The 72089-nt window shown below is 40.2% G+C and overlaps 1 protein-coding gene across 1 annotated transcript; it reads right to left on the reverse strand.

The window, feature by feature from the left end:
* Positions 1-18670: 18670 nt before the first annotated feature.
* Positions 18671-31934, reverse strand: GLRX (glutaredoxin). The gene is made up of 3 exons (XM_069085142.1): positions 31643-31934; positions 23243-23362; positions 18671-19799 (listed from the first exon to the last, which is right to left on the reverse strand). Exons 1-2 carry the CDS (start codon positions 31847-31849, stop codon positions 23249-23251), a joined length of 321 nt encoding a protein of 106 aa, XP_068941243.1. The 5' UTR covers positions 31850-31934; the 3' UTR covers positions 18671-19799; positions 23243-23248.
* Positions 31935-72089: the final 40155 nt, after the last annotated feature.

The following is a 72089-nucleotide window of genomic DNA, read 5'->3' on the forward strand; positions in this document are numbered from 1 at the left end:
CTCCTCCTCCTCCAGAGCGACCATAGCCCCCCAGGCAGGGACTATGATTCCCAAAACCCGAGAGACCAGGACTCCCCAGGCTGGGTCAGACGGGTTTTGAATGGTGAGATCGAGCATGGGTTGCCAGGGGTCAGACCTGATTGTATGGATTTGGAACAATGGGTCCAATTCCCCACTACCACCTGCACTGTAGCACAGGGAGGCACCTGGGCTAGAAGAGAGGAGGTGGTAATCTGTGAAACAAGCGCAGAAGCACGGGCATCTTGGATCAGAACGGAGCAGTAGCCTGCATCTGCTGGTGGGCCCCCAAATAGTCCAGTTCGGGGGGAAAAGAGTTGAGGGGGAGCCGTATGTGTTCTGCATTCTGGAAAGTCCGGGATTGTCCATTTCCTGTGGTTAACACCCAGGTATAGCTTGGTCTGGGGACATGGGGATTGTGGGGGACCCTGCAAGGAGGTTAAAAAGAGCATCGGGAAGAGGGTTGGATAAGTCTTAGCTTTAGGGGGTCCTCGTGGACTTTTGCTTTCCATTCTGAGGTGACAGCAGGCTTTACTCTGGTATAATGGAGCCAGGTGGGGATGGAGTCCACTTTGACAGCAGTGGGTATAATGAGGATCACCACATATGGCCCCTTCCACCTCGGCTCCAGACCCGTAGTGGTGAATTTCTTTACCAGCACAGAATCTCCAGGTTGAAACAGGTGCTCTGAGGCTGAGCTTTGGACCGGGAGGAGGGCGGCATGGACTGAGGGGAGGAGTTTTTTCTGAGTCACCTGCAAACCCTGTAGGAACTTGATGAGGGAAGAGTTAGTGATTCCAGCGTTTAGGTCTTCCCGGATTACAGGAAGAATGGGTGGTGGACTTCCAAACATAATTTCAAATGGGTTCAGCCTAATTTATTGGGAGTGCATCTGCTTCTGAGCAGGGCCAGTGGTAGAAGGATGACTCAGGATTCCTGGGTTTCCAGGACAAGTTTGGTGGGAAACTCCTTCAGAGTCCTGTTCGCCCTTTCCACCTGCCCGGAGCTCTGAGGCCGACATGCACAGTGTAGTTTCCAAGTAATCCCTAAAGCTTTTGCTATTGCTTGTGATATTTTGGCTACAAATGCTGGTCCATTATCTGACCCAATTCTCATGGGGAGGCCAAATCGAGGGACAATTGCGTGAAGAAGTTTTTTTAGCTACTATTGGGGCTGTTTCATTTTTCATGGGGAATGCTTCTACCACCCAGAGAATGAATCCACCAATACTAGGAGATACCTGTACCCCTGCACCTGTGGTTTTATCTCAGCGAAATCGACCTCCCAGTGTCCCCATGACTGCAGTCCTCTTACTCTGACCCCCGCTGGTCTTATTTTCTTGTTGTTTCTCATTTACCCGTGTACATGTCTTACAGCTACTCACAATGCTAGACAGGTGCTCATTTAGATCTCCCAGCGACTCACCATGCTAGACAGGTACAGGTGCTCATTTAGATGGGGAATGTAGTACCTTTCTTCTTGAGGAGACTTAGTTTTCTTTCCTTCAGGTGAGTTTTCAAGTAAAAAACCTTAGCCATTCCCTCAGAGTCTCAAGAACTAGGAGGCGGTCTCCTGGGAGAAGCCACCAACTTGACTCTTCCTTTTTCGCTTTTGATTGATGGGCAAAGGAAACTTCCCTTTTAGAATAGGAGGGGGAAATGGGTACAGTGGGAGTTTCCATAAGGGAACAGACAGTTGGGGAAAGGGAAGACACAGCAGCGTGGCTGGTGGCCAGATCTGCCACCCGGTTCCTGACCGCCTCTGGGGTGTTACCCACTTAATGGGCTGGACAATGAATGATGGAAACGTGGGAGGGGAGCCAGACAGAGTCAAGAAGAGATAGGATTTCGGCCTGGTTCTTTATAGCCTTGCCAGCTGCAGTCGGGAGACCGAGTTCGAGGGATAGATAGCAGCATGGATGTGAGCTGTGGCAAAGGCAAACAGGCTATCAGTGTAAATGTTAGTTGACTTTCCCTCCGAGAGCGGAGGGCCTGGGTCAGAGCGACAAGCTCGGCACGTTGGGCAGAGGACCCAGGAGGGAGGGGGGATGACCATAGGACGGAGAGAGATGGGGAGGACAGTACCGATGCACCTGAGCCCTGTGTATCCCTGCATACACGAAACTGCTGCCATCAATGAAGAGGATTAGGTCAGGGTTCTGTAGGGGTATGTAAGTGAGATCAGATCTCGCAGACTGGACCTGATCAATGACCTGAAGGCAATTGTGGACAGCGGGGGAGGGGGGGGAGGGTGGACTAGGTTCAGGGTCAGGGAGTTAAGTGGCAGGGGTAAGAACAGAGGTGTTTTGTTTTTTTTTTTTTAAGTCAGATGAGGCTGATCTAGGAGGAGAGCATGGTATTGGGTTAGTCGGGAGTTAGAGAGCCAGCGGGTAGGATCATTGTGGAGGAGAGTTTTCACAGAATGAGGGGCAGGGGATGGAAAGAGGCTGAGCCAAGGAAAGCTTGTCAGCTTCCTTAACAAGGAGGGCCATTGCAGCGATGGCCCGGAGGCAAGGTGGCCAACCTGCAGCCACTGAATCTAGACGTTTGGAAAGATAGGCAACAGAGCGGTGCCAGGAGCCCAGGGTTTAGGCGAGGACTCCTTTTAGCCACCCCATTAGATTCAGCAACAAAAAGATGAAAAGGCTTGGAAATATCAGGTAGGGCTTAGGCAGGCGCTGAGGCCAAGGCAGCCTTAAGGGTATCAAAAATCTTTTGCTCTAGGCTGGACCAAGAAAGGGGCCCAGCTCCGGCAGTGGTAGAATAAAGAGGTTTAGACACAATGTGAAGGGGGAAGGACGCTAAGAGGATCTAGTGAGAAAAATCCCCGGCGCCATCAATCAGTGAATGCTAGATGCTCTGGAGAGCGGCAGGTTTTTTTTTTTTCTTTTCTTTTCCCAGGGGCATTCATTTTCCCAATGGCCTAACTCTTTACAGTAGGCACATTGGTGCCTTGCAAGAGGGGTGTGGGTACCATGTGGTGTAACGCCCACTCGGATACCCCGTTTGGGAGTCTGAGGTGCAGTCACAAGGACCCGGGCAAACTTCTTGTCTGCTTTATCAGAGGAGCTGTCCCTTTTGTCATAAACCTTTTGGGCAATTTCTACCAGCTGGGATATAACCATGCCCTCAAAACCCTCCTGTTTCTGGAGTTTCCTTTTAAGGTCAGGGGCGAACTGGGAAACAAAAGCAATATTTAGGGTTCTGGCATTTTCAAGGGCTCAGGGTCAATAGGAGTGTCCAAGAGCAGGTGGGCCACAAGGATTTGGATTCCCCTTTGGAAAGAACAGTTCCTAAGCCAGGGAAGAGGATAGGTGAAGAGATCTAGCCAGACATCAATATAAGGGAACTGATCTGGATATCCTGAATTCCCTGTGACCACCCACCACACTGATTGGATGATTTGCTTGTTGAAACTTCCCTGAGGGGGCCAGCCCACCCCAAACATGGGCCACTCATTCATGCAATAAGAAATGAGTTTCCTCTTCTTCAAGGGGACCCCATAATCTGCCCCATCCTGATAGGCTACTCTAAAATGTCTTAGTATGCAACCCAGGGGAGTTTTTGATGTATTGGCTGAACCTCCCATGTTCTAGGTCGAAAACACAGACAAACAGTATAGTCTTATAAACAAATATAACTTCCCAGTGGAAATCAGAATGTAAATTTTGAAGATCTTCCCTGCCCCTAGGCTAACCATGCACCTGGTTTTTCAGTAAATACTTCTTGATTGGCCAGTGAGTCAATAAGGTTGTTACATTCTCTGAGCCAGGAGAAGGCTATATAAGCCCTGATGTGTAGCTTTGTTTGGGGGCTCACTTTGAGAAGTGTTCTGTGATTTGATATGGATTCTGGGAAGCCGTTGTCCAGAGCCCCCCGGCTTTGAAACCCAGATGTTGTTTGGTATGGATGTAATGGTTGGACAGTTTGGAAATCTGTCTACTTGATCTGTTTCTGTCTTGATAATTCTGTCTGTATACTTTGAAGTTCAGGGTGCTGACCTTTTCCCCCTGAACAAGGTAAAGGATATATGTCTGACTGATTAAAGTAAGCTTGTTAACCCATTTTAAGTTGCTTTCCTTTATCACAGCAGATCCAAGAGCCTGTATTGGCAGACACCCTGGGGACGCTGGGGTGCTTGCTGCTACAGATGCTCATCAGATAGCCACTCAAATACCTGCTTTGCAGAATAAAACATGGGGAGGCTTTAAGTGAATGAGCTCAAGACAAAACTTTATGAACATAGGACACATAAAGAGACAGGCAAACAATAGTCCCTACCCTCTTGTTCACCTCCCACAGATTCTGAACAGGAAGCAAATGAGTTCAATTGAACATAGGACACATAAAAGCAGACAAACAAATAATAACCAGACCACTGACAGGCAAGAGGCCTGACATCTCAAGCTTTGCCCGTGGCGGAGATGATACAAAATGGCTATGTCTAGCCCTCCCCCCTCTAGGAAACAGAACAGAATTTTAAACAGAACAGAATTTTACTCACCCCCAAACTGGAGGTCCTGGATTCATGAGAAGGCCAAATGAAGAGCAAGTTGAAGTTGCGAGGCAGGTGTGATCTTTCCCTCCTTGTGACTTGGGCCCTGGAACATCCTTAGGGGCTATCACTGCTAGGGATCAGGGTGAGCAGATGCCTACCTCCCGAGGCCAAGAGCTCTTCTTATTGGGGGATCTTTGCAGTGCCACTGAACACCGAAGATCTCCCTGGGGCCTCCAATTATGTAGATCATAAAGGAGTGAGACAGAAGATCCCCAAGAATAAATTTGGAAGTGGATTTTATTATCGTGGGACTGCTGGGGTCACATACCCAGATCAGACAGTAAGTTGGCATGGACAATGTGCCAGTTTTTAAAGAGATTACAATAGTCTGGTTACGTAAGCTGAAACTACAATCAGTGATTGGTCAGTGTATATTTGAATTTTCCCATGCCAGTGAAGTTTTTCCCTAGGCTGAGGGACAGGCAACCTAGAATGGGCAGAGATGGGGAATATCTGGTAGGTGGGTGGGGTGGGCAGGGGATGGGGAAGAATGGAGCAGGGATTTTATCCTAGGCTGAAATTCCTGCTCATGGATCAATTAGGGGAGGGAAGGGTAGAGTTGTGATGAAATTCCTGCTCACAGGTCAATTAGGGAAAGGGAAGGGTGGAGTTGTGCTCAACAACTCCAGGCCTGGCCCTCTCTCCACTGTACCACCTAGCAGCCCAAGCCATGACTTAGTATTGTTGAAAGTAAATTTATGGGTGAAATAACTGACTCTATTTTGTCCTATATTCATTGTTATTATATTTCTAGCCTTTTCTCTGATGCCTCTTAGACAGCTACTAAATGTCTCCTTCTGTATCTCCCTTTCTTCAATCACTTTACATTATAAAGGAAAACTCTTAGGACTTTGAATAGTCTCAGCAACTCAGGTAGGAGCTTAATAAATGCTAATTAATTGATAAAGATGATTACTGGTCTTTTTTTGGTCTGGTGAGTAAATAGCTTTGCTAAAGGCTATTGTAACAATTTAAGCATCCTTTGAATTCCCTTTTCTTGCCCTACCTTATTTTACAGAAAAAATGCATTGCAAGCCATTGTTAATCTCTTTGGACCACATAGGTCTGGTGTGTGTGTGCATATACACATGTATGTATATGTATATGTGTGACATGTCATCTGAGGAGCTGTGAGAGGCATATCCACAATTTCCTTATGGGCTATGTCACACTCCTGACTAGATAAATAAACTTCAGCATACCTGTCTGTCAGTGTTCTGTTCTGGCTTATTGATGTAGTGACTTGCAAGGACCCCCCAAAATTCTCAAAATAGTTTTGACCTCTCAAACCCCTTGAAAGGATGTCGGGGACCATTAAGGGTTCAAAAACCACAGTTTGAGAACCATAATTGTAGACCAACATCTTATACCATATATCACAGTAAACTCAAAGTTGATCTTTCACTTGAATATTAAAGATCATGCTATAAAATAATTAGAAGAGAACTGGATTCTACTACCTTTTGTAGCTCTGGGCAGGGGCTAGATTCTTAGCCAAACAAGGAGATCCATAGCCATTTATATAAGTTTTTAAAAGATCATTTTACCTCCATGTAATTAAAAAGTGTTTGCCAGGTTTTGAAACAAATTTGTAAAAAGTCTGTTACCATTTCAGACTGGAATTTTCTTTCTAATGTTGATTCTTCTTTTTTCATTTTTTAAAGAGGCAACTTTTTAAGAAACAGGAAGGGCACCGGCTTCAATTCAGTGGTTTGGATCCAAAAAACCTTTACATAGATAACTATTTCCTGGTCTTCATGTTCTTTTAAGGTTAAAGGGTCTGTCTGTAAAATGAAGCTGGGTTAAACCAGTTTTGTAAGTCTTTAGAATTCTTTTCAAATGTATTGCTGAGTTACTTAAGTCAATACTTTCTTATTTGCACTGGTGCTTCAGGCCCAGCAAAATTTTTTCTGGACTTCCTTTTCCCTACTCCCACCAATACCATTTTTTACTTTTGCCTTTCTGGCAAAATTAGCAAAATTTCTTCAGAACTCACAGAGAAATAACATACAGCTCAGCTTCCCCACAAATCTGTGAGTTGGGTTTGATATCTAATTTTGATAAAGTACAAATTTGAATAGAATCAGATCTTTTCCTTAAAATCTGAACTCTAATTCTCTCTTTGTTATGAATTGGGCAACTAACAGATTTATGTGCACACATAAATGTACATGGTCTTCTTGATGCCACAGGGGAAGAAGAGGTGGACTTAAGAGTCAGGATGACCAGTTCAAATCTTACTATACCTTGTTCACTCTCTGTGTGACCCTGGGCAAATCACTTAAGCTTCTCAGTCTAAGTTTTCTCATTTACAAAATAGGTATAATGAATAGACAGCTACTTTCCAGAGTTGTTGTAAGAAAAAAATGAGATAATATATACAAAAGGCTTTGCAAATCTCAAAGCCCTATACAAATACAATCTATTATTTTTGGCAGCTAGATGGCAAACTGGACAGAGTGCCAGTCCTGGAGTCAGGAAGACTCATCTTCTTGAGTTCAAATTCAGTCTCAGACATTTCCTAGCAGTGTGTCCCTGGGCAAGTCACTTAACCCTGTTTGCCTCGGTTTCTTCATCTGTAAAATGAAACTGGAGCAGGAAATAGCTGTCTTTGCCAAAGAAAACCCCAGATGGGTTTGCAAAGAGTGACACAACTGAACAACAAATCATTATTATAAAAATTCACAATGCTTTCCTCTTAAAACTAAAATGGAAATACAAAAAAACCTCAAAGGAAATCAAGCAATGTGCCATCAATATTGTAGGGTGCTTAAAAGACCACACCTCAAAATACAGGCGAAAAACTACTAAACTAGAGCATGTTCTAAATGAAAGGATTAAATACAGTGCTCTCCTAGCAAAGGGGAGCTTTCTTGGCAGGAATGCAAACAATATTATTCATCTCCTATGGATAAATATGGACTTTCAATTAGTTTTTGTAAATATCTGGGTAGTATTGTGCCCATTTGAGCTTTATGTAGTATAAAAGTTCATAATAATGAGACTTGCAAAAAATTGAGAAAAAGAAATGAGAAAAACTGTTTATTCCACAACTTCATCTGGTTAATGAAAAAGGAGAGAAGGCTGAACTTTGTTTTCCTTTCGCATTAGAAACTATGACATAAACAGTTTTTAAACTCCACAATAACTTCACTCCTAGATCTCCCAATTATGCTAAAAAAAAAAAATAGGAAACAGAATCTTGGCTCGAAAAAGAAATCCAAGGAAAGTTTTTGCCCTCTTGGTGATAATTTAAGACAGTGATGAGATACATATGTATCTCAAAATAATACCCAGTATTATTTGATTAGAGGCAGAGTGGTATGAATAGCAAACTGACCTTAAAACCAGGAAGATCTGGGTTCACATCTGGCTTCTGACCCAACTTGCCTCACTCCTGGCACTGGTAGTCAGCCCTGGGAAAGTGTTATGTGAAGATTATTGTTGGGGCAGCTAGGTGGCACAGTGAGTAAAGCACTGGCCTAGAGTCAGGAGGACCTGAGTTTGGTTCCCCCCTCAGACACTTAATACACAAAAACTAGCCGTGTAACCTTGGGCAAGTTACTTAACCTCAATTGCCCTCCAAAAGAAAAAAAAAAAGATTATTGTTAAATAAAGATGGCAATAGTTGTTAGTTGGAGCTTTCTTTTCCAAGTTTAAGTTTCACTGGAATAATCCAATGCAGTAGTGACTTTCTCCATTTTTCTGTTGTTTTGGACTGGACCTAGGATTTTATTGGAGTAGGGAAGTTCTAGTGAAGAATTGCCTTTACCAGATCAGCACCATCTTTGCAGTTTATATTCTGCGTGACTTGCCCAGGAGTCATACACCCAGTGTGTGTCAGAGGTAGGGCTTGGATGCAAGTCTTCTGGACTCTGAGGCTTGCTCTCTCCACGCCATCATGGCTCCTTTCATTCTTAGTTCGTGGTTGTCGCGCAGTCATTTCAGTTTTGTCTGACTCTTCAGACTCCATCTGGGGTTTTTTTTGACAAAGATACTAGACTTGAAGAGGTTAGGGTTCTTAAAGAGGGTTAGGGTTGCTCTGGAGACCCCAAAATACCAACAGGCTGGGGTCCTGCCAAAATGAATTCGACTCAAGTCTTCTCTCAACCAAAGAAAAGTAAAGTTTATTAAAAGTTCACTAGTATTAGACACAGAGTAAGTCTGTGCTAGGTCATTCTATGGTGCTCTCACCAACATGGAGACAAGATGGGGTCTTATATACAGAAGGTTGTGGGAGGAATCTAGGAGTTGTCTAGGGGAGGAGTTGGGGGAGGGTCTTCAGGAGAAGTCAGATGAGGTCAATGAGTGATTAAGGGTGGAAAGTTGCTGGAGGCTACCTGGAGCCAATAGACTATGGTAGGCTAGGCCAATTCAAGGGTGGATTGATATTTTGATAGGCTCAAGGGTGAGAAGTCTAGTAACAGAGATTTGGGCCCAGCCACAATGTAAGGCTTGTGGCCTCATGCAAATGCCTCATCAAATGGGATGATTTAATCAAGTTTCAAGGGGGGGTTCCCAGAGCCTGTACCTCAAGGACTCAAGGAAAGCTGGAGGTGGCTCCCAGAGCCCATACCTTATCAGACTGATTTGCCATTTCCTTCTCCAGTTCATTTTGCAAATGAGGAACTGAGGCAAAGAAGGTTAAGTGACTTGCCCAGGGTCACACAGTTAAGAGTTTCAGACTAAATTTGTACTCAGGAAGATGAGTCTTCCTGACTCCAAGGCTGGTTCCCTATCTACTATACCACCTATTTGCCCTGTGGTTCATTCTCAGTACTAAAACCCAAATCCCATGAGTTATAACAGGCTTTCATGTTGGATATCTCCCCATATATGTGGGAAGACTGGATGGGGTAATTCTCCTAGAATGTCTGTGATGGTGTCTTGAACATAATAGGCTCTTAAGATATACTTGTTCATGGATTAAATGGTTTCTTTGGGTCTTCATGTCATCATCTCAAGACACCCTAGGACTGGATGTGTATCATTGCCCCAAGCAAGTTCTATCCCAGTTCTTTAAGAGGGACCCTCAAGCCTTCTCCTATTCCAATCAATTTTATCAAAACTATGTGGGAGATTGAATGGTCAATAGTTCCATATCATTAACATTTGAATTAGAAAATAAGACCATAGCTTTAGAATCCCAAGGGATTTTCAGACAGTATCTTGTTGGATCACATCATTTTAAAGATGAAACTGATGCCCAATGGAGTTGTTACTTGTCCAAAGTGATTCAAGTTTATGCTCATTCGATACTCCTCTTGCCCCATGGATAGCAACATCAACCTCTTGTCCTGATCTTTATCATACAGAACCCAAATCCTTTTCTCATGCTACCTCTTCTCACTCTCTTCCCTATCTAAATCTTGCCTACTCCCTAGTACCTATCCTCTTTGTTATTTTCATTTCGTCCTCTGAAAACCTTGCTTCTTCTTCAAACATTAACTTAAACTCCTTCCACCTCCTTTAGGCCTTTAATAGAAAGCTAGTTTTCCCCTGGGGACACAACATCCGTCTCTGTTACTGGGCACATGTTTTCTCATGTTCCCAAACAGGAATCAGGTTATTATTTCTTCCCCATTGGTACTTCTAAACCCTTACCTTTGAAGTTCATACTGATGGTAATGGGACCTGGACCTCTAAAAACCCCTGACACTTTCCCATACAACTCACCCCTGAACACAGATCTCTGGTATTAGCCTGAGGCATTGCCCATCCCAGTAATCCTTTCAAATGTCCTTTCTTTGTGGCCCCAAACCCAACCACTCATTCTCTGTTACCCCCAACCCAGTCCAGCCTTCATTGTCTGTTGCTTCCACACCACCTCAGGCAATTTCCCACCTTTAGTCCCATCTAGACTCCTTCTCTGTTACTTCCAGGTCATTCCTTGTTATTGACTGCTCCTAGATGACATTCAGATCTGCCCACAGTCTTCTTGTATAAAAGGTCCATCTTGACCCCATTGCTCAGATTCTTGAAATCTGTCCCACCTGTCAATATAAGCGTCACAAAGTGGATTTTTAAAATCTTGCCCACCCCAATTGGTGTTTTGATAAACCCTGTCTGACTGAAAGTGTGGGGGGCTATTGATATCCCGTCCTCTCACTTACCCATAGTAAGTCTTCGGTCGTCACCGGCCTCCTAGGAGGAATTACCAGACAGAGCACCCGAGGTTTGGGAAAGGAATTTTACAGATAACAATTTTACAATACAAATTGCAGTTACAATTTCACAGACTGGTTTCGCAAGTTGGTTTCACAAATTGACCTAGACCCCAGGTACCCTATCATTCCCCCCTTAAACAGATGACACCCGAAATCATTTGGGGGCACAGGACGATGATCTCAGCCTCCCCAGCTACTTCCCGCTGGGGAGGGGTGAAGAGCTTTCCCTGCCTCTCAGGGTATCATCGTTCAAGGGGTGGGGTCCATAGCCAAGGTCCGGAATTTGGCCGATGCCAGGTCCAAGGGGTGATGGGTAATGACTTCAGGCAACGGTTGATACTCAGCCGACAATGTTCCCGGCAGAAGAGTCACCTGCCAGTGAAGTGTGCTGAGCCTAAAAAAACACAAATCTAGCAAAAAGATTAGACAAACAAGGGCCAAAAAGGAGTAAGAGAAAATTGACCAGAAGTGGGGTGAGTATGGGCTAGTATAACCCATTACTCAGACTATTTCACTGTCCTTCATATTTTCCCATAGAATAGGCCTTTCAAAATCCCACTAGAGATTTAAAATTTCTTCTAAAAGTATTTTCCCTTCTTTAAAACAGTTCAAGACTCATAAAACTTTTAGAATGATCTTAAGCAGTTTGCATAACTTTCTGTACATGTTCTAATCTTAGATAAAAATAATATTAGATTTTCCAGTAGGCTAACACGAAAGAGCTCACATCCTTTACTGACTCCCTGCTCCGATCATAGAAACCTGCTATAGAAGGAAAAAAAAAACAGGGACCTGTGACATTCCAAATATGACAGGATAGAACATCCTTGATTCTGTTTAAATTCAGGTTAGTTACAGATATCCAACCATGCAGTATCCATTCCACCTCAATGCTAGACTCAGGAATAGGTGGGGAACATTCCTTTTCAAAGGAACCCCATAGGTGTTCATAAAGTCAAATCTCCCATCAGGTTCATAAATCATTGCCCTAATAGATTTGCATCTACTGCCCAAGATTCCTCATCTTTCTGTAACTATGCTTAATCTGATCTCACACTAAAATTTCCGTTCTCTCAACTAAAGTGTCTCTGATTTAATCCCAACAATTAATTCAGTCAATGGCATTAATACCCAATTATACTTTGAAATACACTGGGATCCCTATGACATATACACAGATATAACTTTTCTACAGTAACTTTATAATCCCAATCTCAGTCCATGGGATAATGATTCAATATTGCATTTGTATTCTTATTTCCTTTTCTTCTCAAATATGATTGAGCTATTAATTATAAAATCTAGTTACAAATCTTTCTGTCTTCCTTAAAACTTCCTCACACCCTTCTCAACATACTTAAACCATCTGATACAAAGGTATCCATACCACTATTTAGAGACAGGAGGGGCTTGGAAATCCCCATTTGTCCCCAAACCTTCTTATCTTAACATCAATTTACTCTCATTAAGTTGCAATATACCACAAAGATTTGCCAGGACTCATATACATAAGGGATTCCCTTTAACATCTTTCCCTTCACAATTTTCTGAGATTGTCCTGGTAAGGCCAATTGTTAGAGATCCTTTTTACTCTTTTGTACATAGACTTTGCTGCTTCTCAGTAAGTCAAGCTTATAGTTTAGGAGCTTCATACAAGTTCGCTTTCCCAGGTAATTTTACAACATTATACAGTAGTAGAGGGACTGTTCTGAATGAGCAGAACTAGTCAGTATAAAGTTGTCACAGTTTTAGGTTTTAGCATTAAAACAGTAGCCCAATAACTTAGTTAACAGTCTTACAATTTCAAACAATCTTAACTGAAACTTCCTTTTAAACAAAGATAGACTTGGAAGCTTAAGATTTTCCCAAATTACAATACTCCAAAACTTTAAGAGAAACTGCTTTTCATACACCATAGATAGTACAGATGTTTACCAGTAATGATATCATCTCAAGTTTGAACTTCGAAATAAGAACAAATGAATTACCAATCTGATGACCTTAAAACTCCACATGAAGTTATACTCAACTAAAATCCTTTTTTTTTTTTTTTTTGCGCCACTGACTCCTCCTTTCCGGGTTCTTGTTCCCAGCGAACAGCACTCGGAGCCAGCTCCTTCGCTGTCGACATCTTCCCCGCTTTCTAATCCCCTCTCCACTTCTCTCAACTCCTCCCACAGATATTGAGGAGGTCGGCTAGTCGATTCCTCCTCCGACTCCTCACTAGAGGAGCCTGCTAAGGATAAACGGTGAAATCGGTTGGGGTTAATGACCCCGGGTTTGTTCCCTCATATGAAGCCATTTGTTGTCCCACCACGGCCCATTGGCCTGGCTGCACCCCCGCATGTTGTATCCAGGGGCAGATGGTCCATATTTTTTCTACAAACTGGCGGCGGTATCTTTACACCACCCTTCGCGCATACTTTGTAAAGCTGCGCGGCAATAACTCCTTTCTCCTCGAGCAAAATTGCGGGGACACCTCCTGCCCCTCCCATCTTCTCAAAGGTACTCTTTACCAATGAGGCTGTCTGGAGAGCTAAGTTACAGCCCAGACGGTCTTCTCGGACCCTACCCAGGCCCCACGTTGGGCGCCAGTTGTGGGGGGCTATTGATATCCCGTCCTCTCACTTACCCATAGTAAGTCTTCGGTCGTCACCGGCCTCCTAGGAGGAATTACCAGACAGAGCACCCGAGGTTTGCAGGAGTTGTTTATTCAGGCTCAGCTACATCGTGACTGCTCTTAACTTCCGCATCAGGGCAACTTATAGGTACATATAGCCAATCATCTTCTACAGCTCTATTTATTACCTTTTAAGGTCATACATCAAGCAAGCAGGCACTAGCCCATATACCATTACTTCCTGGCCCCCAACAGAAAGAAGGCTTAAGTTGAATTCTTTCAAGGCAGAACCCACACCTTTTGCCCTTGAATTTTGAGCTTTCCAGCACTGCTAGACTGCAACAATAGACAAGGAGATAAGGAGGCCATCTAGGGAAATTGGTTGGCCTTAGGGACTAGAGACAGAACCATAACCATTTCTTTCTTGTTGCCAGAAGTATAAAAAACTCAGCCTTTGGGGAGCTGGTGAGTCAAAGGTTTAGCAGGATTTCTACTGGCCTTTGGAAAATCTTTTTGATTCAGGGCTGTTGCCATGGTGAATGCAGAGGCAGAGGGGTAATTGTATTCTTTTAATTTTCTTTGTACAAGCTACGTTATTTTTCTTGATTTTTTTCTTTTGTCCATGAGTGTTTTATTATATTTCATCCCCAAGTTCTGACTTATTGGACCGAACTGGGCCAGATCATTGAACCCATTATAAATTCATTCTACTTAGCCTTAAAGCAAGTATCATAATCTCAGTGATTCCTTTATTCGTCTCTAATTGACTGCCTTTCAGACTTTCCATGGCAACTCTTCCAAACATTCTTTTCTTTTTAGGCCCCAACTCTATACCATCTCTTCTCTTCCGGTAGAGGACCTGCTTGATAAGATAAAAGCCACATGATTGGAGTTTCTGCCACATCTCAAAACTTTTCTATATCTTCCCCTCTTTCCTTTCAAACTTAGAACGAGGTGACCCTCCTTGAAAGGCTAATCCATCCACTTGTACTCTTTTTTTTTGCAGGGGGGAAGGTAGGGCAATTGGGGTTAAGTGACTTGCCCAAGGTCACACAGCTAGTTTTGTGTTCCATGTATGAGGCCAAATTTGAACTCAGGTCCTCCTGACTCCAGGGCCAGTGCTCTATTCACTGTGCCACCTAGCTGCCCCAATCCACTTGCACTCTTAACCCAATTCCTTCTTGTCTCTTCTTGTACCTTGCTTTACCTATCAGTTCCTTCATCTCATTTTTATTCTCTCTCTCTCTCTCTCTCTCTCTCTCTCAGCTCTTTCCCCTCTGCCTACAAATACTTTCAGGTCTCTTCCGTTCTTAAAAAATCAAAAAAACCAACTTGCCTTTTTCCCTACCACCCTCTCAAGATGTAAACTATAACTGTCTTTCATTGTTTAACTTCTAGGAAAAACATTCTCTACTTCATTTTGGGCCCTCTTCCTTCTACTTCTCTTCAGTGATCTCATTTACTTCTCGGACTTCATATGAACTTTTGTGACTAGCCCCAATTTCTCCCTAGAACTTTGGCTCTTCATTTCTGATTGCCTAATGGAAATCCCCCCCCTCCCCCTGTGTCACAGCAGCATCTCAAACCAACATGTGCAAAGCTGAACTATGTTACCCTCAAAACCTGCCCCTTCTCACAAATTTCCCCCCCCCCAGCCTTTTTTTATGTGGAGGGCACAAATCCTTCCTGTCATCCAAGTTTGAAATCTGTGAGTTGCCTTTGACTCTATCATATACCCACAGTCAATCACCAAGTTTTATCGTCCCACCCTCTCACCTCCTCTTTCCAATTTTAGGTCCTCATGACCTCTTCCCTGTACTATTGTAATCACTTCCTACCTCATTCTTCTGTTTCTATTCTCTTCTTTCTCCAATCTGTCCTTCTTCAGATACTTATCAAATTAAACTTCCTAAAGTACATATGGCTGTCATTCCTCTGCTCTAAAAATTCCAGTCATTTCCTATTGCTTTTAAGAGAAAATACAAACTCCTTGGGAGTTTAAGGTCTTTCACAATCAAATTAGCTAAGGGTTTATTTTATTATTTTTTCCCCCTCCTCATATAGTCTTTTGGATAATTATCTTGTAGTTTAATTCACTCACTATATTGTTTGAAACAAAAACCTATGATACTCTTTTGTCTTTGGGTTTTTTTTTACTTTGTTGTTTCTAATTTTAAAAGCTATATTCATTGATCTTTTCCTTCTTTTTGTTGATGGTCCTTTTAACAGTACAATATTTTCCCCTGAGAACTGTTTTGACTTCATCTCAAATGTTAGTATGCTGTCTCATTGTTGAAAAATGTGGTAAATTTTATAAAATCCAACTTACTTTTCTAATATTATCTATAAAATGGAAGCTCCTAGTGACCAAGAACTGTGACATTTGAAAATACCTTTTGTATTCTTGATGAATGAATGGATAAAAAACATTTTCAAAGGTCAATGCTGTTGACCAAACACTGTTTTGAATGTTTGGTCAAAGGGAAAAAGAGAAGCAGTCCCATTCTCGAAGAGCTCCCCTCATAACGGGGAAGAAATCACATAAGTAAAAGGAAACTGACCTACTGGGCTACTGTTGGCTTTTCCCAGATCTTATCCTGCCCTACCCCAGCTTCCTGCATTTGCCCAGGCCATTCTCCACACCTGAAAGGCACTCCTAACACATATGCCCTTTGAAGTCCCTTTTTCTTCAAGGCTCAGTCCAGGTATCACTATCTCCCTGAAGCTTTTCCCTTCCCCAGTTGAAAGTGACCTCTGCTCCTCACATTTTCTTAACCCATTCTTCAGATCTCACTTTCATTGTCATCGCAGTCTGTTTCATACTTTTTTTGTGTCTGTGCTGTAGCTACCATTAGATAATAAACTCCTTGAAGCAAGAGTCTATGGCATTCTTCATTAATTAATTACAAGCACTTAGCCCGTGTCTTTCACTTGAATACTTAATACATGCTTGCTGAACTGAATTCACACTGTGGTATAAAACCACTATTTAATCAAGTTTTTTTCTCTTGGACCACATTTGGGGTTAGGAAAAGGAAAGACACCAGAAAATAATAGAATTCCAACTTCATTCTGTGTGTTATGAGTATCTTGACATGCACTGACTTTATTAGTAAGTTGATTTTTACATCTCTCATTTCAGTGTAGACAGAAAGGGGAGGAGAGACACACAGACAAGACAGGAACAGGGAGAATTTCAAGGCAAAACCTGATCGTGGGGGTTCTCAACTTGGAGTTCACCACCTTATTTTTTTAAAATAATGTAATACATTTCCTTTGTAAGCCCGTGTATTTTATTTTATGCTTTTTTTTTAAAAAAGCAATCCACAGACATCATCAGCATCGTAAAAATCTTTACTTTCCTTTTATTTATTTTTATTTAGTCAGGATCATTTCTTTTAGGTTATTGAACTGACTGAAACCTGTTTTCCTGGGATGTGAAAATTTACTCAAGGCCTCAAACATTCTTTAAATAGGAAGCCAAAAAAGGGAACCAAGGCTTCCTGAAGTCATTTGACTTGCCATAAAGATTCCAATTGACTCAGAAATCTGTGAAGCATGTAAATCTTCCCTTTCAACTAGCCTGTTGTGGGCCCTTTAAATATGGCTTAATTTGTAACCAGACTTAGTTTATCTATTGTCAGTTTAACTCTGTTTCCTTAGGGGATATATGAAATTATGATACTGTTTAACTTTTATGGCTTAAGAGAATGTATGAGATTGTTGTATGTCAAAAATTATTTTTCTGACATAATTTTTGTCTGTGAAATCCTATAGTATCCACTATTTCTTTGGGGTTTTCTTTCTCCTGAATCTGTGCTTAATCATAATAAACCTTAGATTTTTACCTTTGTAATTTCTACATTGTGATAGGTTTATTCAGTAGCAGGAACCTACCACATGAACTCAGTGGGAGTTATTTCTCTTATAATACCACTGTACCATAGTGGTCCATATCCCACAAAAAAGATGGAAGAATCTTTCTGATGGAGGGAAAGTCAGACAACAGCTTTTACATCAGTTACAATTTATCATCAACATTAAGTTATACAGCATTTGCATAGATTGGTTTCTAATATCCATGTAGTATCATAACATCATGTATTTTGTTGTTCATCCTTTGTTCTCGAAGAGGACCAATGACATTATGAGGGTGATGTCTTAATTGTGAATTGGATTTAAGTGAGGTAGAGGTGTGCAAATAGCGTACATACATAAAATACAGTGGAAGGGCTGCTTACAAGGAGTCAGCCAGGGTCTCCTTTGTTCTTTAGCCTTCCACATCAAGCACTTCATGTCCACTTGATAAAGATGAATAAATGAAAAATGCTATTCCCAAATTAAACAAACCTGGGGGGAAAAGATTCCTGTATGCAAAGGATTCCAAACAGCATCATTAGTCAAGAAAGACAGCCAAGCTGTAAAAACACCAGAAGAATGCAAAGCTACTGAGGGGGAAAAAAGTCTTTTCCCCTCCAGAGTTTCCAAATGCAAAGAAACACTTGGCATGAAATGTCAGTGTTAGCTGCAACTTTATAAAACTTGCATTTTCATTGGTGCCCCTGCTGCTTTTGCTCCCCACCCCCTCAGCTTGGCCCAAAGCATCCAAGGAGTCACTGAAAGCCAGGAAATATCAAATAAAAAGAACTGCTGTTACCTGGCCAGCATTTTATTTTACTTTTTTGAATTTTATTAGTTGGTCTGGGATTTGGTTCAAGTACAATCTGTACCTTCTTCTCTTGGTATGTTTGCTGTGAAAAGACAACATTTATTTTAGAATTGTGTAGATGATTGCCTTTGAAAATGCATAATAAATTGGACTAGTCAAAATACATCATAAACCTACTATTAACTATTGTAGGTAAGGGCTAGAGATTTTCATCAAGTCCCAGACTCCCAGGCATCAAAGTGAACCAAAATGTCAGGAGTCTAGATTTCTGGCTGCATATACAAATGGAGTGCAGCACCCTTAGTGACAAGGTGGCTATGGTTAGCATTTGTGTATTCCTTACAGACAACCTTGTGTTCCAAGGAAAAGCTGCAATGTAGATGGTTTGTGAGGAAGGTAAATGGTTAGTAGAGACTAACCAAAAGGAATAGTGATGAAGGCTATTTGTGCCTTGGTTTTAATATCTATCTTAAGACTATGAGCTCCCTGGAGGTTTCGTTATTCATTGTTTCTCTTATTTTACTCTTATTCTACTATTGAATGAGTTTTCTAAACTCTCTCTGGTCCACAGTTCTTTTTCCTCTTCCATCTTGTACTGGTTTTAAGAGGCATTATTCAATAGAAATGTAACCAAGACAATGTACTCAATATCTTTTATTTCATGATTATTAAAGATAAAACCAAACCCAAAGCTATTATTTTAATTGGTACCCATTGAAATTATACATGATTTCATTGGTTTAAAATTCTAAGTTATACACTTCATTCACTGTTCTACATTTTATATTATGACCATGATTTTAGGAACCTGATAGGAATTTGACCCAGCAACGCATCATCTCTAGAACAAGAAGTTCTAGGAAATGAAACCACTTCCTGAGAATTGTGACTAGTATCAGTGCTTGTTGATGCTAGAACGAAAGCAAAAATTTTAAGTTGAAGAATTCCCAATTTCCTATAGTTACTGAAATAAGGTTGTCAGAATGTTAGGCCATTTACAAGATTTATCTGCTCCCAACACTCAGTTCATCTGTGAAGTGAGTAGGATAGAGCAGATTGCCTCTCCAATGCCTTCTTCTGTAAAACTAGCCTGGGGATCCTAGTAGGTGGAAAGAAAATGGGAAGAACAAGAGAAAGCACTTTTAAGAATATCCTTCAGTCTGTCATTTAAACCTCTGAGGCCTCTTACAGCTCCCAAAGTATAAATCTCTGATTTTAAACTTGTTCAATCCCAAGTCAAAACCTGGTAAAAGCCTTTAGAAGCTAGAAGATTAAACCAGAATAAAATTAAGTGTGTCTATGCATTGGAGTCACAAGATGAGGACTGAAGAAAATAGTGGACTGGAGTAATCCTCCCATAGGATTTGGGGTGAGCTGAATGGCCTCAATATTGAGCTGGCTAGAAGTTACAAGATACTAGATCATTAGGAGCGGCCAGGTGGTGCAGTGAGTAAGAGCGCCAGCAGGACCCAGGATCGGTTCCCAGCCTCAGATACTTAACACCCACATAAAAAAGAACTGGCCATGTAACCTTGGGCAAGTTACTTAACCCCAATTGCTTATTTAAAAAAAATATACTAGATCATTTGGGAATGTCAAAGATAATAGGAGAAATAACATCTCCAGAAGGAAAAAAAAAAACCTTTTTCTGGTTTAACATTTTAGAAATTAAAATAAAATGTTCTTGCAGGATAGGAGGCATTGAAAGAGAGGCAAAATTGGTGTGTACTCCAGCACAGCATCATGCAAGATTCCATTTTCAAGTGCCCTGCAGTAGAACAAAGAAATAAGATTATTTTTGAAAAGGTAACTTCCCCCCCGTCTTTTCCTCCCCCTCTCCAGAATATTAATGCATGAGATTCAAACATGTTCTGTTATAGAAGATAACTGGATAATATGCTATCCAAACACTGGCTGTGTGATAACTGAAAAAGAAAGAAATGTCAGTTCCTTAAGCCCCTTTTCTCATTTTCAAAGTGAGCCAGCTCAATGATCTCTGTGGTCCTTCCAGCTAGAATATTATATAGCCTTGGAAAGTACAAAAAGCTGAATGGGGAGGATACAGTGCTCTCATTCTCTTCATTACCCCCCCCCCCAAGATATAGACATGCATACATATGTGTGTATATCCATTTCTATACAGATACACCTGTGTGAATCTATGGCTATACAGACATATATACATGTGTCTATAGACAATGTTGCTCAGTTATGTCCAACTCTTCATGACCCTGAGGTTGGATTTGAACTCCGTTCTTGACTCTAACCCAGTGCTTCAACAGTATGCCACCTAACTGCCCTGTGTATTGATAATACATATTGCTTACGTGTGTATATAGGAAAACAGAAAGAAAGAGAGAGACAGAGAAACAGAGACAGAGAGATGTAAATTCTTAATCAGATTGGGCGCTTGATTGTCATTCCTAACACAGGAAGATGGAGTAGCAGAAAAGTGAGAAAATCAGGTAATACAGGTTTGAATAGTCAGAACACTAAAAACAGACATGACTCTGTTCATGTGACTCCTCTATAAATTCAGATTGTCTCTCTGTAGGGGTTCCTAATCTGGGGTCCACAAACTTAAAAAAATTTTTGATAACTTTATTCTAGTATAATTGGTTTCTGATTTATTTTGTTTCATATCTAGAAACATTAGAGAAGGGGTCCATAGGCTTCTTCATCAGCCTGTCAGAGTCAATGACACAATGAAGGTTAATAGGCTGTCCCCCTCCCTTGCCCTAGAGGCTGTGGGGGAGGGGGAGGAGGGCTTGTCGGGTTGTAGTGCATCAGCGGCTTCAAAGTTGGAGAATCTGGATTCAGACTCCACTTCTAATGCCACCTGTGAAAACTTGGAAACGTAATCAAACAAATAGTGGGTCCCTCCCTAGCCTGTGGTTTCTTCAGCTGTAAAATAAGGAAGCTGGATTACATAGTCTCTGAAATGCTTTCCAATTCTGTGTCAGTGTTGTGAGGAAAGCACTTAGGAGCCCAGATCTGAGTTCAAAGGGCCCTTTAGAGACCCTCTGTTCCAACCCCTGCCCTATTTTACAGATGAGGAAACTGAGGCAAGCAAAGTTAGTGTGACAAGTCCCAAGATAAATCAAAGTCATAAGTGGAAAAATAAAGTCATTCATTGGGATGACAGGGTAGCAAATCTGCTACCCTGGAGGATGTCCCACCAGCAGACTCACAGTAAAAGGTTCTTAGAGTTTTAGGACAAAAGGAGGAGGAAGGCACATCAGGTAGCAAATCCTGGTGATTTGTTGTCAGCCACCCTTGGCAATCCAAGCAAGGAAAATCACATCATTCTGACTGTTTTGCCTTTCATGCCATGAATCCCAAAGGAAGGGGGCACTTTGGAAACTGGTCTAGCTCAATCTGGCTTTGTTTAGTGGGTAAGATTCCAGGTGGGACTTAGGTATGGTTCAGCTCAACCTAATAGACTCTATCTTAAGGGTAGGAATGCAAGGACATTCATGGAATTCTGAGACTGCTAGGATCATTAAGAGGTAGTGACAGTTAATATTACATTTGGTACTAACAATTTTCTGTCATTATGTTAACAATTTTCTGTCAAGTGGCTTGTCCAAGGTTGTAGGAGTTCATATAGGAGCAGATGTAGGATTTATACCTAGGACCCCTGACTCAAAGCCAGGGTTCTTTCTACTCTTATCAGTGCTAAGTAAATGAGTCACTATATTATTAATGTTTTGACTCAGTAATATTTTATGGTATTTTGAAGTTCCCTTTAGGAATTCTTGGTATTGCTTTTGTTTGATTTCTCTCATCTAGTGACTTAATTGGTGTCACTTCATTTAAAAAAAAATTTTTTGAGACCATAAACCTTAAGTGACTTGCTGAGGGTCCCACAGCCACTAAGTGTCTGAGGTCACATTGGAACACTAGGCCTCCTGACTCCAGGGCTAGTGCTCTATCCACTTCACCACCTAACTATCCTTCACTTTTGTAAGTTTGTTCATGTGACTCCTCTATAAATTCAGATTGTCTCTCTGTAGGGGTTCCTAATCTGGGGTCCACAAACTTAAAAAAAATTTTTCTTCTGTAAGTCTAAGCACAATGCTCACATGTTCACCAGCAACTGGCTTCTTCTCAGAACCTTAAAGCCAACCCTAGAGTAAAACTGGAGAGTTAGAGCATTTAGGGGTTGGTTTTTGTTTTTGGTGTTTGTTTTTTTTTTTTTATCGTGGGAGACTCTTAATAGCCTTATTTGTGTAAGAACAAGGAAGAGCCCGAGGCTATGCTGTAGAGCAGGTTATGTGATCAAAACTTCCTTTCTGTGTTCAAACAGGCTTCATACCTGCCCCACTTGGCTACCACCATCTTCAAGATGCCTTTGGTCAGAAGTAGTCATCCTGCCCCAGAGGCTTTCTATCTAGACACCAGCCCCCACCAACAGGCCCTTTGTTTCTTCCCCCAGCTGTCTTTCCAGTTCTGGAATCATAATCAATACTGCTATTGCTATTTTTCAGGTTGTACTACTAGTCTACAGTGGCTATGTTCACCATTCTCTTAACTTCTCAAAGGGCACCACTACCCTATATATCTATTTTCCTTCAATTGGAATATAAACTCCTTGAAGACAATAACTATCTGGCTATTAGTAAGTTCATTCATTCAACCAGTTTCTATCTATCTGCCTTGTGGTTAGGTGTCTTTTTACTTCACCTCTGATCTTTAAAAACCGCTGGTCTTGGAGTCAACTGAAGGGGAAACAGGGTAACTAGATTGCACAGTAGATGGAGTCTCAGGCCTGAAATCAAGAAGACTTATCTTTCATGAGTTCAAATCTGCCTTCAGACACTTACTAGCTGTGTGACCCTGGGCAAATCACAATCCTGTGTCCTCATCTGCAAAATGAGCTGGAGAAGGAAATGGGAAACCCCAAATGGGGTCATAAAGAATTGGACATGATAGAACAACAACAAAAAATGAGTGACAAAATATAATCCCATTTACTAGGTAAATAAGGGGGAAGGCAAAATGACAGTCCAGTGTGACTCACTCTTTGTGAAATGGAAAAGTTCCAGATGATTAATTTCCTTGCATATATTTCATATCCAGATGTCTAAACTACGGTTGGCCTTCTTTCCCCCTCAACCAGAAAGATTACACAAGGTACAATAAACAAAGCATTCCTATTCTCTTGTGCTTTCCCAGAACCTTATCACTTCTCTGAAGGCGTCCACTTACTGGAAGTTACTGTAACACTCCAATTTGTTGAAGCTTTGGTAGCAGCTGTCCATTCTGTTGCAGGGTTAGGAGATCTGAGCAGCCACCAATACAATCTTTACCAATAAATACCCGAGGCACCTGAAGAGCGAAAAAAGCATGTACAGAAGATGTAAAGGGCTTAAATTATGAGTAGATAAAAAGAAATTACTTTTATGTTCAGTCCTAATATTTCTCCATGACCAAAGAACTCTCTTATTACAGCAAACATCTGTATGTGTACGTGTGCTCGCACATGAGCATGCACACACACACACATACACACACGAAGCTAGGTAAAGAAGTAGATAGGGTGCTGGGCCTGGGGTCAGGTAGATTTATCTTCCAGAGTTCAAATCTAACCTCAGATACTTAATAGCTGCATGACCCTGGGCAAGTCATTTAACCCTGTTTGCCTCAATTTTCTCATCTGTAAAATAAGCTGGAGAAAGAAATTGCACTCCAAAAAACCACTCCAGTATCTTCACCAAGAAAACCCCCAATGGGGTCATGAATAATCGGACAAGACTTGAAAACAACTGAACAGCAGCATATACACATAAATGTATATGGGTCTAATAGGTGGGTAAATAGCTATAGTCTATAGTAAGAGCAACTTTCTGCATGCTGCAAACGTGAGAATTTTTGGCTTAAGGTTCATTTCAGTGTATATATTTTTTTCAAAGGGATTGTATCATGCAAGGGGGAAAGATGTTAGCTGTGACCAAAGGCTAATGAAATTGTACTGAATGTAAAGAAGTATCGATGAGGGTTTTTGTTTCAAGTGGCCTGTTATTGTTGCTTAGCAACTAATATAAAACCATAGCAACAGTTTCCCTCTAAAGAGACATTAAAAAGTAATTTCATTCTAGTAATCTCATTCTTAGATGTCTGAGCAAAACATGATTAATTTAGCATGTTTTTTCTAACTTTGGGAGGGGGCTGAACTTGTAGAGGGAAGATTCAGGGTCACAGCTAGCTAGCCCTGGGAGAGCAAGTCCTCTCTTTTGGGCCTTCTCCACACATAAAGCGCTCTCTCTTTCTTTCTCTGTCTCTCTGTTTCTGTCTCTGTCTCTCTCTTTCTCTCATAAACAGAGACCCTCCCAGAAATCTCCCTATTTTATATTTACAGCTATTTGCAAACCATCTCCTCAGGGGTAAAACAGGGTTAATAATAAATAGTAACACACTACTTATCTCAAGGGTTATGCCTGTAATTCTGCCAGCCTAGGGAACTTCTGGTATAAAAACTCCCTTTTCCAAGCTAGATGCAAACGACTATGTCTTAGCAGATAAATCCTAAAGAGTTGCCTAAACCAGTTGAGAGATTAAGAGATTATCCTGTATGGCTTTATGTGTGCAAGTGTCAGAGGTCTTCCTCACTCCCAGGCTAGCACTCTCCCTGCTATACCAGGTAGTCTGTCTGGATAGACACACATATGTACCTAGAAAACTGCTCACAGTCAGTCAAAAATATCTTTTATCTGAGAAGTGCCCTTTAATCTCACATTTAAGCCAATGAAAGCCATGTGGCAAAAGCCAGTGTAAGTTAAAATTAGGGTAGGGAGCAAAATTCCAAGCATGATCAATTTATTTGTAAAGCACAAATTTACCAATAAATAGGATCTCAGTTTCCCCAGCTTAGACTCCCCGAGTGAAGGGGATTGCACTTTTTTTTTTTTAATAATCTTGGGGAGTACAGAACAAAGATTGGGGCTTCATAGCTGGGAAACAAGTTATGATTGGTTAAAAGAGATCAACATCATGAATGGCAAAATCATTATGATTAATTACAGAGCTGAGGCATGGCAGACGATATGATTGGTTGGAAACTGGGAATGAGAGGCTAGCAACAACCCCATCCTTCTTTCCTGTGAATAAGAATTGTCCATTGTTTAAATCCATTTGCAAGGCTAGAGATAGTGAATCGGATTTCTTTGGATAACAAACCAGAGATCCTTGAAGGAGATGGCTTGGTAGTGTAAAGATACTAGAATAGACTCCCTGGTGTCCATCTATACGCCTCGAGGATAACAGATTTCCTTGAAGCAAGAACAGAACAGTGATTGGCAGGAAAACTAGATTTCTAAACTTTTTTTGGTGGGGTGGAGGTAAGGCAATTGGGTTAAGTGACTTGCCCAAGGTCACACAGCTAGTAAGTGTTACATGTCTAAGGCTGGATTTAAATTCAGGTCCTCCTGACTCCAGGGCCAGTGCTCTATTCACTGTGCTACCTAGCTGCCCCTAGATTTCTACACTTAACTCATTACAGGACAGCTGAATTTCTGAACTAAGTTCAGAGACAACTCAAACATTAAGCCTGTAATGAATGGGAATATCCACGATTTCATGATTGCTTCTGAGCTAAGCCACAATCATAAGCTTCATTTTAAATAAAGAGGCACTTTAAATAATAAAAGAACATGGGAGCTTCCTAACCCAAGGTGGTGGTAACCTTCCTGTAGGAGGAGCAGATTGATAAGGAAGAAACAAACACAGCAAGGGTAATGTGGTAATGTCAGAGGACAATTAACTCCTACACTAGAGACTAGCCCCATAATCTCATAGTTAAAAGAGCTCAAAGTTGTGGGGCTTTTTAGAAAAATGTTTTTAAAATACTATAATCATTTCCCAACATATATCCCCACAGAATCCTACCTTATAACAAAAGACAAAAGTTCATGAAAAGCAAACCAAGGAAGGAATGATGTTGACATGCTATGCACCACTAGATATCTCCCAACTTGGTGACTTGCCCTGTCCTCCTTAGAAGAGGGAAAAAGATGCGGTTCTCTTGAATCAGCATTGGTCACTACAATTAACTGGAGTTCTTCAGCTGCCCTTTAGTGTCCTTTTCATTTACATTGTTATAATGATCATGTGTATTCCCAAGAAATTACCTTAACACTTGTGTCAACTGATATAAGGATTTGTGATTTTAATTAATTTTACTATAATTTACTATACTTTTTTATACGATACTAATTCACTATAATTTCTCCTATCAGTATAAATGCACTTTAAATACAAATCATTACAAGTAGATACAATTTTACTTTGAAATAAAAATTTTCATCTGACTATTCATATGTGCAAATTCACTGTGTCATTTGATACAGCTTGGTCTTTTTAAGGTATTCTAAGATTCTGGTCCTTCTACTAAGGAGAAGGAGAAAAAAATAAAAAGGAAGTGGAAAAACTTCTGGAGGCTTGGTAACTCAGGAGAGAGCAGGATAAAACAAGGGTTGGAGAGTGAACTCACAGGGTCTAGGATTCAGTAGTTTGCTTTTTTTTTTTTTAAAGTAAGTGGGACCTTAAAGGTATGTTTTCTCATTAAAACTGTGGTTATGATAGGAGGTGAAAAGAGAGGCAGGAAGCAAAATGGGAAAAAGACAGTTAAAAATAAAAAATGACAAAACCCAAAAAGCTGGCTTTCCAAAAAAAGGCCAAGAGGAAAAGAAAGTGGTTTATTTCAGATATTCCTTCCTTTGGATCCCCCCATCTGTCTAGCTCCTCTCCACTCTACTACAGTGTCTTTAGCTGGGGTCCTCACAAGCTCTCCCCTGCACTATTGCTGTGATTTCCTTATTGTTCTCCCTACTTTTGACCTGGCACCTCTCCAATCTGTCCTCCACACACCTGCCAAAGTGATATTCCTAAAAACATCAGTCTGACCATGTCGCTCTCCTGCTCACAAAATCGTCTCTAGTATAAAACACAAACTTCTCTGTTTGGCATTTGGTCCTCCCCAGTCTGACTCCAGAATGCCCTCATGTTACTCCCTCCACCCCCCTTTGCCTCTATATCCCAGCTACTTTGGATTGTTCTTGGTTCTCCATGGATGATATTCTATCTCCTCACCCCACTCTACAGGCTTCAGTCCAGTGCCTTGGGATAGTCTTTGCCTGACTCAGATCAGGTGCCCTGTCCTACAGGAGGCTTTTCCTGACCTCCCAAATTATCAGTCCTCTCCCCACCAAATAAATTTCAATTACTCTGCATGCATTTTGTATATTTTGCCACTCCCCCCCCCCCCCATGTAGGTTCCTTCAAGGAGGGGAAGTGCCCTGTTGCTACTACTTTTTTCCTTTGTTTTTTTGTCATCTTTGTATCCCCAGTGGCTAAACACAGTACCTCCTCCCATAGTAGGTGCTCAAAAAAATCTTTGTTGATTCAGATTATTGCTGCTTCTTTAATTTTGTGAGAGAGTAAGAAAAGCAATTGAGAAAATGGGGAGGGGAGGCAAAAAGAGGGGCTAGAATTTCCTAAGTTACATGATATGTTAAGTGGAGAGAGACCAGGGGAAGGATAGGGAGAGACAGAGACCCAGAGTGGCAGAGAAGACATATGTATCTTCAGTATAGGTTCCCTTTTAAGTCTGTAAGGTATCCAGGTTTCCCTTTGTCCATCCCCATAGTGTTGTGGTTCATTCAATTATAGTAAACACTCATACATGCAATACAAATCAGCTTATCTGTATGGAAACAAAACCCATTAAAAAAAAGTACAAATAGCAGATAAAAGAAGATTTAAGGGCAACTAATTTCAGCAAACACAATAGTGGTGAGTCAGAAGACACTGACCAAGGGGATATATTTACTAGTTCCAATACCATAGTAAATGCATCCGCTCTTTAAGCAGATCAGGGATCCAGATGAGACTCCAACTGCTGTTAATTTTATTGAGTTTGGGGTAATAGTGCCCTTCCCTTGCAATCAAATAACTGCTGCCTCTATCACATCCCATGGTGTATGATTCTCTTTGACTTCTTTTCAACTTTTGCCATAGAAGAATGCTCTACCCTACCCACTGCCATCCATGAGCAATCTCCTCTTCCCTTAGCTTGTGTCATCATTCTTTCTTGGTTCTCCTCCTACCTGTGAGATATAGTCCAGTCCCCTTTGCACCATCATTTAGCTTCTGTCCTGGACTCTCTTCTCTCTCTTTGATAGCTTCAACTCCCATAAGTTCAATTATAGACATACGACATCCAAATCTATTCCTAAGAAATGCTGGCTGAATTGAATAGCTTCCTAAAAAGTTGCTCTCACTCCCCTAACCATCATCCTTTAAAAAAAAAAAAAAGATTTTTTTCTTATCAGTTTCAGCAGTGAGTAGAAAAGAACCCCAAAGTTCATAATACGATTCCATAGTATTTTTTATTGTCATCATATGATCAAATGACCTATGCTGATTTCTTTTTTTTTTTAAAGCAATCGGGGTTAAGTAACTTGCTCAAGGTTACATGGCCAGTTATTTCTGGGTGTGGTGCTAAGTGTCTGAGCCCAGATTCATCCCCAGGTCATCCCGACACTGGAGGGGGTGCTCTTACTCACTGTGCTACCTGGACGCCCCCCCCCCCCCATGCTGATTTCTAAAGAAAGAGTGGCAGTTGGTTCACTCTACAACTTTCATGTCTTCACATAATTATCCAAACTCATAATTTCATTGATATTGGAAACTCCCAGGTGAGGAAATTCCTTTTATACAAGACATGTGGAAAACTTCTCTGTAATTTATAGGAATTTACTCAGGGTTACACAGCCATTATGTAAGAAGTGAGATTTGAATATTGGTTTTCCTGACTTTTAGCCAACCTTCCATCTGCCTTTCATTATCAAAGAGTAACACTGCTAAAAAGGCTTGGCCTTGGGCACTCGGAGGCGCCACAAGGCTGTGTGTGGAGGCCTGGTTGACACAGCGGCAAGTTGATCCACCATCCATAAGGGCCATTCCCAGGCCCATCACTGCAGGGCTGGGATCTGACGGAGCTGGGTAAGAGACAAATGCGTGGCAGTGGCATCTACTCGTGGGACTACCAACCCACAGCCTGGACATTTTAAAAGCCCCTATTTAAACTTCCAGGGACCAGGATGGCAGAGTGAACCCTGGCTGCTCCAATCCCCCACTCTGACCCTGAAAACAGTAATTATTGCCCCAGAACAAGATTTTAAACAGTAAAGGCTTAGGAGCCTTGGAGGAAGGGTGTGGCCAAGGCCCTGCCTCAAAATGGGTAAAAAACAGACTGCAAAGACAAAGCTCTAGAATCCTGTTATTGTGAGTAGCAGGAGCCAAATTCAGAAGGAGACAGTATTGACTCCACATCCACAGCTGAAGCCTCAACATGGAATATGAACTGGTCTCAGTCACAGAAAGCATTCTTAGATGAGCTCAAAAAGAACTTTGAAAACCAAATTAGAGAGGTAGAAGATAAAATGAATAATTATTTTAAAATCAAAATTGTGAAATTAGAAAAATATTACAATGAAGGAAACAGCTCCTTAAAATGAAAAATGTGTGAACTAAAAATGAAATATGAACATATGGAAAAGGAGCTTCAAAAACTCACTGAGGAAAATAATTTGCTAAAAATTAGAATCGACCAAATTGAAGCTAATGACTCCATGAGGAACCAAGAATCAGTCAAACAAAACATCAAGAATGAAAAATTAGAAAGAGATGTAAAATGTCTCAGTGGGAAAATAACTGACCTGGAAAACAGATCCAGGAGAAACAATCTGAGAATTATTGGTCTACCAGAAAATCATGATGAAAAAATGAGCCTGGACAACATCCTCCAAGAGCTCAACAAGGAAAACTGCCCTGAGATCCTAGAACCAGAGGATAAAAGAGAAATTGAGAAAATCCACCAGATACCTCCTGAAAGAGATACCAAATTGAAAAGTCTGAAAAATGTTGTAGCCAAATTCCAGAACTATCAGTTAAAGGAGAAAAAGGCTTGGCCTTTACTTGCTAGGGGTGGGGAACCTGGGGCCTTGAGACCACATGTGGCCTTCCAGGTCCTCAAGTGCAGTCCTTTGACTGAATCCAAACTCTGATTCAGTCTGTGGGCTGCACTTGAGGACCTAGAGGACCACATGTAGCCTTGAGGCCACAGATAGCAAAACCGTGCAGCTCTGGAGAGCATCTGTCACTCATTACATATGCAGATCTGGAGGCAGATCTGGAGTGAGCTCTTAGGCAAGGCAGCCTCTCATGGAGAAAGCAATTTTCTTTATCTTGTGTAGCCCCATATCTTTTTTGTAACTCAGACTTTGGAAGCTGATCATATCTTTCAGTTGCATGCAACAGAAGCTTTCTCCAGACACTGAAAAACAAAAAAAACCAAAAAACCAGGCCACGTAGTTTCTAGGACAGAGCTGGCACACACTCCTGAAAGTGGGCTTGTGGGAACAAAGTCAAAAAGTCAAAAGTGTCCCAGAACTGTTACTTATTCCCTCCTGGAAACAGAAAAGCTACTTTAACCCACGATGTTCACCTTTTACCCATAATCCATTCTAAGCAGGCCAGGTTGACTAGTTGGCTTCTCATCCAGTCTTGCATAAAGGGCTCTGGAGTCAGGAGGCTTGGGTCTGAATCCAAGCTTCTATCTGAATAACACCAGTGACAGAGAAGTCACTGCCTTACACACAAGTACACCTCCTGTTCAGAATGTTGAAATTTCTCCTAAATGTGTTTCCTTTAAAAACAACAACAAAAAGATTGACAGTGACAGTGCTCCCCCTGTGTTTGTGACTGGATTCATGGTTACTTTTTCATAAGTTATGGTTGTGTCATTCCTCCCCCCCCCACATGCACGTGTGCAGGCACACACACAGTAAGTGGGAGACTCAAATCCAGGTTGCCTTCATTCACGAAGTGCCACAATGTTTTATTCTGCTTTTACTATAATCCCTTTTTGAGCATTTCCTGCATTCTGTTGCCTGGCCTCACCTAGATGTCTTTCTTGTGATTGTCAGATGCAACCACACCACAGGCCTTTTGGTGTCTTTCAGTACTGTGTTGACTACGAACAACTGAACCTCTTTTAGGCCACTTAAGTATAAGTGAGAACAGGAAATAAGGCAATAAACCACAGTGAAGGAACTAAGAGAAACTTACATCTCTTACCAGTTTCTTTCCCAGAAGCATTCCAAGTTGAAGTAATTGTTTACTAGCAAAAATTACTCAAAATGACCTCTGACTTCCTCTCTCAGAAACCTTTGGAGTCAGTGTGACTGCCCAAGTTACTTTGAAGCTGACTAGGACTACATGGCATGCCTTTTCACCCATCTCCTTTCTTTTCTCTCCGATCTTAGAGGTCTGATAGCTGAATTTCAAGCCAGCCATTCAAGTAGGACATCGAGACACTGAACGACTCCCCTGCTTCCTTAGTAGCAGACAGCCCAGAATCAAGATGTCCCTGCAGCTTATCTGACACACAGAGTTAGTAGAGGTTTTAATGTAGACCCCCCCCCCCCATTTTCCTTTTTCTGGTATACAGACAAGGAACAAAACCCCCCTGAGTGTAAAGGGGAAAACCCCCCAACATGCCCACAAAACCAATATCCCCCCCAACACTCCCCAAACAGAGATACTCACAGTTCTTGCCCCTGTTAGCTGTTCCAAGTAATCTTGGATTGCATTTATATCTCCCTGGGCTGTTATGTCGACAAATTCCAAAGACTCCTGCTTAATAGGCAGTTGCTTGAGAAGATCTATAGTTCTTCTGCAGTAAGGGCAGGTGGGCTTGATGAAGACCACCACCTTATCAGCTTTGATCTTGCTGTTCACAAACTGCTGAGCCATCTTTAACACCTAGATGATTTCCTAAAGAGTAAATAACAAGGCTGGGGCAATGCTTGAGGCTTTATTTAACTGTCCTGCTGCTTTTAAAAGGAACCACCCCGGGGGGAGGAGTTTGCATTGACCAAGTCTTGCCTTTTTTTTTTTAAAGAGACAGTGTCCCAAGGTGGGAATCCCATCTCACACACATCCTTGTATGACTCACTCTTTACAGATGGAAATGAATGCATAATTGTGATCTTTAGCACGATATTGCCATGTGTCAGCAGTGCCTTTCCTGGATCTGGTGCTATGGGTGTCATCATAAAGTCACCTTCCAGGAGAAGATAGGGATGACTGAGCAGGGAAGACACATCAAAGCCCGCAGCAGAGGTCCAAGGTGGCTTCGTCTTGTGCCTTGTTTGAATAAGTGCCTCTTTTAGTGTCTGTTAGTGACATTTAAAAGAGACAGTGTTGTGTAGGGGACCCAGGAAACCAGGATGCTGTAGATTCAGTTACCAGCCCCGACACATACTGCTGATGTCCCTTAACCTCTCAGTGTCCTAAACACATCTCTAAGACTTGAGGTTGCCAAGGAGAGGCTAATCTGTGTTAGTAGAAGGAAGTTTCCTCATCTGGGAATGCCCTATACCAAGGAAATCCAGATGGTCCTGTCCCTGTCCTCTGTTTTTGACACCATTATTCCAGTAAAAATAAGGCCTCAGGAATCAACTTGGGGATGACTCTTTAAAGGAAGACTGTGAAATGATGTGTGGATTCATGCCAAGGAATAAAGACTTGGAACAGTGACTAATGTGAGAGGAAAGGACTGAATTAGGTCTATTTGCATAATACTTAAGACCGGGAATTGTTGCTGTTTGCAATAGTTCCACCTCTATGTTAACCCCAAGTCTTATAGTCCCTGTCTAAACGTCGCGCCCCCCCCCCCCAGCAATATGCCATGCACTTATTAGTCTCAATGGATGTTTGACTGAAGTCTTTGGTTTTAGTTCCTAATCCTGTTGCTTCCTCTACTCTTTCTAATATGATGCAATTTAAGTGAATAGATCTACTATAAATCTACTCATCATAAGAAACACTCCAGGATAATCAAAACTGCCCCCCCCCAAAATATAGTGGCCACCTTTGACTGGTGGTAGCAAGCTCCTTATCACTAGAGGTTTCCAGTGGAAGTTGACTGTAGAAGGGACTAAGTGGTCTCTGAGATTGTTTACACTTCTAAGATTCTATAGATTTATTAAATAAGCTATACAGTCTGACCAGTTAGATTGATTTTTTCTTTTTCTTTTTGTCTTTTAAAAAATACTATTTGTTATTTGGAATAGTTTCAGGGAGGGAGAGAAAGAAGGAATTCTGGGGGAAAATGATGGTGGTAAAAAACTTGTTTTAAAATAAGTAATACAATCAATAAAAGAAAACCTTTTCAAGGTAATTTTTTCTTCCCACTGAAAAATGTTGCATTGGAAAGAGACATCTAGGGAGCTGCAGAGCCCAGAGAATCCCTGGCAAGGCAGAGTGGCTGCCTCTGGCACATTTTAATTGAGAAGGCAAGGAAATTAATTCCAGGAAATGGCTTTTCGTTGTTCTCAGTTTTTCAAAAAACAAAACTAAACAAAACAAACCACCATGCTTTTTAGTGTGATTTTTTTTTGTGCCATTAAATATCTTAAATTAAAACTCAACTCACAAGATGAGAATATAGTTCCAAGGTGCCAGTTTACTCTCAGGCACCTGTGATCATGGTAGAGATATTATTGAGAAAAGGGCAGTGTCAGGGCTGAGAAAGTGGAATCTGCATTTTATAATCAGCTCACACTTCTCCACAAATTCAAAATTTACTTGGAATAGGGACTAATTAAGGAAAGTTGCAAAGTCATCAAAATTTCTATTAGCTCTTTTCTCAAGCTCTTTCATTCACATCCACATAAGCCCTGTCCAGGGTTACCACTCTTGGATCTTATTCTTCTCACCCACTAACATTTGCCTACCAGGTGTTCCATTCTCTTGGGATCATCCGGGACTAGGGCAAGTAGAAATTATTAGGTTAATCTGGGAAACTAATATTGTAATTAGTGGCTATTACCCCTCCCAGGTGACACAATATCTTTATCTAGTAGTTACAAAGCAAAAGGTCTCTAAGGAGTGACTTTAATGACTGGCATTCAGGCAGGCCTGGTGAAGTTATTTTAGAATGGAGACATTACATAAGATCACAGATGTAGAGCCAGAGTTCGTAAATCCCAACCTCTCATTCATGGTTGAGGAAACTGAGGCCCACCATGTAGGTGGATACCTTTAGTAGGGCCAGCCTAGGCTCCAGAGGGATTCTGGAAGTAAGGACTGGATCCTGCTGGGGCCTCAGTTTTCAGCACCATTCAACCCATGCCTTCAGCCCTCCTCTCCTCCATCATTATTTCCAACCCTAGCCCAGGATTTTATCCCTGGTTCTCCCTCTTGGTCCACCCTCCAGCACAACACACACACACACACACACACACACACACACACACACATACACATGAAGAATTGCTAAAGACAGAAAATTGTTAATAGTAAATGTAATATTACTTGCAAGGTCCTTTAAATGATGCTAGTAATTGTCAGTATTTCAGTAATGTCCTTAGATTTCTACTCTTAAGATATTGACTCCCTATTAGGTTGAGCTGAACCACACCATAAGTCCCTCTCTCACACACATACACCTTTATGAAGGAACCTACTGTATCTCAGATGGATTTCAGTTTCTCTTGTCCTTGTCCCCCTCCATTGAGATTCATGGCATGAAGGCAAAACAGTCAGAATGAAGTGGTTTTCCTTGCCAGGATTGCTAAGGGTGACTGGGGTCTCATGATCAGACCTTGCTACTTCCTCCCCCTTTTCTCCTTAAAGTATAAGAATGTTTTCCTGTGAGTCTGCTGGGGTCCATTCCCCAGGCTGGCAAGTTTGCTACCCTGTTATTTCAATTAAAGACTCTTTATTTCTCTACTCAGGAGTTTGATTTATTTCAGTACAGACACCTTATATCTAGCTCAGCAGATCTATTTCTTCCTATGCATTTGAAAGCTTCTTTGGAAACATGTTCATGTGTCATACTTTGTTCTGCATGACAAAATTCTAACTAGATGGGTCATTGTTAAGAGGCACATTGATATCTTGAAACACACCCAAAACTGTGCAAAGGTAAAGCTAATAAGTCATATATTTACTCATAAGAAGTCACAATTTCTGATTCCTGGGCCACAGGCACTGCACCAAGGAGTCAAAAAAGGTAAACTATCCTTGTGGGCATATCATTTCACCGTCTGCTTCCCATACCTGTAAAACAAAGGAATCAGATTAAATGGTCTTGTCAATTCTAACATTCTTTAATTCTATAAGTGATGTTCAGAGAACAGGAGTTCCTCTAGTCAAATTGAGTTTTTTGGTTATTTGGTTGTTTTAGTCATGTCTGACCCTTTTGGGGGTCGTGACTAAAACCACTGGAGTGGTTTGTTATTTCCTTCTTCATCTCATTTTACAGATCAGGAAACAGAGGTAAGCAGAGTTAAGTGACTTGCCCAGGGTCACACAGCTAGTAAGTGTATGAGGCCTGATTTGAACTCAGGAAGATCAGTCTTCTCGATTCTAGGTCTGGCACTCTAGCCACTGTGACACCTCGCTGTCCCAAAGTTGAGTTAGCTATCATTTAAGTGCCTATTACGTGCCAGGCAATGTGCTAAGCCAGGGGATATAGAGAAAGAAGTTGAAAGTCTAATGAGGGAAACAACATGGAAAAAAAATGTACAAACTAGATATGAGATAAATTAATCTCAGAGGTAAAGCACTAAGATTGTGGGGGATTATTAAAGACTTTTTTTTTGGAGGGGGAGGGGAGGGCATTTGGGGTTAAGTGACTTGCCTAAGGTCACATAGCTAGTAAGTATTAAATGACTGAGGGCAGATTTGAACTCAGGGCCTCCTGACTCCAGGGCCGGTACTCTATTCACTGCACCACCTAACCGCCCCTATTAAAGACTTCTTACAGAAGGTGGGACTTTAGCTGATACTTGAAGCAAAATCAATAAATAGGGATAAGGAAGAAAAGTTCCAGGCATGCAGGGCAGCCAGTGAAAATGCCCAGAGTCAAGAGATAGAATGTACTTTGGAAGGAACAAAAGAGGCCAGAATGCCAAGGCAGTGGAAGTGATAGGGCTGGGGGAAAGAGGAATAAGGTATAAGAAGAATGCAAAGGTAGGAAGGGGTCAGATAATAAAGAGCTTAAAAGCCAAAAAAAGGATTCTAGATTTGATCCTGAGGTAATAGAGAGTTATTGGAGTTTATTGAGTAGGAGAGTAACATGTTCAAAACCATACTTTAAACATTTGGGCAACTGGGTCAAAGAAACATTAGGTTAAAGAGCAAATTGAGGCAGGGAGGCCAACCAGAAAGCTATTGCAATAAGCCAGGCATGAAGTGATGAGGGATTGAACCAGAATGTTAGTGGTGTCAGAGAAGGATCTAAAAAATGTATGTTTCAAATCTGTAACCAAGTCTATACTTCTCTGGCAGGAGGTGGGTAGCATTTTTCATCATAGATCCTCCAGAGTTAATCAGAGTTCTTACAGAAGCTTTTCAAAAGTTGTTTACTTTTACCTTGTTATTATTATAGTCTGTTATTTTTCTGGTTCTATTCATTTCATGCTGCATCAGTTCATATAAGTCTTCCCAGATTTCTCTGAAACTATCCCCTTCTGCATTTCTTATAGAACAATAGTATTCTATACCATCCATATACCATAATTTGTTCAGCTGTTCTGCAATTCATGGGCATCCCCCTTTAGTTTCCTGCTCTTTGCAAACACACACACACAAAAAAACCCTGCTATAAATATTTTTATTCATAGGAATCTCTTCCCTTTCTTTGATCTCCTTGGATTATGGGCCTACTAAGAGTATCTCTAAGCCAAAAGGTATGCACAGTTTAATAATTTCAGAAGCATAATTTCAAATTGCTTTCCAGAATTTCTGGACAAAGTCACAGTTCCACTAACAGTGCATTAATGTATCCCTTTTCATGCAGCCCCTCCAACAGTTGTCATTTTCCTTTTTGGGGTCAGCTTTGCTAATTTGAGTGATGTAAGATAGTGGCCATGTGATTACTGAGCAGGGAACAGATGCAATATATGTTGTAGAGGTTAAAGAGAGTAAGATTTGGCATTGACAGGATTTATGGAAGGACAAAAAGTTAAAGATAATACTCAAGTTATAAACCTAGGAGCCTGGAAGAATGGTGGTGCCCTTAATAGAAACAAAAAAGTTCATAAGAGGGCCTGGGTTTGTGGAAAAAGATAATGAGTTCTATTTTGGGTATATTGAGTTTGAGATGTTTTTAGTATACTCAGTTTGAAATGTCCAATAGGTATTGGAGGGGGAGAGGGAAGAAAAGAGAAAAAGTGGAGAGAAATGAGAGAAGGAGATGGAGGAATGGAAGGGGGAGAGAGACAAAGACAGAGATTGAGGCTGAGACTGAGACTAGGGTTAGACATATAGATCTATAAGTCATCTGCATAGAGATAATAATGGAACTCATGAAAATTGATGAAGTCAGTGAGACCGTATACAAAGAGAAGAGGGCCCAGGACAGAACCTTGAAGCACACGCACAGTCAGGGATGGGATGTGGATGAAAAGTCAGCAAAGGAGACTGAGAGAACTCAGACAGGCAGGAAGAGAACCAAGAAGATGTTTATAAGAAAACCCAGAAAAGAGAAAGTATCTGGGAGATAAGGGCGGTAAATAGTGTCAAATGCAGCAGAAATGTCAAGAAGCATGAGCACTGGGAAAAGACCAGCAGATACGGAACTTGAGAAATCCCTGTAATTTCTTTGTTTTTGCTTTTTGGAGGGGGGAAGGTAGGGCAATTGGGGTTAAAGGACTTGCCCACACAGCTAGTTTTTGTGTTAAATGTCTGAGGCCAGATTTTAACTCAGGTCCTCCTGACTCCAGGGCCGGTGCCATCTAGCCACCCCAATCCCTGGTAATTTTGAAGAGAGGAATTTCATTTGCGTGATGAGGTTGAAAGGCAGATTGCAAAAGGGGTGAGAAGTGAGTGAGAGAGGAAATAGAACAAATTGGAGTAGGCAACTTTTCCTAGGATTTTAGCTGAGAAAAGGATGAGAGATAATGATAGCTTGAGAGAATGTAAGGATCAAGTAAAGGTTTTGTAAGGGTGGAGGAGGCTGGAGCATGTTTGTAGGTAATAGGAAAAGAACTGTTAAATAGGGAGAGTTTGAAGATTAGAGAAAGGGGAGGGATGATGATGGGGGGCTATCTGTTGGAGAAGATGGGGAGAACGAACATGTAGGGGTTGACCCTGTAAGAATCACTCCATTATCAGAGACTAAAGGAGGATAGAGTGGGAGATTATGTCAAGGGGGGTTGAGATGGAGAAAAAGGGAGGAGAGAGAGTTAATGGCTTCAATTTTTATGATAGAATATGAGCTGAAGTCCTTAACTGAGAGGATCATGGGGAGGAGATGTGGGAGGTGTGAGGAGAGAAAATAGGTTTCAAAAAGCTTCTGTGGGGAGTAGGATAGAGAATCAGTTAGGGTAAAAAAAAAAATGGCCTTGCTGCATCAAAGGCCCTGTTGAGTTTAGATAACATGAATAACCAGCTAGCTCAGTTGATTTCCCATATCTCTGTTAAGCAGCAAGTAAGCAGGAGCACAGGTTGCAAATGGTGGGAGCATATTAGGGTTGGGGATTGACAAGGTGTAAGCAATAACAGAATGAGAGAGCTATGGATTTGAGAATAGAGTTCAGCTTTATGCTGAACTGGTTAACTACAGCATTGAAATTAAGAAAGGAGGAAATATATCTGATTGCTTGCCATCTCAGGGAGGGAACTCTAAACTTAACCAAAAAAAGCAAATGTTGAAAAATTGCTTTAACGTGTAATTGAGGAAAGATGAAATATTATATGTTAAAAAAAAAAAAAGAAAGGAGGAAAGTGGTGTCATAGCAGGAGTGATAGCCTAACAAAATACTGAGGGATGGAGGGATTAAAGGTCACAATGAGGATGAAGATTAGGTTCAAGAGGGCTAAAGCATAGGGAATGGATAAATAAATGAAAAGGCATTTATTAAGCACTTGTACCGTGTTAATTGTTTGGGATACAAATAGAAAAATAAGACAGTCCCTGTTCTCAGGAAACTCATAAAAATGGAGAGACATGTATAGGAAGCATTAGCTGCAATTCAAATGGAAAAAACCCAGGGTTTAGAAGCAAAGCAGGTAGTAATACATCTTCTTTAATGTCAATTACATTGATAAATCCATATGTTTCTTTTTTTGTTGTTTGTTTTTGCTTTTTGGAGTGGAGAAGGCAGGGCAATTGGGGTTGAGTGACTTGCCCAAGGTCACACAGCTAGTTTTTGTGTTCAATGTCTGAGGCCAGATTTGAACTCAGGTCCTCCTGACTCCAGGGCTGGTGCTCTATTCACTGCACCACCTAGCCACCCCAATCCATATGTTTCTGATGTTGAACCTGTCAAAAGTGCCAAGGACTTTAGTGACAAAATCTTTCCTTTTCGTAATCTTTATTATCTGTGATTTTTTAGGAGGTGGGGGCTGCAAGGACTGTGCTGGAAGCATAGCTGGTGGCCTTCAGGGCATTATTTTCCAGGGCTCTTGGTCTTACATGCTTGTCAATAGCAGTTGATTGGCAATCGGTATCAGTGGTGACAGGGATGTCAGCCCCATTCTTCACATTCTACCCTCTAAAATGTCTGCTTGACCATCTGGTCTAGGGAAGCTGCTCCTCTCAGGGCTCTTGCGTGTAAGTTTCTGGGATGCCTTCAGTGGGGTATGTGGAGTGGTGGGGATCGTTTGACTTGTCTGACACACCTTCCTGTCTTTCCCTCAGGGTGCCTCCGGGCTTCAGCGAGGCTGGCTTGCCTAGCAGCTGTTCATGAGGGGTTCAAATTGGGAGGACTCTTCTTCATATAGGAGATGGAATCTTTGGAGGTTTGATTTGATAGTAGAATGTTAGAGTTTGGAGATCAAGAAAATGGAATGATGGTGACATCTGATGTGTCAATCGAAATTCTTTTTGGGCTAAACTCTGGGGATACAAAGCAAGGTAAATCCCTGCCGGCAAGGAGCTTATATTCTAATTGGGGAGGCAACATCCAAACAACTGTGTACATAAAAGATATAGCTAGATAGTGATAGTTACATATATATCTTTATATAAGCAAGGCAAATCCTTGCTTATATGTTGATATCTTTATAGATCTCTCTCTACCTATTTTTTTTTTTTTGCTTTTTTTTTGGAGGGGGGAATGCAGAGCATCTGTGGTTAAGTGACTTGCTTTTACTTGCTCAAGGTCACATGGCTAGTCTGAGGCCGAATTTGAACTCAGGTCCTCCTGACGCCAGGGCCTGTGCTCTATTCACTGCGCCACCTAGCCACCCCTCTACCTATATATCTTTATAGATCTCTGTATTTCTATCTCTTGTTGTCTATCTCTTTCTCTGTCTCTGTATGTATGTATATATAATGTGTATTGTGTGTATATGTTTCCATTTTCTAGAATTCGAAGAACTGACTTCCCTGGCATGATCTTGCCTCCCTAGTTATCTTCTCCAGCACTCTACATTTTCCCTCATACCCTACTTTTCATTGATCCCAGAGGGGAAGTTAAAGGTTCACAGTGAAAGGGAACTTGCTAGAAATGACAGAGGAATTCCCAAAGGCTCAATATAAAGAGGTGGTCTGAATGGAATGGGTAAGGTTGAGGAGGTAATTGAAAACAGGAGTGGTTTGTTGTCAGTCAGCCAGCAATTAAATATCACAGGGTTTGGGAGAGTAACTGTAACTTTTTTGAAGTTTCTTATTTGTTATATGTTACAAACTAATTATGGCTACTATGTACTTCTCCACTGCTCTGTGCCACACTTAATTTTAAGTTATTGGAGACTATGGTGTTCTGTGATTTGCAACTACACACTAACTTGGCATTAAAAAGGTAGGATCTTTAGTTCTGAGAGAGCTCAGGGGTAATTAATGAAACCTTGCAGTTTCCTGAAGGCAATGCAGAGTATTCTCTTTTTATTTAATTCTGGACAGTATATATCTTTCAGGCCTTTGGTATTTCCTCTGTGTGTAGCAAGGCTATGGATTTCTTCCAGAAGGCTCTGCAATGTTCAGTATGATGCCATCTGCAAACAGGAACATCTGGAGACCCATCATCCACAGTCCTTCCCTCTTCAACTTGGTTCCTCTATTGGATCTCCTCCATCATAGTGACTGACGCCTTTGTTGCACTTAGAGTTCCATGTTATGCCTCACCTGGCTATTATTGTATAAGCAGAGGCATTCGATGACTCACCTGTATTTATTTACCTTTCAAGGAACAGTGAATGATTTCAGTGTATGGATGGGAGATGACTTGTTGAAATGGAGCCTTTAAGGTACTATTTTTTGTACTGAATCACATGCTTTTTGTAATGAATAAACAGTGAACATAGTGGGCACCCTCACCATAATTAAATAAATTAAATGCTTATACCAAACACAAAGCTTGTTATAATAAGTTAAACATTTTTGCTTTTATTCAGCTAGGTAAAAAAGGGTCGGCAGACCTACCTGGGTTCAGGAAGAATTTGAGGTCAATCTATAAAGATCAGGTTATGGGTTAGTAGGAATTTTGACCAAAATTGAAAGCACATCAATGGTCGTAGTACTTTCCTGCTTTAGTTTCCTAGTGCTCATAGACATCAGTAAACTCCTAAAGTTTCCAAATATTTTATAACTTTGAGCTATTTCTTAGATAATATTTGTAAAAGTGCTTAGTACAGTGCTTAACAGTAGGTATTTAATAAATGCTTATTTCTTTTTTAATAAATAGGGGAAAAGCAGAGGGATTAAACATTTATATAGTACCCACTCTGCTATGTGTTTTTTACAAATGTTATCTAAGTGGTAGCTCAAAGTTATAAAACCACAGTATTCAGAACAAAAGAAAAGCTAATAGATGAGACAAATACATTACACTCTGGGTACCATTCCACAAACAAATAGACTTCAATACAATTATTTCCCCAAAATCGCAATCCAAGAAACATAGAACTAGGGGCAGCTAGATGGTGCAGTGAATAGAGCATCAGCCCTGGCATCAGGAGGACCTGAGTTCAAATCCAGCCTCAGACACTTAACACTTACTGGCCATGTGACCTTGGGCAAGCCACTTAACCCCAATTGCCCTGCCCTCCCTCCTCCAAAAAAAAAAAAAAAAGAAACAATACTAACATAAAACCAAATCATGGATTTAAGACATTAAATATGAAACAAAACTTATTGCCAGCATAATAGTAGCTGATATTTGTCAATGTTGATGTTATCCAGTAATTCAGTTGTTTCTGACCCTTCATGACCCCCTGGACCATATGGTTTTCTTGGCAAAGATACTGGAGTGGTCTGCCATTTCTTTCTCCAGTGTGTCCCCATTTTACAGATGATGAACTGAGGGTCACACAATTAATGTGTCTGAGGCTGGATTTGAACTCAGGAAGATCAGTCTTCTTGACTCCAGGTCCAGAATTCTATCCATTCTGCCACTTGGCTGCCCAAGTCAGCTATGCTTGAATAATAATCTTCCACAATTAATTTATCAAACCCATTTAAATTCAAATTTTCAATTGCTCAGTTTCAAAGCTTGTTTTATGAAGTCCAGTTACTTTTCCCCATCTACAAGTATATAGAAATCTGTGAAATTAAACTAGGAGATTATGAGAAATCTCAAAACTAGCTCTGACTTCCTTAAGAAGAAATAGAATTTTTCTAAGTGGAATTCATAACTTTACTAGTATGTGGGGAAATATTAATATTAATAATATACTCTTTCATTTAGCATTCAATCCATTATGATTAACGTGACATCTTTTTTTGATGTTATTTAAAGGGTTTCATAGAACTGAGCAACTTTGGCCTCTTAAGCATCAGCGATTGGAGCATAGATTTGTATTACTGTGATGTTGTTGAATGATTTGCCTTGGGTTTGAACAGATATAATTCTGTCATTTTTCATTGTATCCCAGTACTGATTTTTTCACCCTTTTATTAACTATAAGGACAGTTCCAATTTTTCTAAAGGATTCTTGCCCATAGTAGTAGACATAATGCTCACTTGAGCTAAATTTAACCATTCCCATCCACGTAAGATCCCTGATACAGATGTTTAATCTTTCCATCTCCTGTTTGACCACACCCAGTCTACTTTGCTTCATAGATCTTACATTCCAGGTTCCCATGCAATATTGGTCTTTACAAGCATCCGACTTTCCTTTTGTCACCAGACACTGTGATAGTAATGGCAATTAAAGATTCTCCTGTATTGGCTTGGTTTTCAAACTGATTGTGTTAAAACCCAGAGCTTGTTAATCCCACCTGTGGGATGGACTTGTTGATGTGAAAAGAAAGTCCTGAACTGGGAGGAGCTGGTGACGTAGATTTGGAGAGACACAAGAGAGAGGCAGAAGAACTTTTTGGAAGCAGCACCTCATGGAGGCAGAGAGAGAGACTGAGAGAATTGCTGGGGGCCACTTTGAATTGCCCTGGACTTTTGAGACCTGCCCCCTGAGCTGCCAAGGACTGAGGAGACATGGCTATTTTGCTGATACTTTGTCTGTCTGTTTTGATGTTGTTTTGCCAGATTTGTCCACTGGTGAAAGATAGTCCTGTTGTTGAAGAAGTCCTGGAACCTGGCTTTTGGTTAAGAAGCCCTGAGACTGTCCTGCAGACAGAGAGTGAATACTGTCCACTGGTGAAGGACAGTGCTGTTGTTGCAGGGGTCTGGGAACCTTTCTGTTGGTTCAGAAGCCCTGAAGAAGGATTTTCTTGTTGTATGTTTACAGAAATCCTGGGAGAGGGTTTTGCTAATGTTTTCAGGGGTTCTAGGACTGTTCTACAGACAGAGGATGAATTAATGAAGAGACTGGCAATGTATCTTGTGGCCTTGCTAAGCCTTGTCTCCCCAGGAACTAAGATTGCTGAGAACTTGCCTCTGTCAAGATGAAGAAAAGACCTCCATTTGGGTATTAAGTGCTGTGCTTAAACTTGATGTAACTCTGGGGTAGATTCAATTGTGATCCAGGGGTGGGGAACTTTTGACCTTTTTGTGTTCTGTGGTTGAACAAATAAATGTACTTTACTTATGATTGGAAACTAATCTCCATTTGAGAAGAGGGGTTTTGTGATGGACTAAATGAAGGTACATTTAGAACAGGGACTTTATAATTGATTGAATGAATGGAAGGTCCTGGGGTGGGGTAGTACTTGGAGATTATTTAATCACACTTAGTAAATGCTGTATTTTGAATGATGTCATGTTTTGATCTTCTCTGTTCTTGGTTTGTCACTGAATAAAATGGAGAGCACCTATGCTGGTATTTTGAACCTTGGGAAGTTGCCTTTCCTTGGCATTATATTACAGACACACATGCAGCTGAGTGTCCTTTTGGCTTTGGCTCAGTCACTTCATTAGCACTCCACTGTTCTTCAATAGCATATTGGACACTTTCCAAACTGAGGGGTTCATCTTCCCAAGTCATTTCTTTTTATCATTTTAATACTATCCATGGGGTTTTCTTGGTAAAGCTGAAATTAAGAATGCCAGGAAAAATATCAACCATCTTAGAGAAGCAGACAATACCACTCTGATGACAGAAAGTGAAGAATTAAGAAGCCTCTTCATGAGGGTGAAAGAGGAGTCAATAAGAGCTGGCTTGTAACATAACATAAAAAACAAAAACCTAAGATTGTGGGAACTGGTCCTATTAGTTCCTGGCAAACAGAGAGAGAAGAAATGGAAGCAGTGTCAGATTTTATTCTTGGGCACAAAGATCACTGCAGATGGTAACTGTAGCCATGACATTAAAAGATGCTTGATCCTTGGAAAGAAAGCTATGGCAAATCTGGACAAAATACTAAAAACAGAGACATCACCTTGCTGAAAAAGGTCCATATAATCAAAGCTGTGGTTTTTCCACTGGCAATGTATGACTATGAGAGTTGTATTAAAAGGAAAGCTGAGTACTGCAGAATCTATGCTTTTGAACTGTGGTGCTGGAAATTACTTTTGAGAATCCCTTGGACAGCAAGGAGATCAAATCAGTCAATACTTACATAAATTAATTTAGGCCATTTACTGGAAGGTCAACTACTAAAGCTGAAGCCTAAATACTTTGGCCACATAATGAGAAGACAAGACTCATTGGAAAAGACCCTGATGCTGGGAAAGATTGAAGGTAAAAGGAGAAGGGGAAGGCGGAGGATGAGATGGATGGATAGTGTCTGGAAGCAAAAAACATGAGCTTTGATAGACTTTGGGAGTTACTGGAGGACAGAAGGGCCTGGCATACAAGGGCCCATTGAATCACAAAGGGTTAGACATGACTGAACAACTGAACAAAAACTTTTTCATTTAATCTCATCGACCAAAAATGGTCTTATCTAAGTTAAAACTAATCTATGTCCAACTCATTTCTAGTTGAGAGAGAAGAGAGATATCTTAACTGTAGTTCTCCATGTCCTCTAACTGTACTCTCTGCTGTAAGATAATTTGAGGTAACATTTATAGGATTCTTGAATGAGAAAAAGATAATAAAATATTAAAATACAGTAACATTCTAGAATAGTCATTACTGAATTCCTTGGATTGCTCCCCCAAAGGACTAAAAAGAGTTCCTTCTTCTGATACAAGTTTTAACCTTGAATGAAAGGGAAGACATTGACCTCTGGTGGGTCTAGGCTGTAATCTCTTCTGAAGTTATGATTTTATCTAGAGGAGGGTTAAGTTCATATGTATCATCCTTATGTCGTTTCAAAAGAAGACCTTAGCTTTTGTTTTTCAAACTTTCCTAAAGGGAGAAGTCTAGAAAGGGTTTTAGGCTGGAGAAAAATTATTTCTTAATATTTCTAGAGAAACTAAAAAGGTATTTGATAAATGGTCAAAGCATATGAACAGGCAGAGGAAGAAATTAAATATATCTATAATCATATGAAAAATCATATGAAAAAATGCTCTAAATCACTATTGATTAGAGAAATGCAAATCAAAACAACTCTGAGGTACCACATCTCACCTGTCCAACTAGCTAACATGACAAAAAAGGAAAATGATTAATTCTAGAGAAGATGTGGGAAAATTGGAACACTATTGCATTTTTGGTGGAGTTGTGAACTGATCTACCCATTCTGGAGAGCAATTTGGAACTATGTGCAAAAGTATATAAAAATGTACATACCCTTTGACCCAGCAATACCACTTCTAGGGCTGTATCCCAAAGAGATCATACAGGTGGGAAAAGGACCCATATGCACAAAAATATTTATAGCAGCTCTTTTTGTGGTGGCAAAGAATTGGAAATCAAGGGGATGCCCATCAATTGAGGACTGGCTAAACAAGTTGTGGTATATGAAGATAATGGAATACTATTGTGCTATAAGAAATGAGGAGCAGATGGACTTCATAATAACCTGGAGAGACTTATATAAACTGATGCTGAGTGAAAGGAGCAGAATCAGCAGAACCTTGTACACAATTACAAATACATTGTATCTGTGATGACTGACTTTGACAGATTGGACTCCTCCCAGCAATGCAAGGTTCTAAGACAACTCCAAGAGTCATGATAGAAAGAGCTATCCACATCCAGGGAAAGAAATATGGAGTCTGAATGCCGATGGAAGCAAACTACTTGCTCTCTCTCTTTTTTGTTTTGTTCCTTCTTTCCTGTTGCTCATTCTGTTGGTTAAAATTCTTCTTTACAACTTGACTAATGTTTAATGTGAAGGTATTTGTAGAACCTATATCGGATTGCCTGCCGCCATGGGTTGGGGGGGCGGGGAGGAGAGAGAGGGAGAAAATTTGGAACTCAAAAGTTTGTGGAACGGAATGTTGTAAACTAAAAGTCAATTTTAAAAAAAGGCATTTTAAGATATGCTTCCACAGAAGCATAGCAATCTCCTTATTTTCCTCTTATTCAGGAGTTTTCTGGAGGTAGCTGGAGCCTACTTGTGAGCAGATTGTTGACTGTTCTATGTGAGAATTTATACCTCATCAATTTACAAATCAGGGCCTGATTTATGGTTTTGTTGCTTGTCTAGACTTAAGAAAGTAGTGTGTTTACATATCCCCAACTCCCACCCTGGCCTGGTTCTTATACTAGCATATCCAGATTTTTATATCAATTAGATCTAAAACTTTCTTAACTTTTTTGAAATCCTGGACTTTTCTTTCAACCTAGCCATGAGACTCTGCTAGCTGGCAAAAATGAGGACCTTGTGCTATCCCCGTTTGGATAAAAAAAAAAATCATAAGTTCTATTTTCTTGCTTTGGGGAAATCAAAACAGGGTTGCATTTTAAAATTTTTATGCTTTTAAGAGGGCCTTTATATACTGTACTTCTCTTTGCCTTTTAGTTTACTTTCAACTACATACTGTCAGTATATACTGTAGTTATTTTATTTTAATTCTCTCTCTTTGGGCTCAGATTAACCCAGAGTATGCCTTGAAAATTCCAGACTCGCATTTCTCCTTATATTGATTCAGTATTTTATTTTCTTTCTGATACTGTTTATTTCTTTCTTCGTTTAAAATTTTTTATTATTTTAAAATTACATTTTATTTTCAGATGTGTATTCTCTCTCTTTACCTTTTGACAACTGAGAAGGCAAATAAGACCAAATCCTTGTTACAAATATGTTAATTTCTTAACCTCATATTTTCTGTTTTTAACTCATTTCAAGTTGTTTTCAGATCGAGTTTCCTTTTACTCTATTGAATATTTTTTTTTATCAAATTAGCACTATTTTCTTGTGCATATCAAACTAATTGCAAAACTTTACTTTCTAGTGATCAGGGCTAAAACTCCAAGGTTTGCATTTCCTCACTTTACCAGGTAAAACATCTCCAATTTGGATTCTTAAGAAATTGCAAGTATATGGCCTATTTTAATTTTTTTAGGTGACAGTTTCTAATTTATTTAGACAATTACATTCTGCCAAATCATTCAGAGACATTTATTATGAAGTAAATCAACCTCTTAAAATGAAATTTTGTGGGGCTTCTTTCCAAATTATTATTATCATTATTTTTTGAAGACTGCTTTCTTTCCAAACTAGAGAAATGAGTTAAGAGAACAATAGTTGCATTATGAGCTTCATAAGTAACTGAAGAGACTTCAAACAACAAAAAGTTGGACTTTCTTTTTCCTTCTTCCCAGCTTTTGGAGTCACTGGGGGAAAAAATTCCCAACACCTTTAAACTGGCTTTAGTTCTATTTAGGACTGAGCATTCTTTGATGGATGAAATAACTCTCTTCCCCTAACAATGAAATCTTTCATTCTTCAGAGAAGGAAAAGAGTGAGAGGGGTTTGAGTGGGTTTGTATGGAATTTCCACAAAGTCTCAACTTCTGGGAATCCTAGGGAGCTGCACTAAAAACAAACAAAAAATCAAAAAAACTTCTAGAACATTTTGGCATCTATAAAAAACATTCAAACCACACTTCCATCATAATTTATGTCCACCTTAAACAGATTATAATTCAGTCAGAAAGGTAGATTCAATTTCCTAGTCATTATATATACCTTACTTAGACTGTATTTGTTTGTATGCTGTCTCCCCCATTAGATTGTAAACTCCTTGAAGGCAGAGACTGTTTTTTTGACTCTTTGTTAGCCCATGCTTAGCACTTAATTTTTAGCGATTTTTCTATTTTGTCTTTCTGCATTCCCAAACTGGGCAGAATTAGGAACAGAGAGAAGACTATATTCTTTGAAAGCTTTAAAACTTTAAGCAGAAAAATTCTCGTTTTTTCTTCCTTTTTTTACCTTGGTAGATCGGATAGGAAAAAAATGACAGATGAATTTATTGAGGACAAGATACAGACATTACTGAAGCATACACTGTTGCTGTTTCTCCTTTGTTCCAGAACAGGACAGCTTAAGGGGGGCATCTGAGAGTGGGAACAGTGTGGGGAAGGCAGGGGCAATGATGAAAGGTTAAAACCAAATCGATCTGCATAGAGATTGCTCTCTGATATTGGTGTATCTGATTCCAGTTCTCTTGGTTGTTCCTCCTTAGTGATGTGGAAGATGGCTGGGGGGTCGGGATGGGGGGGAGGGGTTTGATCATCTTGTCTTTTCTACCAGAGCAGTATGTATTCCATCAATACATGATAGAAGTCCACACCTCAAAAACTAGGGCAGCAAGAAACAGTGAGGGGGGCTGGGTTCCTGGTGCATACTAAGATGGCCCCCATGCTTAGATAAGCTTAAGTTGGTCAGGACAAAAACCTGGAACACATAGTTTATATGGAAGGGTAGGCTTAATTAATGAATCTCTCACTAATCAAGCACTAGCAGGGAGATGCTGGGATTCGCTAATGAGTATGAGGCATGAGGGACCCTATCAAGGATGATTCCAGATATGGACAGTTCTAGGAAAGGGGATGAGGATAGAGGATGGGTACTAGGCAGGAGAAAAGAATCTGTCTAGAGTAAAGATAGCCTATTAACAGAAAGATCAGACCCATTTAAGCATGACAAAGATATTTTCTGAAATATCCCAAACTTTTAAGGTTCTAGCACAGTGGATGGATCACCTGTGAAGGAATTATAAAAGGAAATGAAAAAAAAAACATCATTTAGAAAGATAAGGACCAAGGAGAAAATGGTCATTACTTCCTGAGGAACTCCTTTGTTTGGCATTTAAAACCCTTCATGAACTGGTTCCAGGATAACATTCCAAGCTTATCATACATTCTTCCCCTCTACCCACTCATTTATCCAGCCAAATTGTCTTTTTTTTCCCCTCATACACAACATGCCTCTGTGCCTTTCATAGGGTGTTCCTCAGTCCTGGAATGAACTCACTCCTCCCTTCCTTCTTCCAGAATTCTTATTTCCTTCAAAGTTCAAATCAAAAGTCACCATAATTTTTGATTCATCCAACTACAAGTACCTTACACCCAAAATTATCTTGTACTTACTAATATTTATTTGGTATGTACTTAAATCATTACCTGTTGTTTCCCCCAATGGAATGGAAGGTTTTTTATTGTTGATATTATACCTCACATTTCCAAATATTCATTCTTATATTCATTGAGTGTCTGCCATAGGCCTTGAAACAATTCTTATTGAATAAAGAGAAAGGCTATATTAAAAATAAAAATGTCCTTAGTGGTAAATCAATTGAATTAGTCATTAACATAAGTATAAACAGCATAGAAGCATACTCAGAAAATACCGTGAATTCATTTCCTCTTGTTCAATTGCATTTTTTATAATTCATCTGGAAAATGAGACTGGTCACCTGTTAAAGAGTAGGGTAGAGGAAGGATTTTTTTGTGTTTTGTTTTACAGTGAACATTAGTCATATGCTCAGCTGATTTTGTACCTTAGCTTGGTAAAGAACGTAGCCTAATTGTTATATTATTTTTCAAAACACCAAAGAAGTGACAGATGTATCCCCTTATTACAGGGCTATGTAGGTATAAGGGACTATCCAGGAATGTTCTGGGATCCTTGTTCTATTGAGGTGGTCTTTCTTCTTCTTTTTTCCCCCATTTAATAATATTTTATTTTTTTCCAATTACATGTAAAGATAGTTTTCAACATTCACTTTTATAAGATTTTGAGTTTTTAATTTTTTTCTCTCCCTTTCCTCTCCCTCCCTAAAATGGCATGCAATCTGATATAGGCTATACATGTACAATCATATTAAACATTTCCACATTTGTTGTGTTGTGAAAGAAGAATCAGTAAAAAAAAAAAAAAAAGGGAAAAACGAGAAAAAAAAAGAAAGAAAATAGTATGCTTTGACTTCAGACTCCATTGTTCTTTCTTTGGATATAGATAGCATTTTCTCTCATGAGTCTTCTGGAGTTGTCTTAGATCATTGTATTACTGAGAAAGAGTTAGGTCTATCAAAGTTGGTCATTGCACAATGTTGCTATTCCCGTGTACAATGTTCTCCTAGTTCTGCTCATTTCACTCATAATCAGTTCATGTAAGTCCAGATTTTTCTGAAATCTGCCTACTCATCTTTTCTTATAAAGCAATAGTATTCTATTACATTCATATGGTATACCACAACTTGTTCAGTCATTCCCCAATTGATGGGTATCCCCTTAATTTCCAATTGTTACAGTTGGTTGCCTTCTGACATTGATGAAATCTTCATATTTAAGATATAATTGATTTCATTTTCCTCACTGATGAGGAGTTTGATGAGGACATTAAGTATATCTCCTTGAGAAGGAATGGATTTTTTACCTTGTCTTGTATTACTCCATTAATTACATATTGTAGATGACTGATGATGGATTTGTGAGTAATTCATGTCTGGGCTAAACAAACTTGATCTTCACCTTTGATGAAGAAACAGAGTTCCCTGTTCTGACAATGATAGGCCAACTGGCTACATATGCAGATTTGGTTCCTTAAAGAGAACCCTTCACAGCTAAGAATGGGAACCATTGACATCAGGGGACCATGTGCATTGAGAAGGAATGAACACCAAAGAGGATCAAGTGAAAGGAATCCTGGACCATTAGGAATTTGTTTTCTGGTCTTAGGTGGGGTCTCACTGCTGCACAGCAATTTTCTCATACTATCCATAATGACTGTTCTAAACACACCCTCTTTCCTTGAGGTATTACATTTGTAATACCTCTAATTCATGGATGACTTTATCTCCTCCTTTACTGAGAAAGCTGAGATCATTAGTCCGGACCTCATTTAACTCCTTAACTCCCAAAGTCAAAAATCCCTCTCTGTATTCTCACTCATCATCCTCACTTCATCATAGCATTTCACCATGGGAGCTGACCATAAGAGCTACTATTAGAACAACAGACAGACTGAAAATTTTACTTCTGGCAGGGACAGAAAATTTCCCAGTAATCTAAAGAGTGTGTCATGTCTGTTATTTTGCCATGGTCAAGTTCAGGAATCATGTTTTTGCCTTTGTATCCTCAGAGTTTAGTCTAGTGCTTGGCACAAAGTAAGCACTCAATAAATGCTTGTGACTGCTTAATTGATGAAGTAGTTGCTGTCAATTATCAAAGCAGGATTATAGATTTAGAGTTGGAAGAAATCTTATGGGCCTTTGAATCTAACACCCTCATTTTACTCTTGAGGAAACTGAGGCTTGCCCAGAGTCACATAGTTAGAACGTGAGGTGCTATTTGTTCTCAGGCTTTCCTGACTCCAAGTCCAATGCCTCACCTACTATGCCCCACCTACTATGCTACACTCCCTCATAAAAAGGAAAGTAAAACCCATTGAGAAATATCTTTTGACTTTCTAGTTTATCAGGGCAAATAAAATGTTCCTATAAAATATAGCAGAAGGAAGGAAATAATAATTTTCAAACACCTGCTACACTACGCACTTTACAAATGCTATGTCATTTAATCCTCACAACAAGACTGAGAGATAGGTGCTATTATTGTCTTCATTTTACAGATGAGGAAACTGAGACATAGAGCAGGTGCAGGGTCACACAGGTAGTGAATGTCTGAGGTGGGATTAGAACCAGGGTCCTGCTTGCTTCCCATTCTTTGCTCTCTTTACTACATACACCAGAGACTTCCAATACAGGGCCCTGGCAACTTGTGGGCAGCAGAATTCCCCCGTGTGATCAGAACCAGGTTGAAATGGAATTAGGACATAGTTAACAAAATAAATAAAATATAACAACATAGATAATTTTAATGAGTGGTTTTTCCAAATCAACATTTGACTGCCCATGGTATCCCTATGTATGTTTTAGTGTCCTCCATTCTCTTTGAGTTTGACACGATCACACTACACTATGCTGACTCCCAGGTGAGTGTTATCAAGGAAGCTATTTGTCAACCTTGCATTAAAGATAAGAAGAACTGCTGTTGTGTTCCTCCTTTCTGCAGGTGTCTGGGCAGGTGGTAGAAAACCTCCAAGGACACCTAATGACTACTAAATACTTGTGCTGATTCATGTGGGGGAGAAATGACACTGCCAGAAGGAATTTAGAAAAACATGGCTAAGGTTTAGGAAAAGCTGGGCAAGAAGCTGAAGACGCAGGGAAACAGATGACATTTTCAGCAGTCTTGTCAATAGAAGGCAAGGACTTTAGAAGAGAATGGGGCAGACTTGGGAAGGAAACAGCCAGTTAGGATGCTGGTGTCTGAGAATGGGATTTGGATATCTGGATCTAATTTAAGATGGTTAGATTAATTTAAAATAATGTTGAACTTTACACCAGGGAAAGAGGGCACTAAATAAGAGTAGGGTTTTGGGGTTTTTTTTAATGTGCTCAAAACTGAAAGGGAGAGTAGATGGAGGAAACTGTCTATAGTATCCACCGAGCCAGAGACCATAAAGAGAATTGTTTTTTTTTATTACTTCTTTATTTCTCCCTTGACGAAGCCAGTGAACTTCATACTGGGAGAGACTAGTTAATAGGGAGTAGGAGTCCAACATAAATGAGGTGGTAATAAAAGAGTCCCAAGCCATTCTCTTTTTTTTTTTTGGAGGGGGGAGGGCAGGTCAATTGGGGTTAAGTGACTCGCAAGGCTAGTAAGTTTTAAGTGTCTGAGGCCAGATTTGAACTCAGGTCCTCCTGACTCCAGGGCCAGTGCTCTATTCACTGTGCTACCTAGTCGCCCCATCCCTAGCTATTCTTGATGAGTTCAGTCATCAGGTTCAGATGAAAACATCCAAAGGAACTGGTGAATGTGATTACTGAATATTCAAATCTTATTTATCTATGAAATATTGTGTTGAATGGCAGGTGTTCCACAGAACTGGAAAAGGACAGAAGAACTGACTTTCAGAACAGAAAAGTGGGGCATGGTGACTGTCTTCAAAGTATAGGCTCACTAGGCAGATCCAATGGTTCAGATTCAGGATTGAGTTACATTTAGCAATTAACAAGGGGCAATCAGGTGGTTCAGTGGATAGAGTACCAGGCCTGGAGTCAGGAAGATCCGAGCTCAAATCTGGCCTCAGACACTTAGTAGCTGTGCAGCCTTGGTAAGTCAATTAGCCCATTTTTCCTTAGTTTCCTCATATGTAAAATGGGGAAACACTGGAGAAGGAAATGACAAACCATTCCAGTATCCTTGCCAAGAAAACCCCCAATGGAGTCACAAAGAGTCACACCTGACTGAAATAATTAAACAGTAACAAAAGCAATTAGCAAATTAACAAAATGGATTAATTCTGATGGTAGAAAGTAAAGAAGAATTAAGAAGCCTCTTGATGAAGGTGAAAGAGAAGAGTATAAAAGTTGTCTTGAAGCTTATCATAAAAAAAAAAAAAACAACTATAAGATCTTGGCAACTGGTCCCATCACTTCCTGTCAAATAGAGGGAGAAGAAATAGAAGCAGTGTCAGATTTTATATTCTTGAGCTCAAAGATCACTGCAGATGGTGACTACAGCCATGGAGTCAAAAGACACTTGCTCCTTAGGAGGAAAGCTATGGTAAATCTGGATGCCATACTAAAAAGCAGAGACATCAACTTGCCAACAAAGGTCCATGTAGTCAAAGCTATGGTTTTTCCAGTAGCAATGTATAGCTGTGAGAGTTGGAAGGAAAGCTGAACACTGCAGAATCTATGCTTTTGAACTGGGGTGCTAGAGAAGACTTTTGAGAGTCCCTTGAACAGCAAGGGGATCAAATCAGTCAATACTTAAATAAATTAATTTAGGCTCTTCATTGGAAGGGCAAATACTGATACTGAAGCTTAAATACTTTGACCATATAATAAGAAGACAGGACTCATTGGAAAATACTCTGATGTTAGGAAATATTGAAGGTAAAAAGAGAGGGAGATGGGAAGCCAAGATGGCAGAGTAAAAGCAGGAACTCTGCTGGGCTCCAGTTCCAACCACCTCCAGTACCTGTAAAATATGACTGAACAAACTTTAGAGCTACAGACCCCACAAATCGACAGAGGGAAACAAATCTCCTGCTGAAGGCACCCTGGTAAGCTGACAGGAAGAGTCTATCACACTGAGCTGGGAGCTGAGCACAGTCCTGCATGAGCTGTAGGGTTCTGGCCCCAGGATGGCCCCAACTAGTGCCACAGAAAGGCTGGAGCAGACTTCAGGAGAGTGAATCATCAGCAGCTATAGTGGTTTCCAGACTTCTCAACCCATAAACTCCAAAAAAAAAGTAAAAGGGAAGTGGGGAACTCTGTTGGAACTGGGTGACAGAAGAGCACAGCATGGCCCCTGCCCCCAGGACAAGGAGTGGCCATTCAGAGGGTAATCCCTCTTGCTTTGACCTGCTTGGATCTGGATCACGGTGTTGGGTGGTGGTCCTGGGGGGTGTGGCAGTGTGACAGAGCTTGGGGTGTCTCTAGAGAGGGAGCCCTCCTCAGACCTCTGACAACATTTGCAAAAACCACAGCAATTTGGGACATAGCTCTCTCCCCTCTGGAAGCAGAGTTCTACCATGGCAAAGAGCTCAAAAGTCAAGTAAATGGCTGGCAAGATGGAAAGCAGAGGAAGCACTATCAGACCACAGAATCCTTTTTTGGAGACAAAGAGGATCAAAACATGGAACCAGAAGTCAATGAAGTCAAAACTCCTGCATCAAAAGCTTCCAAGAAAATATGAATTGGTTATAGGCCTTGGAGGAGCTCAAGAAGGATTTTGAAAATCAAGTAAGAGAAGTAGAGGAAAAATTGGGAAGAGAAATGAGAATGATGCAAGAAAATAATGAAAAACAAGTCAACAGCCTGCTAAAGGAGACCGCAAAAAATACTGAAGAAAATAACACCTTAAAAAATAGACTACCTCAAATGGCAAAAGAGGCCCAAAAAGCTAATGAGGAGAAGAATGCCTTAAAAAGTCGCATTACCTAGATGGAAAAGGAATTTAAAAAACTGACTGAAGAGAATAATTCCTTCAAAATTAGATTAGAGCAAATGGAAACTAATGACTTTATGAGAAATCAAGATACTATAAAACAGATACAAACAAATGAAAAAGTAGAAGGCAATGTGAACTATCTCATTGGAAAAACCACTGACCTGGAAAATAGATCCAGGAGAGATAATTTAAAAATTATTGGACTACTGGAAAGACATGATAAAAAAAAAAGGACCTAGAAATCATCCTTCAAGAACTTCTCAGGGAAAGTTACCCTGATATTCTAGAACCAGAGGGCAAAATAAAAATTGAAAGAATTCACTGATAACCTCTTCAAAAAGATCCCCCCCCCAAAACTCCTAGGAATATCATAGCCAAATTCCAGAGTGCCCAGGTCAAGGAGAAAATATTACAAGCTTCCAGGAAGAAACAATTTGAGTATTATGGAAATACCATCAGGATAACACAAGATCTAGCACCTTCCACACTAAGGGATTTTAGGGCTTGGAATATGATATTCCAGACATCAAAGGAGCTAGGATTAAAACCAAGAATCACCTACCCAGCAAAACTGAGTATAATGCTTCAGGGGAATATATGGTCATTCAATGAAATAGAGGACTTTCAAGTATTTTTTTTAAAGCAATTGGGGTTAAGTAACTTGCCCAAGGTTACACGGCCAGTTATTTTGTGTGGGTGTTAAGTATCTGAGGCTGGAACCGATCTTGGGTCCTCTCGACTCTGGGGCTGGTGCTCTTACTCACTTTGCCACCTAGCTGCCCCACTTTCAAGTATTCTTGATGAAAAAAACAGAGCTGAAGAGAAAATTTGACTTTCAAATACAAGAAGCACGAGAGGCATGAGAAGGTAAAAAGGAAAAAGAAATCATAAGGAACTTATTAAAGTTGAACTATTTACATTCCTACATGGAAAAACGATAATTGTAACTCATGAGACTTTTCTCAGCATGAGGATAGTTGAAGGGAATACATATGTATACATATATATATGTATGTAAAGGAGGGTGTATGTGTGTATAGATGTATATGTGAGTGTGTATATATGTGTGTACATGTATCATATACAGATGGCACAGGATCAGTTGAATAGGAAGGGATGATATCTAACAAATAAAATTAAGAGATGACAGAGGAATATAATGAGAGAAGGAGAAAAGGAGAGATAAAAGAGGGTAAATTATCTCATATAAAAGAGGCAAGAGAAAACTGTTACAATGGAGAGGAAGAGCAGGAAGGTGAAAGGGAATGGGTCAACTTTGCTCTCATTGAATTTGGCTTAAGGAGGGAATAACATACACACTCGTTTGGGTATCTTGCCCTACAGGAAAGTGGAGTGGGGAGGGGATAAGAGGGTGGATGATGGAGGGGAGGGCAGGTTAGGGGAAAGGGTAGTTAGAAGCACATATGTTTGAAAAGTGACAGGGTCAAGGTAGAGAATAGAATGGGTGGGAGGCAGGATAGGATGGAGGGATATGTGGTTAGTCTTTCACGATATAACTACTATGAAAACGTTTTGCATAACTACACATGTACAACCTATATTGAATTGCTTATCTCCCCAGTAGGTTTGAGTACTAAGGTAGACCACCTTTCTTCCCTTCACATTTCTTTCTTTCCTCCTTCCATACAATCAGAAATTTTTCTAATGAAAGTCCTGCATGGAGCTGAGACAGTGTGATAATTGCTTATCACCCAGGGGTGGGTGAGGAGGGAAGAAGGGAAAGAATCTGGAAATCAAAGTTTTTTAAAACAAATGTTAAAAAAATTGTTTTTTTCACATGCAACTGGGAAATGAGTTATACAGGCACTGGGGTATAGAAATCCATCTTTCCCTACTAGAAAACTAGAGGAGGTATGGGGGAAGATATAGGAGGGAGCAGATTGGGGGAAGGGGTACTCAGTAGGCTCACTATCTTGGGGTGGGAGGTAGGGGAAAGATAGGAAAAAAATTGTAACTCAAAATCTTGTGGAAATGAATGTTGAAAACTAAAAATAAATTTAATAAAACATAATCACCTTGAAAAAAAAGATAGGGAGACAGCAGAGAATGAGATGGATAGATGGTGTCATGGAAACATCAAACATGAACTTGGACAGACTTTGGGAGACAGCGGAGGACAGAAGGGCCTGGTGTGCTGTGATCTATGGCTTCACGAAGAGTTGGCAACAACTCAATAACAACAATTGACAAAAGGAGATTTGCTAAAGCACAGCATGGAAAGGATATTCAGCAAGGACACGTCATTGGTTCAGCTAGTCACAACATTCCTGGAACTATTTTGATCACCATCCTCTGGTCATGCCAGAGGAAGAAATTCCTTGTTGCTCCAAGGGCTTTTGTCCTTAGGCAGCGGTAATGGGAGAGGCCTCAGTGTCCCTTAGGCAGCTAGGTAGTACAGCTGATAAAGCACTGAGCTTGGAATCAGGAAGACCGGAGTTCATATTCTGCCTCTGCATTTACTGACTGAAGGACCTTGGGTAAGTCGCTTAACGTCTGTATGCCTCAGTTTTCTTATCTGTAAAATGAAAACGTTATCATCCATGGCTTCTAAGGTCCTTTCCAGTTCTAAATCTATGCTCTGTGATCCTTTCTCAGACTGATTGCCATGGACAAGGCCCTTTCCAAGGAATGGTCCTGCATTTATATATTTGTAACTCCCCAACCAAATAAAACACAATAACAAACTCCCAAGTTCAATCAGGCCATTTTCTCAGTCACACTGTCTCAGCTCCATGGAGGACTTTCATTAGAAAAATTTCTGATTGTGTGGAAGGAGGAAAGAAAGAAATGTGAAGGGAAGAAAGGTGGTCGACCTTAGTTCTCAGCTGGCATCACTGTCTCCTGGTGTAGATACTTGGAATCCATGCAGCATCTATCCAGGCCTGGTGGCCAAACTTTCCAAGTTGGCACAGGTGTTGAAAGTAAAGGGGGCAATGAACCAAATTCTTCTAGTTTATAAGTTAAATGGCCTTGCTTCCTCTTATCTGGGAGGCAGTAACAGTTCATTCAACTTGATTTGTTTCCCCAAGGATTTCCTGCCTTTCTGCAATTGCAATAAGATCCTTTGAGGAGTTAACCTTTGTCACTGTCAGAGGAGATGAATTACACACATAAATCAACAAGCATTTGTTAATGCCAGACATAATGCTAGTTGCTGGGGAAACAAATACAAAAGTAAGACAGTACCTGCTGAGGATACAACATGTTTAGAGGTAAGTAGAGAGGGGACCTGTGTAGTAAGTATAAAGAGGTGTCCCGGGAGCCCTAACAAATGAGGGAATGAGTTTTGAAGGAGAATAACATGCTGAGTCTTCAAGGGAATTGGAGATAACAATAGATAAAGGGGCTGAGGGTGTTCCAGACATGGAATGTGATAAGGTAGGCAAGTGACAGATGAAGGCTTGTGTATGGAGACCAGAAAATCACTCACTCAGTCAGTCCATAAACATTTGTGAAGTTCCTACAGTGGCATGCACTGTGCTAAGTGCTAGCCTAGGTAGAGCTAGACTGTGTGAGAGGGTTTCTTGGATAATCAGCCTGGAAAGGTAGTAGTCTGGACCCAGATCATGGAGGACTTTAAAGGCCAAACAAGGGTGAGGCAATGGGGAGCCACTGAAACTTTTTTGGGGGAAGGTTTTTGGGGTTCCTGTTTCACCTAGACTGGAAGCACAATGGCCACTCACCAACCCACCCCCACTACTGATTAGCTTGAGAGTTTTGACCTGCTCCATTTCCAACCTGTGTTGCTTCATCCCTTCTTAGGCAGCCTAGGAACTGTCTTCTGCTCCTAGGGTTCACCATATCGGTACAGTACTTACTGCATACAGCTGATCAGCTTAACCCTCTACAGTTCAGAACTCCCAAGTGATCTACCAACCACATTTTTTCATTTTTTTAGGTAGTGGGGGTTATAGACATGTACCACCTAACCCAGCTTCAGTGAAACTGCTCCAGTAAGAGAGTAACAAGTCTAATCTGTTCCTTTAGGAGTATCAGTTTGGCAGCACATGAAATGATCAGAATTTGTGACATGGTCCATAAGTGATATAAGCTGTTGTGTTTGTCTTTCGTTTTCAAAGAGGACCACGGTATCAGGGAAATGATGGCATGACTGCAGTTGACTTTAATTTGAGTGAGAGAGGGCTGTGCAAGGTCACCAGCCTCACTTTCTTCTCCAGAGCCATCTGGGTCCAGTGACCAGATATTCATCAGGATGACTGGAGATGACCTAGGATGCAATGGAAGACCCTGGCCCTTTTAGACTAAGGCCTTTCCAGGTACTCACTTAGAGTGAGGTAATGCCCATTCAGTGAATAGGCCTCTTTTAAGAAGTGATTCAAGGGATGGTCCCTTTAATTAGGAAAAAAAAAAAAAGAGACATAGGAGCTTCAAAAGGAAAAAAGACCAAGGGCAAAAAAAAAAAAGAAAAAAGTTTAGGATGATATTTTTAGAAGATGAATTTTTCTCTCTCTGTTTCTCTCTCTCTCTCTCTGTGTCTCTCTGTCTCTGTCTCTCTCTGTCTCTCTGTCTCTGTCTCTCTCTCTCTTTCTCTCCCCCCTCTCCTCTTACATTTATATAAATGCTCCTGGTTCTAAAGCTCTGGCCCAGCTACAGTTATCAGAATATTCATCTCCATTCACCAGATGGGTCTTTCTATCTTTAGATTCATTGTTTTTCTTGCTCCCAGAACAACCACAATCCAATTAAGAGAGGAGAAAGGCTAACTCTCAGGGCAAAGTAGGTGACTGCATGTCCTCAGTCATCACTGCCAATCCAGGCTTAGCTCCTAACTCACTGCAGACCTGTAGCAAACCACTTAACTTCTTCAGTAGGCCTCTATGTGCTTCTCATAGAGCAAAGGAGGGAAGAACATCCAAACCTGCCTCTAGGACTTGGGTAAGAACATACCTAATCAAATCTCACTTGAGCCCTCAGTGTAGTAAAGTAATCCTTTTTTCCCTCACTAATTGATTCCATCCAATTCCACATAGAAGCTATTGCAAACTTCTGTTCTCAAATCCCCCACACTTCCTCTTCCAGTGAAACCTTCCTAGATAAGGGAGAATTGAGACCATTTATTGTATGTCCCCTCTTCTCCCTTTCTCTTCATCTCAAAATCTCTTCCTATTATTCCCTCATTCTTTCCTCTTTTACTCCAGCCTCTGATAATGAGGTGGCTTTTCCTTCTCCCACCCCTCACCCTCCCCATTCACCTCAACATACACATGTACTCATTTTTTTTTTTTTTGCTTTTTGGAGGGCAGTTGGGGTTAAGTGACTTGCCCAAAGTCACATGGCAAGTAACATGCACTCTTTTTTAAGAATGTATTTATTTTTAGTTTTCGACATTCACTTTTAAAAGATTTTGAGTTTGAAATTTCCCCACCCTTCCCAAGACCACATGTAATCTTACATAGGCTATAAATGTACAATCATATTAGATATATTAAGGGGTACAGGCTCTGGGAAACCCCATGAACTCTGATTGAATCTTCCCATTTGATGAGGCATTTGCCTGAGGCCATAAGCCTTTCATTATAGCTAGACCCAAATCTCTTACTCTTACTAACCTAGCCCTCCATTGTCCATCTACTTCCCACCCTTGATCCCATCAAAATATCTATGCCCAAATCTGTTACCCTTAAACTAGCCTAGCCTTTCCTGTCTGTCATCTCCAGGTAGCCTCCAGCTATTTCCCACCCTTAATCTCTCATTACTGGAGTCTGACCTCATTTGACTCCTCCTCAAGACCCGCCCCAAAAGCCTCCTCTAGACTACCCCTAGATTCCTCCCACAACCTTTGTGTATATAAACTCCATCTTGCCTCTGTGAGGTGGCTGAGAATTTAATCCAGCGCAGACTCACTCTGTGTCAGATTATTCTGGCCTGTTTGTCAGTTCAAGCATCACAGGTATTTAGGTTCCTTAAGAGTCTACCTGTCCATTATGGTGAATCTCAAATAAACTTCATTTTACTTTGGCTGAAAGAAGATTTTAGTGGAATTCATTTGGCAGGACCTAGCATGTTGATATTTTGGGGTCTCCAGCACCCCTAAATCTTAAACCTCAACAATATTTCCACTTTACTCATGTTGTGAAAGAAGAATCAGGACAAAAGGGAAAAACCGGAAGGAAAAAAACATACAAAAAAGAGAAAATAGTGTGCTTCAACCTGCGTTCAGACTCCATAGTTCTTTCTCTGGATGTGAATAGCATTTTCCATCATGAGTCTTGGAATGTCTTGGATTATTGTATTACTCAGAAGAGTTAAGTCTACCAAAGTTGGTCATAGCACAATGTTGCTGTTGCTGTGTACAATGTTCTGCTCACTTCACTCAGCATCAGTTCACATAAGTCTTTCCAGGTTTTTCTAAAATCTACCATGTGCACTGTTGATCTTAACAATTAGAGCTGTTCCAGAGTGGAATGGCTACCTGTGAACACACTGAATCTCCTCTAACACTTTACCATTTTAAGGATAATTTTCACTTGTATTATGAATTTTACAAATATGATCATTTCAATGTACAAAGAAGAGAAAAAGAGAATTTATACTATGAACATCTGATACAAATAATTTATCTTTGTTTTGTTTCTTTTCAAAACTGATTATTAAATTTAACATAGTTACAAAATTTCCTTTCTGTGGATCCCTTTCTAAATGTCCTACTCTCTCTCTCTTTTTTTTTTTGGCTTCACCTGTATTCTTTTCTTTTTTTTTCTTTTCTCTCTTTCTTTGATTACTACTCACTAACTCTCTCCTACAACCACAACTTGTTCTCCCTTACCAAAGAAACTCTTCTTGTAACAAATAAGTATAATTAACCAAAAAAAAATCCAAACATTGTCAGTGTCTGAAAAAGTATTTTGTACTTCCTGTCCACCCCCTTTCTGCCAAGAGATGGGAAGTTTGTTTTGTCATCATTCCTTTGATGTCAGGATTGGTCATTTTAGTGATCAGGGTTCTTGAATCTTTCAAAGTTGTTTTCCCATCCATTTTTGTAGTCACTGTATGATTTATTCTCCTTTATATGTGTATGATTTATTCACTTCACTCTGCATCATGTTATACAAGTGCCCCAGGTACATCTGTCTCTTTTGTTATTTATCCCAGTGTAATAATATTCATTACATTTCTATATTATAATTTGTTCAACTATTACCCAGGGGATGGGTATACTGTGTTCCTACTTCTTTGCTACAATAACAAAGAGTGCTGCTACAAGTATTTTTGTATGAACTTTGACCTTTCTGGGATATATTACTTCTGGGTCAAAGGGTATGTACAATTTAGTGACTTTTAGGGTATGATTGTAAATCATTTTGCAGAATGGTGGGATGATTATCTACATTACTGTGCTTATTCTCCCACAGCCCCACTCATGGGGTACAGGCTCTGGGAACCCCCTTGAATCTTCCCACTTGAAGAGGCATTTGCCTGACACCATAAGCCTTTCATTATGGCTTGGCCCAAATCTGTTACTCTTCACCTAGCCTAGCCTTCCATTGTCCAGCTAATTCCCACCTTTGATGCTATCAAAATATCTATACCCAAATCTGTAACCCTTAATTACCCTAGCCCTCCATTGTCTGTCATCTCCAAGTAGCCTTCTGCTATTTCCCACCCTTAATCCCATTCCTGGAGTCTGACCTCAGTCCCCTCAAGATCCTCCTTAGACTCCTCCTCAAGACCCTCCCCAAACTCCACCTCTAGACAACCCCTAGATCCCTCCCACAGTCTTTCTGTATATAAGATCTATCTTATCTCCATGAAGGGGCTGAGATTCAATCTAACACATTCATTCTGTGTCAAATGGTTCTGTCCCACTTGTACAATATAAGCATCACAAATAGTTAGGCTCCCTATGAGTCTACACATTATGGCGAATCTTTAATAAACTTTGTTTTACTTTGACTGAGAGAAGGCATGAGTTGAATTCACTCAGCAGGACCTGGAGTGTTAGTATTTTGGGCTCTCAAGCACCCCTAAACCCCAAACCTCAACACCACCAACCATGTCTTTTTTGCTAATCTGATGAAAAGGAACCTCAAAGTTTTTTAAATTTGAATTTCTCTTATTAGTGATTACATTTTTCACATTTATTGACAGTTTACAAGGAATATTACTGCACTGTAATAATAAATGACACATGTAAGAAATACAGAGAAACATGGAGAGATGCTTGAACTGATAGAGCGAAGTAAGCAGAGCCAAGAAAACAATATCCAAAGCACAACTACACACAAACTAAAAAGTTAACGTTGCAATATTATAAAGAATAAGCATGGGGTGGGGAGTTAGGTGGCACAGTGAATAGAGCACCTGCCCTGGAGTCAGGAGGACCTGAGTTCAAATCCTGCCTCAGACACGACACTTACTAGCCCTGTGACCTTGGACAAGTCACTTAACCCCAATGGCCCCTACAAAAAGCAAAAAAAAAAAAAAGAATAAGCATGGATCAAGAGAATTCCTTTACAGATATGGGAAGTCCAAAAATGTGGTATATTGCATCTATTTTCAGATACTTTGAAAAAAACTTTAAAAATACTATTTGCCACACGGAATGGTTGAGAAGGATGAGAAATTGTGGGAAATTATAGTGATGTAAAAAAAGGCATCAATAAAGACTTAATTAAAACAAAATGAAAAAACAAACAACATGCCTGTTCTTATCCTTTAACCACTGATCTATTAGGGAATGACTCTCATTCTTATATATTTATATTGTTTTCCTATATATCAAGAGGCAATGTGGTATGGTAGTTAAATTTTTGAAGTTGAATTAGCCTCTGCTATTTCCTGGCTATGTAACTATGGGCAAGTTGTTTAACATCTATGAGCTCAGTTTCCTTACCTGTAAAATAAGGATTTTGTTAGCTGCCTTCTAGGTTCCTTTCAGCTCAAAATCTGTGATCCTATGGTATATTGTAAAGCAGATATTTTTTTCAATATATTGATTGATTTTGCTGAACTGCTTTTCTTCTTTAAAAATTTCTTTTGATACAAATGGAAAAGGAGCAATTATTTTTAAAGCAAAAGATAACAATAAGACACTTTAAAAAACTATTCCATACTGATGTCAAATCTAATTTCTGACAGATTATTTTCCAGTTTGCCCATTTTAGAGGTAGCTAGATAACACAGGGGACAGAGTACTTGACCTGAAATCAGGAAGATGTGAGTTTAAATCCAGGCTCTGACACTTAGTACTTGTGTAACCTTAGGCAAGTCATTTAACCTTTATCTGCCTCAGTTTTCTTGTCTGTAAAATATGGATAATAATAGTACTTATCCACCAGAGTTGTGAGGATAAAATAGATTACGATTTACAAATCAATTTGGATACCTTAATGAACTATATTAATGTTATCTATTTACAATTTATTTTTATTTTTTGCTTTTTGGAGGGGGGAAGGCAGGGCAATTGGGGTCAAGTGACATGCCCAAGGTCACATGGCTAGTGAGTGGTAAGTGTCTGAGGTGGGATTTGAACTCAGTTCCTCCTGACTCCAGGGCTGGTGCTCTATTCACTGCTCCACCTAGCTGCCCCAGCTATTTACAATTATTATTATTATTATTCAGAAAAGTTTGGGTTGAAAGGGGAGTCCTTACACCAGAAGTTGGCCTACCTGGATTTATAAAATACTACACTATTCTGCACAATTGCTTAAAGATCTTTCTTATTTAATATCTCCCAAATTTAAACTTTCCTATTTTTTGTCAGTATGGAACACTTTTAAAAAATTTCTTATTAATTTTTGCTTTTTTTAAAAATGACCTTCCTTTTTTGTTCGTATTTTTGCTCCTTGCAAAGTCATAAATGATCAAAAGACATTTTTAAAGGAGAAAAACTTTAGCAAAACTAATCAATATATTGAAAAACTTTCACATTATGTATAGCATTCTGATCATATAGTTCTCCAAATTTGCGTGGAAACGGGGGAGGGAAATGTCTTCTAGCATTGCTTCTTTGGAGGCAAGCTTGACCATGCTAATTTCATAGCATTCAGTTTTGATTATTTTACTCTTGTTTTTTTCCATTTGTTATATTATTATAGATGTAAAGTTGGAAGGGACCTGAGGTCATTGAATCCAACTCCTCCAGAACTGAGACATAGAGGGATTAAATGACTTGCCTAGGCAAGACACAATAGAATTGTGTCTGAGGAAGATTTGAACTCAGGTCTCCCTGATTCCAAGTTTTTTTCACTGTACCATGATGCCTCAAAATCAGGTTTACCTGTTTTTTTCTTTTGCCTGGTTGGGGCTCATCTGGGGTAAATTTGGGCTCTTTCAGTTTATAAGGATGGATTAGACAGATTTTCTATCAGGGGTGAATTTGGGCTCTTTCAGTTTATAAGGATGGATTAGAGAGATTTTTTATCAGGGACTCTCAGTTTGAGATAACCTAATTTTCAAGATTTACTAAAGGAAAATGAGCATTTTTTCCCTCTTTTATTTTAGATTGTAATTGTAATAGTCAGTTTTAAGATACATTGCTTTTAAGCATCAGATAAACGTTTCTGTAAGTCATGAGTTCTATAACTGATGGTATACAAGATCATATGGAAAGAATTTGCTCAGGCTATCTCCAAATCAAGTATAGGTGTTTATAGGAGTAGTACAATATGCCAAGCAAAACACACCAAGCAGGCTCTCTACCCCTTAAGGGAGACAAAGCTAAGGAGCTAAGGGAGACTCCACTTTAAGGGGGGGCGGGAGAGAGAGAGAGAGAGAGAGAGAGAGAGAGAGAGAGAGAGAGAGAGAGAGAGAGAGAGAGAGAGAGAGAGAGAGAGTCGATTAAGGGATATGTGTCCTTAAATGCATGGGAGACCCTAGTTTAAGGGGGGATGCCTTCCACTTAAGGAAGATGCCCACTAGTCAGGAGAGACTAGGGATTCTTATAGAGTAAAATCTTTGTTGGTCAGGGAGATGAGGTAAACAGGGAGTTTCTGGCACTATCTATTCCATTGTTCACCCCTGGGTGGAGGAGCCCCCTGTTAGTTTTGGTATTTTATTGTCCAGTCTCCTTGAATTTCATTGTCTCCTAAAGTGGCTTTAAGTGGTACTTGAATCTCATCATAAAACTTTGATCATTTCCATGCTTATATAAAGGGAATTTTTAATTTCCTTTCATTCCTTGTGCAACTTTTGGTTAACTGAAATCCTTTCTTCTGTTGATATGGACCTCACCTAACCAAAACCTGTCTCATGGGATGTGAAAATTTACTTGGGGCTTTCAGTATTTCTTAGGCCAGAAGCCAGAGGAAGATTCTTAGCTGCCTAGCTGCCCCCATTTTCTTGGCAACATGTAAATCCCTCCTTCCTCTTTTAGTTTGTGTGTGTGTGAGTTATCTAGATGTAGTTTAATCTATATCCTGACTTAGTTTCCTTATAGAGTTTGTTTGACAAGGTTTGTTTCCTTAGGGTAAATACAAGACTATGATTATTTAACTAAGTTTGTTCAACTTTTATGATATTAAAGAAAGTATGTTATTATGAGTCTGTCTTTTCTTTAACTTTTATGGCCTAAGTGGAAAGTACAAGATTGTAATATATAAAAGAATTATTTCTCTGTCACCCTGATATAATTTTGCTCATAAGAGGCCTTGTTATAATCCTAATGATGATTCAGGCTTATTGTTCTCTCTGGTGCCTGAACTTAAGCTTGAGAGTAACAATAAAACCTAGGTTTTACCTTTACAATTTCTGCAATGTGGTAAATGTCTTTTGGTCACTGTTTCCTGCTGCATGAACTCAGAGGATTTGCTTTTTCTACAACACTTATACAGTATCTGCTGCAGTTGAATATATTTCTGTTTTTATTGTTTCCAGTTATGCTTGTTTGCTTTTTATTGGCATTGTGTATGGTACTGATATTGTAGCTGTAGTTGCTTGTTAACCCTGACTAGTTTTTTTCATTTGCTCTGTGTGCATAGTTGTGGCTGCTTTGTTTATTTTGTGAGCCTACTCAATTTTATGGCTTAAGTTTGCTATTTTGCAATGTGTTCTGAATGTATTCACTGAAGCACTCTGCCAAGGGATGCATTATACCGTGCTAGATCTTGTCTCATTTTGGAGAAACTGATTGTAATAAACTCCAAAGTGCTTAATCCCTTTTGTGAACTCCAGTTAGTCAACAGGCATTTATTAGGCACTTGCGATGTTCCAGGAACCATGCTAAGCAAGAAGAATACAAATACTGTACAAACAGAAAGAAAGATATTTCTAGAACTCCAGGATAATGTTGAGGTCAGAGTTGGGAGAGCTGGTTCAGATTTGAAAGAATTCACTTAGACCTTCTCTTTAGCCAATGGGAACTTTATTCATGCAAAAGCATATAGGACTGAGATTTAGCAAGGAGCTAAACAAAGGCACTGATACAGGAAAAGGACCACACTTATACAGAGAGAAAGCTACACAACCTGTAAGATGATGATGTAATTTTTAGGGTTTCTAATGGGGGTTGGAGATTTAGGGACAGGATGAGGAAGATACGAAAAAAGATAAGGGAGATGGGAAATTTTATGACCCAGGATGGGGAGGGGGAGTGAAAAGGAATTCCATGGACCAGGACAAGGGGGAAGTTTATGGTATTCCAAGGTAAAGGAAGAGACTTCAGGGCACCTTCTGGTTAGAGAATAAACTAGGGTATAATAAAATAATAAACAAAGTACTAGAAAAGCAGCCCTTAATATTAACTTTTAGGGCACCTTTGTATCCACATCAGATAATATATAAAAGGGAGCTAAAAAGGGGATGGGAGAAGATAAATTTGGCCAGCATAGAGGCATCGATGGGGTACAGGCTCTGGGAAACCCCTTGAGCTCTGATTGAATCTTCCCACTTGATGAAGCATTTGCCTAAAACCACAAGCCTTTCAATATTGCTAGACCCAAATCTCTGTTACTCTTAACCTAGCCTAGCCCTCTAATTGTCTGTCATCTCCAAGTAGCCTTCAGCTATTTCCCACCCTTAATCCCATTCCTGGAGTCTGACCTCAGTCCCCTCAAGATCCTCCTTAGGCTCCTCCTCAAGACCCTCCCCAAACTCCTCCTCTAGACCACCCCTAGATCCCTCCCACACTCTTTCTGTATTTAAGATCCATCTTGCCTTCATGACAGGGCTGAAAATTCCATCTAGCTCAGACTCACTCTGTGTCAGATTATTCTGGCCCATTTGTCCAAATCAAGCATCATAGATACTTAGGCTCCTTAAGAGTCTACCCATTGTGGCAAATCTTTAATAAACTTTGCTTTACTTTGGCTGAGAGAAAATTTGAGTCAAATTCCTTTGTCAAGACCTGGCATGTTGATATTTTGGGGTCTCGAGCACCCCTAAATCCTAAACTTCAACAGCATGGTAGAAAAAATCCAGGAAAACCAGAAGTGCAGCTTGGAGAAGGAATGAGATATAGCTGGCCTGTTCCTTGAAATGTAGGGGCTCTTGCAAGAATCATTCAATCAGAAGGAAAAATCTCTGGGGAGGAGGTTGCTTCCAATGTGTGAATTCTGGGTTTGGAGTGTGTTGGACAAAAGACCCTTACCCAAAATAAAAAATAAACCAGAGGTATCTCAAGGCAGAGACAGAAAATCTTTATTACTTCTTGCGCAAGAAGGGCTTCATCACCACCAGGGATATAATGCTGGTAGATAAGAGGAAAAATACAAAATGCAAAGCTTGGTTATATACCCAAAAAACCACTTTTCCCTCTCCTTCTTCTGTCCTATGTTTCCATTAATTAGGAACTAATGCCAACAATCTTGACCACAAAAATCCATTAATGTAGCAAATAAAATGCCAGCAGTATCAATGTGGATGTGAAAGCAGACAAAACATGTCATCAATATTAACTTAGATATGAAAGCAGAAGAGGAATGTCTAACAATATCAATATAGATATGAGAGCAGACAATATTTTGTGAATCATGGGGATTTTGGGTCATAGTGACCTACCTGGAGTTTTGTAACGGGATTTTCAGTTTTATATTTGTACAAGTCAGAGGTTGGTCAGTGAAAATATAAGGCAAGGGTCCCAGGCTGCTGTTCCCCTCAGCTAGGTTTTTGTTAACCTGTTATTCAGTCTACTTTGTAAAGTATTATGTGAGAAGTTTTCTTCTCTTTCACACACAGGAGTGAATTAATCAGGATGGAGAATTTCCTGGGGCATGATAGAGAAAATTTGGGAGACTCAAGAGTGTAACCTAGAGAAATGGGACTCTCCAAACAGGGTCAGGGCCCAAATGACTCTATTTCCTTTTTTCTTTTGAACTGAGCCTGTTGCTTTTATTATTGAGAGATTGAAAAATTCCATTAAGATTGCCCTTGCAGTGGTAGGTAAACTTTGGGAATATTTTGGTGCTCTACAGGGAGCCAGAGAAAATTTTTGTTTAGACCTCCAGTGTGAAAAGGGAGACCTGGAGAGATTTATTTGTCCAAATCTCCATTTGTATCTCCCATCATGGCAGAGTTTTCAACCAAGACAGTTTGGTTCCAACTTGAAGGGAAGTGATTTCTAGTTGACTCAAGATTCCTAATTCTTTCAGGGAGAGTTCATTATTTTCTGGGAAGGTCTGTGTGTGGGGACAAATTTTTCCTTCTGAGATAGGAAGCTTGATTTTCAGTACTCAGCCAACAACCTCTGTTAATAGTAACATGTGTAAAATGTTGCTTGTCCAACTTCCTGACTATTTGGAGATGATAAGGTTTCTATCTGTAATTTTGGATCAGTATAAGAGTTAATGGCACTTAGATTTTTCTGTGATTCTTTAGCACAAGCAACTGTGGAAAGCACTGAGACCAATATTTAAACTTCCTCTGGACCTTAGAGAACTTTTCTGAATTGAGGATATGAAAAATGAGTTCAAAATACTCCTTATCCAATTTACAGAGAATAGCAATTCTTTTTTAAAATGGGAGTGAGGTGAGAGAAAGGGAAGGGATGGACGTTTTTGTTGTTAAGTCATTTTTCAGTCATGTCCACCTCTCTGTGATCTTGTTTGGGGTTTTCTTACCAAAGATACTGGAGTGGCTTGCCATTTTCTCCTCCATCCCATTTTACAGATGAAGAAACTGAGGCAAACAGGGTTAAGTGACTTGCCTAGGGCCACACAGCTAGTGAGTGTCTGATGCCAGATTTGAACTCAGGAAGAGTCTTCCAGGCTCCAGGTCCAGTGCTCCATCCACTGCATCATCTAGCTGTTCCTGAAGTGGATTAAAGGGGAGGCTAACAGAATGACTGGCCAATGATATCTGAGTCCTTAGAGACTACTTGGATTTGTCTTTGCTGATGAGTTATAAAGAGTGTGCACAGATAATCTGGCCTCCTGCCAGCCCAGCGTGTGGAATTTAGGAGGCTGGTTTTGGTCATGTTGACTCAAGGTTAGTATTGTGTGTTAATGAAAAACCTTCTCACTAGATAAAGAGTCAGAAGGATTCAATGACTCAGGAGAAGGTGGCCTGGAACTGAATGTACATACAAAAGATTTAAGTGGATGATCTAGCCCTCTTCTCCCTGTTTGCTTTCAAATTTTAGAGGTGTGTGTATGTGTGTATATACACATATATATGTATGTATATATATATATATATAAATATATAGGTAGATAATTTCCTTGTTCTGCTTACTTCCCCTTGATTCAGTTCAAATAAATTTTTCCATGCTTCTCTGAACTCATATTTGTAATTCCTTATAGCATAGTAATATTCTATTATGTTCATATGCCAAATTTTGTATAGTCATTCTCTGATGGGCATCAACTTTATTTCCAGTTCTTTGTTAATATGAAAAGTGCTGCTATAAATATATTGTTGTATATGGCTATTTCTCTGCCCCCCTCCCCATCTTTTTATCTCTTTAGGATATAGTATATTCCTAGCAGTGGGATCTCTGGGGAAAAGAGTATTTTTTTTGGTCACTTTCTTTTCATAACTCCAAATTGTTCTCCAGAATAATAGACCAATTCATAGATCTACCAATAATGATTTGATAATGCCTATCTTTCCACAATCCCTCCAAGATAGATTATTCTGATCTTTTTCCATCTTTATCAGTTTTATGAGTCTACAGTGAAACCTCAGAGTTGTTTTGATTTGTATTTCTCTCTGGATTGCTGATTTGGATCATTCTTTCATATGCTTGATAATTCTCATTACACATGGTCAAACCTGGGCCTTAGGAATATCACTTTGGAGGATGGCTTAAAGATGAGGGAAGAGTGAAGACAGGGAGACCAAACAGAGGCTGTTGAGGAATCTCTCCAGGTCCAGATAAAAAAAGGATGAGGGTCTGATCTAGGCTGGTGGCCACA

This window comes from Petaurus breviceps, unplaced genomic scaffold, assembly GCF_028583685.1.
Source record: "Petaurus breviceps papuanus isolate PSGF00001 unplaced genomic scaffold, PetGlider_PUasm1.0 175, whole genome shotgun sequence".
Classification (NCBI taxonomy): domain Eukaryota; kingdom Metazoa; phylum Chordata; class Mammalia; order Diprotodontia; family Petauridae; genus Petaurus; species Petaurus breviceps.

Bases quoted from the DNA above. Each gene is read 5' to 3' on its own strand.
- GLRX (XM_069085142.1), bottom strand. From the start codon at position 31,849: ATGGCTCAGCAGTTTGTGAACAGCAAGATCAAAGCTGATAAGGTGGTG. The intron at 23,363-31,642 runs GTGAGTATCTCT...TTCGCTCTTCAG, and splicing joins AGCTAACAGGGGCAAGAACT to GTGCCTCGGGTATTTATTGG.